Source organism: Curcuma longa, chromosome 14 (genome assembly GCF_044706935.1).
Source record: "Curcuma longa cultivar G26 ecotype Majalengka, Jawa Barat chromosome 14, ITB_CL_G26_1.1, whole genome shotgun sequence".
In the NCBI taxonomy this organism is placed as follows: Eukaryota; Viridiplantae; Streptophyta; class Magnoliopsida; order Zingiberales; family Zingiberaceae; genus Curcuma; species Curcuma longa.
This window is the reverse complement of record NC_133874.1, coordinates 211,221-282,399: the sequence shown is the minus strand read 5'-3', so window position 1 is coordinate 282,399 and position 71,179 is coordinate 211,221. Positions and strand designations below refer to the sequence as shown.

Genomic DNA, 71,179 nt, shown 5'->3' with positions numbered 1-71,179 from the left:
TTCCGCTGAACCGGAGAAGCCTTTTAACTTGTTGCTGAACCGGCTCCAATTGAACCGGGAATTAGAACTGAACCGCTGGAATTGGTCTGTTGGATTTGGGCCGGGTCCAATTGATTTAACCGGGCTTCAGGGATTGGATCGGGCTGACTGGTTAATGGGTTGATCTGATTGTAGGGAGTTAATTCTGAATCCATTTCAATGAAATCCAATTGATTTGAACCAATTTGCATCCAAACTGAACTCAAATTAAACCAAAACTGATTTTTTGAACCTGGTTGAGCCAAATATGAATCTTATTTGAATCCAACTCGAACCAGAATTGATTTTTCTCGTAATGGAATTTCCTGCACAAATAAAGTATAACCAATTAAATGTCATAAACGTCATAAATTAATAAAAATTGTAATAAAACCATAAATTCATCCAAAATAAAGAAATAGCCCAAAATCCATCTTTATGATATAAAATGTGATCCAAACCGGTCCATTCTAATCCTAATTTACCCACCACTATTTCATGACTCCTATATGTTTTGTAAGTGTTGTGAGAGGTGCCAAAGAACTGAAAGTATAGGATCTAGAAATAAAATGCCTCAACATACCATGTTATTTTGTGAGATATTTGATGTTTGGGGTATTGATTTTATGAGACCATTTCCTGCTTCTTTTAGATTTTTGTACATTCTTTTGGCCATTGATTATGTTTCAAAATGGGTGGAGGTCGTTCCCACCAGAAATGATGATTCATCTGTTGTTGTTAGTTTTGTCAGGTCACACATTTTTTTACAAGTTTGGGATTCCAAGAGCAATCATAAGTGACCAAGGATCTCATTTTTGTAATAAGCGCATGAAGGTTCTACTTAATAAATATGGGGTTATACATAAAGTTTCTACTCCCTACCACCCCCAAACAAATGGGCAAGCTAAAGTGTCGAATAGAGAGATCAAATCAATCTTGGAAAAGACCATGGGACCTAATAGAAAAGATTGGAGCAAAAGGCTTGAAGACGCACTATGGGCATATCGAACTGCATACAAGACCCCCATTGGAATGTCACCTTATCGACTTGTTTATGGGAAGTCGTGCCATTTACCGATGGAGATTGAACATAAAGCATATTGGGCAGTGAAAGCTTGCAATTTTGATGCTACTACAGCGGGAGAAGAAAGAAAGTTGCAACTTCAAGAGCTTGAGGAAATTCAGTTGGAGGCATATGAGAACTCAAGGATCTACAAGGAAAAGACTAAGAACTTTCATGACAAGAACATTGTGGACAAAAAATTTCAAATTGGTGACAAAAACTTTCATGAAGAGGTCAAGGAGCTAGAGGTGGATGGATTGGACATCATGGATGCTACCTACCCAACTTGAGAGGAGTTCATTTTTTTTCTCTCTTTTATTTTCTGCTTTAGTTGTTTTATTTTGTTTGCATACATGTTTTTGTGAATAAGATACATAGTTTTTCATTTACACATAGTGTTAGGAATTTGGTTTCATTTCCTTAAGTGTTCGTACCATTCTTTAGGATATGTGAAAGTTAGTTAAGTTTGATTATCATGTTTTGGATTCTATGGCATGCTTAGACACTTTTCATGCATATGGTCATTAGTGTGGTGATGGATTCTAATTGATTGACTTTACTTGATGACTTTATACACCTAGTGAGGATTTAGCCATTTTTCTCCTTGTGGTGTGATATGCACTCATGTTGTGGAACTCTAGAACTTGCTATGCTTCTTTACAAGGCCATAATATCATAAGCTACGTGATGATGATGAAGGCTATCTTGTCTACACTTTTGAAACTCTACATTTTTGTAACTCTAGAACTTCTTTTTGTGTAAATGCCTTCTTCTTTTACTTCACTGATAGTTGCATTTCTTTTTCCCTTACTATATGTGACCTTCTTTGGTATACCTTGACTGAAACAATTTACTGTTATCTTATTGAATTTATTACCTGAGACGGTCAAATTTTAAGTGTGGGAGAGGAAGGAGATGTAGTTGAAATTTTAAGTGTGGGGGAGGAGATGTTGAAAATGAGGAGAAGTGGTTTTGAAAAAAAAATGAGGCTAGATATAATTGATAGCATGAGTGAGCCGTGCTTGATCACCATGGGTGAACCATGCTTTATTTTCTTTGAAGCCATATTTTTATTTAGAAAGATTTGGTTAGTGTTGTTGAGAGACTTGTATGGATAGCACATCATATCATGATTTGTAGATAGGTTTCTTTAGATTGGTTGAAAAAAAATCAAAAAAAAAAAAAAATAAAAAAAAAAGAAAAAACAAAAACAAATTCTGAAAATAATAGAAAAAAAATTCATTGGTAAAAAAATTATTGAAAAATAATAATAATCATTGATATGATGTGTAATTTTTCTAAGAAGTGGAGGGTGATGATGATGAGTAGTAGGTTGGATGCGCATCCAAGGGAGGAGGATGAGAGTTGTGATGAATAGCGTGTTGTCACTTTTCGAACTCGTTCATTTTTCTATCAAAATACTAGCAGCGGAATATTAGAAAACACACAGGGGACTCGTGGATTTTTACTTGGTTCCTAACCCCCCAGGGTTAGTACGTCCAAGGCCTATGTACGGGAGGCGCCCGTCCACTAGTGGTCTCCTTTCCAAACCTTGTTCGGAGACGGAGAAATCCGTCTTACAGTCCGATAAACAATAATATAAATTAATAACAAAAAGGACAAGTAAGAAAAGAGTAACCAAATAAATAGCCACCGATTTGGAAGTCCGAGCACCGCGTACTCCTCCTAGATCTTCCCCGGTTGCACGTGCCTGACCCCGTTCGCGTTCAGAAGCACCACTTCTTGAGGAGAGGAGAACTTGTTAATATTCCCTTGTTTATGCACGTTCACCTCCTTTTATAGGGAACTTGAGTCGACTCAACTGGATCCGAGTCGATAACTCCTCTTTCTCTCGTTAGCCATTGTCTAGTTCCTGAAGATAAACATGCAAATATACAAACAATCCTAAGACTTACCTTGTGGGTCTAACTTCGGATTTCTATCGAAATCCTAGGTTAGTCTGACGTCTACTGTTCCACTCTGAGAACGCGTCTTAACCCATTCCACTCTGGAGAATTTACCTTTGCCAATCAAGTCCTCCTAACTTGTTGGACTTTTGCTTGCCTCTATCCTCAGCCCCTAGAATTTGTGCTGCGGTTCGGTTCTCTCTAACCAACCCAGATTTCTACTGCGACTCGATCCTCCAGACCAGCCCAGACTTTTGCTGCGACTCGGTCACCTAGATCAGCCCAGACTTCTACTGCGACTCGGTCCTCCAGACCAGCCCAGACTTCACCTAGTGCTTCGACTCTGCCAAGACTTCCGCCTGATCCTCCAAACTAGGAATTCCCTTTGCCTAGCCTACAACTAGGACTTTCCCTTGCCCAGCTTCACTCACCAGGAATTCCCTTGCCCAATCTTCCAGATTAAGACTTTCATTGCTTAGTCTAACCGACTAGGACTTCTCGCTAGTTATCTGACTAGACTTCACTCACTTCCATACATCCAAACATCAGATCCTATTTGGGGTCAACCCTTGGTCAAATTGACCAGACTTAGGTGTATTGTCAAACATCGAAACTCTAGGCAAGATCTTTTTACATCTTGCACCAACATTTGTGCCTTGTGATTGATTGATAATTTGTCTATAAATTGTATTGAATCTATGAGGATAAGGATTTATTATGGTTTAGAAGATTCTTAGGATCGTATGACCGGGGTGCCTTGTGACAGAAGGTTAATCTTTAACCGGACCTTCCGAGGAAATCTTTAGGCTATAATGAATCTTTATGAGGGATATCTAATGGTTATTGGTTGTTAGGAAGAGGTCCTTAAATGGATACCCTGTGATAGAGGGTAGGACATCGGTAGTATGCTGGGATGCCCGGGTGACAGTGGGAGAGCCATAACCAGGCTAACTAGTGTCATCTTAAACTTACAATTATAATGCTAGAACACCATTGATTTTATTCCGAGGAAACCTGACGAGGTCTAATTGGATACATTGGTTAGAATCCCTACAAGTGTGCATGTATTGAGGAATGGTAAAAGATTCATAGTCAATCAAATATACTCTCGAGGAATCCGAAGTCTTATCATCGTTTTCACACATCTGTCATAGTTGATTTCTCTCTATTTGAGGTTTTAGGAGCTCGAACACCCTCTCTTCCCCACACCAATTCAACATAAGTGATCTCTCCACTCTTATTGTACTAGTTTAGTGATTAATTTCACGGTCCCTGTGGATTCGATATCTTTTATTACTTGATAACATTTCGTATACTTGTGAAAGTCGATCACTTCTCAAAGCAACTTTGAAGGTGGAGAAACCTTTACAGTTGATCTCTTCCTCTTCCAGGATGCTAGTGAAGGTTTGGGGGAAGAGTTTAAGAATGACAGAGCTTAAAGATCGTGCAAGTATAAAAAGTGTAAACACTTACATCTCCAATCTCGAATCTGTCTTTTTATATTTTCGCAATACCAATCGACTGTACCAAGGACCAGTCGACTGGTGGGCTTCAACGATTACTGTAGATTATGTTTATTTCTTCAGTTGTCAGCCCAACGTTAAAATACCAGTCGACTGATACTTGCCTCAGTCGACTGGTCAGTCAACTGATCTCAACCTTTCACTCGACCAAAGTTTCTATGTGGTTTCAATCAAGACACTAGTCGACTGATGCTATCACAGTCGACTGATGATCCTGAAACTCACCTTTCAGCTTCCTTCTCATGCCTTAGCCTTGACTCACGCCTTCAAACATCTTCCACATGCCTCATGCCCTCCTTGGATGCTTTCGAGCCTCCGACTCCTCATCCTTGCACTTGCTTGAGATGTTTCTCTCAGCTTTGTCATGCTAAGTCTTCCTTTTGCCAAGAGGCCGCACCTCTGGGACTTCGCCATTTGCCAAGAGGCCGCACCTCTGAGATTTCACCATTTGCCAAGACTTCAAACCTGGACTTTCCTGTTTACTCAAATCATATATGTTAGATCACCAACATTGCCTAACTTAAACTCATTTAGCCAAACATTAAAACTCATTTAGCCAAACATTAAAACTCAATGATACTTGGGGCAAGATTGCACCAACAACAAGTTTGTTTTTACTTGGTTCATAACTGAAGGCTGCTACTCCAAGGCCCACGATTTATGATTATTTTTGTAAGGGCAATCCACTATGAAAACTTATTTCCTTACGGAAACAAGTTATAACGAGTACAAAAGCTAACGATAAAATAGAACTTTATCGTATTAATAATTCAAATAAAAATAACTCGTTACCAAACACCAGAGCTTCGAAGTTCTTCGTTCTGGTGTGATTTCAGCATTACGACAGCTTGGATGGATGCTGCTGCTCGCTCAGGGCATTGTCGGCTCGTTGAGACTTGATCGTGAAAGCACTGAATTCGATGTCCAGAAGCCTCTGGTCGAAGTTCTTTTATAACACCTTTCGATCGACTGGAATGCCTATTCAGGTCGACCCCACATAGATCGCGATCCACTTTCTCCGCGGCTGACTTGGCCTTCAGGTCGATTGGAATCACCATTCAGGTCAACTTGAATCTGACGTGGAGGGTGTTGATAGACTTTGACTTCCACTACGCTTATCCGATCTCAAGTCACCTAGAATCATCATTCCGGTCGACTCGACCGTCCAGTCGACTCGAACCTCAGCTTAAGTCGTCCTGAGTCAAAGACTTCACATCTCCAATCTGCAATACAAGTTAGTTCCAAATATACAAAAAAAATAGATTGGAGAATCAGTTCTCTGAACTGTTTCTTGGTCTTAACTTTAGGTTTCCAGTGAAACCTTGGGTTAGACCGATGCCTACAGTTCCACTTTGGGAACGCGTCCTGACCCACTCCTCTCGGGAGAATTTACCTGACTGCCAACCAAGTCCTCCAGACTTGTTGGACTTTCTGCTCAGCTTTGTCCTTGGCCCCAAGGAATTTGCTATTGTGATTCGGTCCTCCAGACCGCCCAGACTTCACCAACCCTCTGGTCCTCCTGACCGTACCCGATTGAACTTTGACCATGCTTCCCAGTCCTCTGACACTGCATGGGCTTGCACCTGGTGCACTTGACCTGCCAAGTCTTCCGCCTGATCCTCCAGACCAGTACTTGTCCTTGCCTAGCCTACAACTAGGACTTTGCCTTTTGCCTAGCCTCAACTAGGACTTTACTTGTGCTCCCTGTACACTAAATTAACATATCAGTCTAATAACACACTTAACTTGAACCTTATGTCATTATCAAAACCAAGGTTAGATCATCTGGTGCTTCCCGCACCAACAATCTCTTCCTTTTTTATTATGGCAACTTGAGTTTGAAGTTAAGAAAAATTTAACTTTATAAAGAAACAGAGTTTTAACAGATGTCATGCATGAAGTGCATAAAGTGTTAACCTTAACTCCCCCTTTTTTTCAGAGCTCCTCCTGAACTTGTACTTAGTTAAAAACAAGCAATATTTTTGAAAAGAAATATATTTTAGTTCTCTCCCCTTGAACTTGATATTGCTTAGTTTTGAACAAACTTAAGCAAAATTATCCAAGTTCTTTAAAATAAACACATTAAGTTTTGAGAACTTTAGAAAAACTTGAACTTTTTCAAATAATTTTGAATTTCAAAACTTAAGTTCAAACTTATTCAAGCCTTTTGAAAAATTTAAGTCAAAAATTTGAACTTAAAATGTTTAAATCTTTAAAAAAAAATTTGAATACTTAGCCTTGAAAAAATTTAAGCCATAAAACGATTTTTGAAGAAATAAATTTTAAAAAAATTTTGAAGACTTGAAACAACTTGAAACGACTTGAAGACTTGAAACTCATAATTCTCTCCCCCTTTGACATAATCAAAAGTAATACCTAAAGGGTTTGAGTCCAAGCATTTTAATAAATAAAATATATAGACAAAAAAAAATTCTATACGAGGGGCGAGTGTCCAACTTAGGTTTTAGCTAACTACTAGAAAGCAGTAGCTTAACCCAGTTAGTCAAGTGTAAGTGTATCATTCCATTAAGCTTTATGTTTAGGAATACTTAACTTGATCAATGTATTTTAAAGCCCAAGTAAGGTTCGATGCACTGACATAAGCATCTTGTACTTAGGCTAAAATCTTATGCATCTCACACCAGTCTATGTTTCACAAACACAAGTAAGGTATCTAGTGTGCTTTGTGAGATGCTCCACCTAGATCTATAAGTATATGCTTTTTATGGGATTGATTCTAGTCTAAGGCTAAAACATTCCTTCCTTACTTTTGAAATCAAAAAAAAAGTTTGAACATAGATTTTTCAAAATAAAAGATAAACTTTTTAAAAACTTTTGAAAAACTATTTTATAATAGATTTGAAAACCAAACATATGAATTTTGAAAACTTGTATTTTTCTAGTCTACCAAACAAAGTCAGAATAAAACTACACGTAGGTACTGAACTGTAAAAACTGAACTATGCAAAAGTATATAAAAAAATTGTACAAACTAGTCAAACATCCAACGTGTCAATAGGTCTAACAAGTAAAAAAAACCTCTACTGAGGTGGTGGTGGTGGCGGTGGTGGTGGTGGTGGATGGCACCAAGTTCTAATAATCTCTATCAACTCTATCATCCTAGAATCCTAACTATCGAAGCGATCGATCACCGTCTGCTGGAAGCCCTGTAAAGACTCCTTGAGTCTGGTCTGCCGCTGGTCAGTCGTAAGTGGATGTGGAGGTGCAGGTAGTCCAAGCAGCTCCTCAAGATCTATGTCATCATCTATGTCATTGACTGCTGGCTAGGGATGGGGCTGAGGCTGAGGCTGTCGCCTTAGGAAAGTACCCCATCGTCATCTATCAGAACCCCACCTAATGAAATGTTCCTAGATCCTATCATGTCAAAATCACTAGGTGGCATGATATCACCATCAGTGATATCAATCCCTAGTGAGCCTAATAGACTAGTCAAAATATAGTAGTAGGGCATATGGACTCTTCTACTGGTGGTCACAGAAGAAGCAAAAATGATGGTGTGGCATAAAGAAGAAAAGAGTGAAAGGGTCGCATAACAGCGATATCCCTAGTAGTCAGTGACAGAATGCAGTTCACTATAACTCTATACAAGACATATGTTGGTGCAATCTTGCCCCAAGTGATTTGGATTTTAATGTTTGGCTAAAATGAGTTTAAGTTAGGTAATGTTGGTGATCTAACTTGTGTGGTTTGAGTCCACAGGAAAGTCCAAGAATGGAGTTTTGGCATTTGGTGAAGTCCCGGGGGCGCGACCTCTTGACAAAGGATGAAGTCCCGAAAGCGAAGCCTCTTGGCAAAAGATGAAGTCCCGGAGGCATGACCTCTTGGCAAAGGAAGACTTAGCATGACGAAGCTGAGGGAAATGTCTTAAGCAAGTGCAAGAAAGGACACGAAACTTGTGGAAGGAGTTTGAAGGCTTGGGTCAAGGTTAAGGGTTGAAGAAGAAGCTGAAAGGGGAGTTTCAGCTTGATCAGTAAACTAGCACTGTTGATGCAGTCGATTGGTGGTTGATCAGAAGCACGCACAAAAGTTTTAGATGGATCAGTCGACTGGTACTGTGATGGGAAACTGTATGAAACCCGTTTCGGTGAATTCTTACAGAATAAAAATTTTTCTGAAAATGGATTTAAGTTTCCCTCATAGTTGATCAAACCAAGGTTTGATCAACGCATTTAGATCATTGAGCTCTTGTGTTTGGTTTACAGGATCCAAGATAAAAGACGGTCCTCCAACACTGCATGGACTTGCACCTAGTGCACTTGACCTTGCTAAAACTTCTGCCTGATCCTCCAAACCAGGACTTGCCTTTGCCTAGCCTACAACTAGAACTTTCCCTTGCCTAGCCTACAACTAGTACTTTCCCTGCCTAGCTTCACTTACCAGAACTTTCTTACCCAAATTTTCAGATCAGGACTTCCACTGCCTAATCTAACTAACTAGGACTTCTCGCTAGTCATTTAGTCTGACTAGACTTCACTCATATCCAAATATCAGGTTCTGTTTAGATCAACCCTTGGTCAAATTACCAGACCTAGGTATATTGTCAAACATTGAAATTCTAGGGCAAGATCTAGTGCTTCTTGCACCAACACATGGGTCAGCTACCCGTTAATTAAACTAAACGGGTTGGAACATAGTTGGGCTGGTTATAGTTTAGGCCTAAAAAAATGGTGAATCAACGGTTCAAACCGTTAGTTCAACTATTTTTTTTAATTTTACCACCTACAAGGCACGACCGTGTTTCATCACCAAGGGGGCGTGCCTACAAGGCACGACCATGTCTCATCACCAAAACCACACCAGCCAGCAACCATGCCCCCTACTAGAGCCAACCAAGCTTGGGGTCATGCTTGATAGGCACGGTCGTGCTCCAATTATCAGCTTAATCCAGCTTGGAGTCGTGCCTTATAGGCACGGCTGTGCCTCACTTCCAGAGAAGAGTCGGGTTAAGGCCATGCCTATGAGGCACGACCGTGCCTATTTTCCCGAGGAAGGACTACTCAAGGTCGTGCCTGATAGGCACGGCCGTGTGACAGAGGGACATGAGCGTGTCTCCTGGGTCATACCATGAGGCACGATTGTGTGGCATCAGAGCATATAAATACTTCTCTTATTCTGTCATGACTCGAGAGATAGCCATTCGAAAATTTCGACAGCACCTCCCCAGTATTCCTGATTCCCTAATACAAACATATAATAAGGCCCACACGGCCTATCCATACTATAAAATATGGATTTATACAAGTAAATGAAAGTAATAGTGACCCACACGGCCACTAACACATCCTACACACAAGCATACTAACAGAAATAAAATCCTGCACAATGTATCGACAATAAACCCGATAAGTATGCAAAACACAGAACTCTGCGAGTGGAAACATAAATCCAATAAAATCCACATCAATGGATACAAGTCTAAAAGTACCACACATGAAAATCCAATAGTATCATCTATACGAAGTCAAAAATCAGAAACTGCGAAAAGTAAACCAATCATACACATACACCACATCACATCAATACACACACATATATATGAAGTCCTCGCTGTGAGATGGCGTAGCTGGCAGATCCCTGACATCATCTATAAGCTCCTATCTGATATCTGAGAAGACAGAAAAATCTCAGGGTCCAAAGATGTGAGTACAAATACTCAATAGTTAATATAGAAAGACAGTGCATGAACGAAGTAAATAGCAAGAGTACAAATACATACTAGATGTTAACAAGGTATCAACAATATCTCTGTAGATAATAAGCAACTAACATGGATCTCATGTAATGCACCATATGAATGACATGTCACACATAATGCAACAGTCAAGAATCAATCAAGTAGACAATCAAAATGCAGTATTAGTGTGGTCCAATACATATATATCATGCACATGATGCACATATGCATGATGCAACTACCTACACTCACTACAGTACTCATGTATATAATAAGTCTGAGGGTGTTCGACATCGGGGGGTCAGTACTCCATGCCCTACAATAAAGTAGTTCGGTGACCCAAATCTAGAAGTAGCCATGAAAAGCTACGTATATCCTATGGTCAATATCTGTCCTCTAATACTCATCCCGGAAGTACCATCCATGAACTCTCCGAGTACCACCCCTAGTCGGTGTTGAGGTCAAATCATCGACTCAGTTGCATACACTGCCATACAGGCAGTTGCGTACACTGTCATACAACCACCATCACCGCGATGGAAATAGGGTATGATAACCACCTATATAGATATACCACTAAAGCCATCTACCATCACGATAGACCCACAATATTGGGATTTACAATCGTTATTATGCATCATGATGAGATGCTCAAATCATAATAATCAGCATCTACCGTACTGATCAACGAGCGTAAGTAATAAACCCTAATGATCATAGGTATCATAAAACAAGAGCTATAACAAATAATGATCACAGATGTCATACTCAAGGATGGAAACAATAATCAAGAATGATAATCCAAGATCAACAGACATAAGGACAAGCATGGTATAAACATGAGTAATGTAAGAAGTATACAAATAACAGGAAGGAATAGAATCAAGGTATCAAACTACAACGACTGTAAAAGAATCATGCATTGAAAATGAAAAAGAACTGCATTGACCAAATATAGTAAAGTACCCACAAACAGGTATAGAAATATGATCAAGAGACTAATCAATAGCAATAGAAAAGGAAAGCATGCACTGGAAAGAGAACAGATCTGTATTGCCCAAATACATAGATTACCCACCTGATGTATCGCAAGTCAAATAATAGAACCACCAGAAATATATCCTCGTATAATATCAAAATCCTATAATCGCTCAGGGTCCTACAAGGAAATAATACATCCCTAAATGCAATGATATAACCAAGAAACCCTAATCAAAGTTAAGGTTAGTTTAACCATATTCAATTAACCTAATTCAGGTTAGACTAATCTAACCATTAGGTTGCTATTAACATGATTTAATCAAACCAATTAATTAGTTGTATTAACCAAATTAATACAACTAATTTTGTATTTAATCAACTGGTCCCAACATTTCAAACTAAAACCAACAGATCAAATCTAAACATAATCCTCAACCGCTAGTCAAACCTTCATCACAACCTGGTCAAGGCAGTAACCTAACCGTAAAAACAAATCAATTTTATTTAAATCAAACCTAATAGAATTCATAACGAATTCATCATCATCTAGGACACATCCTATAACCTAAACACACCGATCCCATAAAACTAAATTGAACAGTACCATCAAGACTGATCAAAAATTAAGATTCCAGATAAAGGAACCTCACCTCAGATTCTTACCCTAGAGAGGTCAGCTCCTGATCAAAGTTCACCGTCGATCAAGCATCACCACCAATCTGATGAAATAGAAATCCACTCAACAGATTGATATTATCATATCCAAATTCATAAAACCCGAATAAATCCCTAAAGAACCACTCCTGATCAAGAAACAACCTAATCAGATCCAAGGCTTACCCAAATCTGAAATCCCTAGAACCCCAAGTTCAGCTCCGATCGGTGGCTTGAGAAAGAAGAGAGACAGATTGAGAAAGAGGGAATGGCAACAGCGGAGGAACACAGCAAGTCGGCAGCGGATGGCTTAGCTCCAAATCCATCTAAATCTGGTCAGATTACCAAAGAACGTCAGCGGCGGCTGGCTTATTCGGCGGCTGGTACGCGAGGCAAAATGGGAGAAGGTGAGATCAGAGGACGAAGCTGAACATGATGGAGAAGAGGAGAAGAACGGCGTCCGGCGTGTTAGGATCGGTTGGTTCGCTAGAGGGGGGGTGAATAGCGTTTCTCGATTTTTCTTGTTCTTTCTCTGCACAGAGATTAGCGAACAAGATAACATGCACAGAAGATTAACCTGTATTGACCAAGTACAGGGTACCCACCTGATCAGATGATTGTAAGCAACTAGAACCCCCAGAAAATATAATACTCCGTGTATATCAGGACTAAATCAAATCAGGATCCTCAAATGAACAACAATACATTATCTACTACAATGGTATCATATCAAATATCAGTAATTTAATTTCATGGTTTAATCTAAACCATCCAACTAATCCTAACCCAACACTTAGGTTAATCCCACCCACCTGGTTTAACCTAATCCCACATTTATACATAACTAAACCATAATTCAACAACATCCATTCCAACCTCCACATAATCATGATCACTCTATAAAATCAATAGCACTTCTTTTAAAATCCCCTTCTATCCACACAAATCCAACTCATATTCACTGATCTAACATAATCAAAAGTCATAATTAGTTAAACAACTAAATCAGACCACAATGGACAGCACACTAATCGTGTTCAACCTCACACGAACAGAACCTAGCTTCTGATCATCATCATTAATGCACTCCAATTCCAAAACTCACAACAACCAGCTTAGAATTCTTACCTCAGATTGGATTAAACACCAGGTTTCCCACATGCTTCGGTTCTTCCTCGCTACAGCCAACAACCCAAAACTCGTTCAAATCACAGCAACAAGCTGTGGAGAGGAAGACCATCTCAACTCAAGAAATCAAACCAACCAAGACTTAGCTAAGAATTTCTTACCCAAAGCCCTAGATCCATTCTTCACTACCGAACCCACCGAACTAGATCTGATCGAATCGTAACAGCCACACTGTGGAGAGGAAACGATACAAGCTTAGGGAAGATTTCATGCCAATGCAAAGAGATTCAACCCAAGAAACCCTAAAACTCAAGATCTAGTTGAGAAATCCCTACCTCTCGGCCTCTTCCTCTCTTCAATCCGCCACCGCAATAGCCGCCTGCTAGATCGCAGCAACCAAACCACCCAAATCGTAGGGAGAGGAAAACAAACGACAGACCTAAGGAAAATCAAAGGGATCCAACCAATTTCAACTCAAGAAGCTGAAACAAGAAGAATCTAACTTAATCTTCCTTACCTTTCGGTTCGCCGCCGCCACCTTCGATTCAGTCCCCTTCCCAGCTCCGGCGTCGGCTAAGACGAAGGAGAAAACCCTAGCGACGGAGGTGGCTTTAGATCGAGGATGGTTCGGTCAGTGGCGAGAGATGGAATCGCCGGTGAAGAGGGAAGAAGCTACTGTAGCATTCTTATTAGCCGGGTTTTTTTTTTGCTTAGCGAGTAGTGGGTTGGAAGATCCACCTAAATGCTCTTTAATTATAAATTAACAATATATGAAGAGTTGAGAGGTGAATAATAGTGAGCTTGGCTTTGGCCTCATAGTCGTAAATGGTGTTTGGGTTGCGATCCAGAGTAGATATATCCTCACTCTCTCCTGGATTTTTTTATGTAAATTAATCCCCTTTTTGGATTTTCAATGTCTCCCCTCTCCCGATTCAATCTTATCCTTATGACTCAGGATCTCGGTCAGGTCTCTTTTATTTAGGAATAGGAACTTCTTCATGTGACTTATTACCGTGGTCAAATCTCATCCCCCTCAGCTTGCTTATCTGTTGGGACATATCCTTGTTTTATCATAATTGTTTTATCATTCTAATTGTGGTAGTATATTCCACTTCAAGCGTGACAAGCTCGTTTTGTTGGATTTCTCATTATAGGACATTGACTTGCTACTGGACTTCTGGACAAAGGTTTTCTCTTCGGACACCGACTACTTTCGGAAGGCGGGTATCTCGACTTATCTTTTTAGATTTGTCTTATTGATATGTATAGTTTGCTAGATTTAGTAGTAATATTTATGCGTTATTTCTGTTGTGGTGAGTTACTACTTGGTACATATGGTATGCTTTCCTTGTTACACTATTTCGTTATTGGCATAGATTGGTTATTATTATGCGCATCTGTGTCTTGCATCATTTTGCATGATTGCATGCTAGCGATCATCGGCTCCTTTGCAGTCTGAGCCTGTCGCTAGTTACAGGATCTGCACACACAACCACTCATGAGATAGTGGTACATCAGGAGGGTGTGTGCAGTTGCTCTGTCAAGGCTCCGCTTGGCCGCACCCGAGGTAGCAGTGCCATAGCGTGGTAGCATTAGGGCTCCGCTCGGCCGCACCAGAGGTAGCAGTGCCATAGCATGGTAGCATTACAGGGATCCCTCCTTCGCATTATGACAAGGAGATGAGAGCGTTGCTCCCCCATATGACTTGGGGTAGGAGGATAGGTGTACTCCGACAGGATATTCCATCATGTGCATACTGCATGGATTGTATTTATTATTGCTTGCTACATTTGGTTGTTGCATATGTTTGACATGCACATACAGGAGGCTTTATGTATTTGGTTTGTGTTGTTGTATCGAGGTAGATGATTCTGGTATGTACAGCTTTTACAATATTTCATTCTGTATTTCTTACTGTACAGGCATGGCTATTACTGCTAGCTAGCTTATTGTACATATCTGTTAGATATCCGCTGAGTTCTTTGAACTCACCCCGTTGATTTTATTCTTTTCAGATTGACGTCTGTCTGGAGAGCCGTGCTGCTAGTTCCTCGTCGAGTTGACCTCGACCATTTTGGTTTTTGCTATAGTTTTTCAGTATTTATGTTAGAACTTGTTTTATGTCGTATGAATGTTCTTAGACATGTTGGGTTTTGTGGTGCATACTTTAATTACTGGTTGTGGACCTTATTCACATAGTTTAGTTTCTGTTACATATGTTGTCAGGTGTGGATTGTGGTCGTGTAGGCCTTATTGTGGCCATGGAGGCCTTATGTTATATTGTATTCAGGGAAAGTGAATTGTTACAAGGGAGATGCTGCCAAAATTTCTCGGACAGTCGTCTCCCGGGGCGTGACATCGACCTTCACTAGAGAGGAGGGAGAGGTTGATAGTGAATAGGGATTAGATCTAAATCGAGAATTCATTTTTCTTATCTACAAGTTATGGATAAGAGTGTTTAGTGAGAGCTTATTTAGCTAAATTGATTTTGAACTTATCAAGCTCAATAGGTCATTCCAAGTTAATCCGACATTAATTAACTTCTTTAATTATTAATGAGTTGAGACAACTAATACTTAAATGTCTCTTCTCTCATTGCTACAAGCATTGTATGTCAACTGTTTGACCTTAGTGTGTGGGACTCTACAAGCTCTTGCAACTTGTGACAATGATACTTCCCTAGCAAAACACTTTGATTTTGGATGAATACCTTCTTCATTTGGTTTAGTAACGAAAGTGAAGGTATCCTTAAAAAGGTAGATCCGCTATCTCAACAACCCCCTAAAGCCAACCCCATAGATATAGAGGAATGTTCATTTAGATATACAAACGTTAGGCGCATGGCGGGATCAATCATGCAGATCATCATCTCCTGAGAATCGACCCCTTACCATTACGCCAGCAATACCATATGCCCACCATTTGTGCTACACCCTAGAGGCAAGTGAAGGTATCCTCAAAGCACATCATAAAATGGTTATTGCAATGCAATTATTTTATCATCTTATATCATGATGGGCAACTTGAGAACGCGTCTCAATTGATTTTCATTGTGCACAAATTTAATGCACCTGAGCATCAATCAAATTAATCATGTGATATAATCTTCCTTTAGCAATTAATGCCACATCATAATAAGATTAGCAACAAAATAATAGCAAGGGTACATGCGACTCAACCCTTTCAAGGAACCAAACATCAAGTGTAATTAAGGATTATAAGTTGCATCTGTCTACATGGGATTTCATAGATATTAAATAAACTATCAAATGGGTTCTCTTCGCGAGTAATTATTTCTAAGCGATTGTTCCCTAATAAACCACTTATATCCTAGCCTAGAAATCACTATGTCTACAAGCATGAGATCCTCTAATGTCGTCCCGTAGCAAAAACTAGCTACATAACATATTGTGAAGTTAAAAACTCATTATAAAATCACTAAACATAAAGAATTTTTAATAGCATACCCTCAAACTTTAGGATCACCTCACTATCTCCCTTGATCCATCACTAAAGCTAGCAATAATGTTATAAGAAACTTTTACTACAATCTACTAGTTATATCATGAGAAAAGGCATAACTTCATTTATGGATGTAATTATATTTAAATAATAATCAACAAGGTTAACAATCTTCCAATATTATCATTATACAAATTTAAACTTGATCATTTGAATGATGCAATTCAAATGAAAACAAATTAGAGTTGTATGATTGATGTGATGGAAATGGTCCAGGTTCAGTGAACCCAATTGATTGGCAACAAAATTAATTCTTCCAAAAGGGAAAAGACTACAACACAAAGTTGCAAGTGAGTGCAGCAATGCAATGCATTGCATGATAGCATTACAATAATGCTGTAGAGCTTTAAGTAACATGATAAGAACATTTTGGGCTATTTGTTTCCACCTTTTGTCACATTCAAACAACTTTTCATATTTAATGGTTAAGGCCCTATGGTAGATCTCAATATATACTCAATTGCGATGTATTATAGAGGTGATTTATCTCTGTTGAGTAGTGGATCAGAAAAAATTGACTATTTGGATTGGCCACCATGAGTACTTTCTGATTTACTTTAGTGATCGATGAAAAATTTCTGTGAGATTGAATCAATTACCTCGATCTAAATTGGATACCTAGTGTCAATTAAAAAAAAATTTATATTTGATATTGCATAGTAATAAGACTTTCGGAGTACAGTGCAATGATAATGGGATTCTATAGTTAATCAAACATCTATTGATCGATTTCTAACTGTGATGCATTGTAGATTAATTTTCTCAAATAAGAAGATAACTTTAGAATGTTAGCTATGCAATGATGTATTGTTCACACCTTTGGATTTTCTCGATAGGTGAGAAACTTCGCGGTGAAGATAATATTTTTACTTTTAAGATGGCTTTCAATTTACATTTTTATCAAGCTAAAAGACAATAGTAGGCGGTGTATTTTGTTAAGAGTTGATAGCTAAGTTTAGCATTAACTCTTTAATATTTAAAAAATCTAGCTAATACTTATTTGTTTCAAGAAATTTATATCCATACTTTATATTTTATTACAAATCTAATAAAATTATTAATTTGACATATAATATTTTGAAACAAATTTAATCACTCAACAGTATAAATCAAATAATATAAATTTTTACTTTAAGCAATGTGCAAGTTATTTAGCAAGTAGCTCGTAGGTGGGCCCGTGCTTTCTTTCATGATACGGAGGCCATCGCGCATCACAGCCGTTGCTTGGCACAAACGTGGCATGGTTTTGGGGACGACCGCCTCCTGGATTCGTCGAGCCCACGAAGAGCGCCCTCTGCCAACCGCCACGTGTCCGGTTTGCCCGTCCCGAGCCCCGCGCCCACAATCGCCACGTCGGGTTTTATATTAAGACGACACCGGCCGGGACGCCGCGCCCCTCCACGGAGGTCGCGACGCCTCGATCGATCCAGCCAGGCAGCCGAGCCAACCCTCTCCGACGAGCTCTATCAAGCTTCACCAGATCCCTCCATCAGCCGGTTTGATCGCCTTTCCTCTCGATTACTCTGAATTTTGATCGTGTTCCTGCGCGATGATAACCCCAAAGCTGGGATTTCTGTGTTTCGGAGTTTAGTGGTGTTTTCTTTTTCGGAGGTGGAGGTGGAGGAGGTTTGGAGGTTTTTCACGGTCGATCGGATGAATCGATGGCTCCGATCAGTCTCTTGTTTGTTTGTCGCTGCTTTCAATAGTTAGGGTTTATGATTGCTGGTGTATTAGGAACCAGGTGCTGGATACCTCGAGGCTTGTTGTGGTGTCTGCTTTTGGAAAGAAGATGGAGACAGACGCTGCAGTTACGATGGATTGGAAGGACCTTCCTGCGGAACTGCTGCTGAGAATCCTTTCGCTCGTAGACAGCAATGGCGCCATGCAGATTGAGGTGGTAGCCTCATGTGTTTGTACTGGCTGGAGAAATGCCATCGGGCTTACGAATCTCTCATTATCATGGTATACACTCTCTGGCTTTAGTTGTTTGATATGCTTGCAACTCTGTTTACAGAGCTCACTGGGCAGGTAGGTAAATATTATGATGGATCATATTGACAAATATTTATACTTTGATTTGTGTTATATAAAACAAAAACAGAGAACAAACATGATATTAGGAACTCGCCTGTTGTTTCAAACTATGTAAGTGGACACCAGAAACTTATGTTACAGAAAACTGAGCAAGGTGTTGATGTTCTCTCTCGTGTTGAACAGGTCAACACACCAGTGTGTAGGAAGTTAGGAACTTGGGAAGCCTTGTGGTAGTCACCAAAACTTGTTTTAAGATGGTCCTAAACTAACTTCTTAAGTATATGAAATTATTTTGGATATTATTGCAAGCAAGGAGTTATCTTGGTTCTGCTTCTGAAGATGTCAATCTTCTGTAATAGGATGATTCTTATTAGTTTTATTGTAATGAAACCTGTAGCTTCTTTTATTCCTGTGATCATTTCGGTGTGGGTTCTCCAGTAACTCCCGTTGAGTTTTTATATTGCAGGTGCAACAAAAACATGAACATTCTTGTGCAGTCACTAGTGCCCAAGTTCCCACAGCTTCAAGTTTTGACGCTTAGACAAAATTATGTTCCACAACTCGAGGACAATGCTGTTGAGATAGTTGCTAAACACTGTCATGAATTGCGGGAACTAGACCTTAGCAAAAGCCTAAGGCTGACTGACAGATCTTTGTATGCGCTAGGTGATGGCTGTGCCTGCCTAACAAAACTAAATATTAGTGGATGTTCTGCTTTCAGCGACTCTGCCCTTGCATATCTTGCTAGTTGCTGTAGAAAACTGAAAAAACTGAATCTCTGTGGATGTGTGAGAGCTGCAACCGACACAGCTTTGCAGGTATGTTAATTCCCCTGTATTTCATAAGACATTTATGGCATAGTCATTGTAATTCTTGTGGATCGATGTATATGTTTGCTGCAGTCCATATCGCATCATTGCAGTCAACTACAGTCTTTGAATTTGGGTTGGTGTGAAAGTGTCAGTGATAAAGGAGTAACCAGTTTAGCATCTGGATGCCCTGATCTAAGGGATTTGGACTTGTGCGGCTGTGTGCTCATTACAGGTATTCTTTACATAGCTTTTGGTTGACAGGCATCCTTTTCTGCCGGGATCAAACATTCCTCACCTCCCTATTGTCAGTGCAGACGAGAGCGTGATTGCACTAGCAAACTGTTGTCTGCACCTGAGATCTCTGGACTTGTATTACTGCCAGAACATCACCGACAAAGCTATGTATTCTCTGGCCGATAACAGCAGCAAGAGCCGACTTGGGTATTGGCAAAGCAGCAGCAGCAGCAGCAATGAAGAAGGGTTGATGAACCTCAACATCAGTCAGTGCACAGCCTTAACAGCACCTGCGGTTCAAGCTGTGTGTGACTCATTCCCATCGCTGCACACCTGCCTCGAGAGGAATTCGCTCATCATCAGTGGCTGTCTCGGCCTCACTTCTGTGCATTGCGCCTGTGCTGTTTGTGGTCACCATGCTGGGGGAACTGTGTTGGCTGATGGCCATGCTTACTGAACAGGTTGGGATGTAATTTGCTAGCCTGGGTAACTTGTGTGTTTGAAGCAACTCTTGCACTAGGGGTGTATGTAGGTGCTCAGGCATCTATCTATGTTTGATGCTAAGTAGCTGTATTATCTGTTGCAACCAAATGCACTCGATATCTAATATAATTTCCGAGCCAACATAACAGATAATGATCAAGTTGTCTCAAGTCAAAAGATTTCAGACCATCCTTCAAAGGAAATTTATCAGAACCAACTGAGCATGCGAAGCACAAATCATGAAATTTATCAGAACCAATTGTGTATGCGAAGCACAAATCAAATAGATTTCACTAAGCACTGTACATGAACCTATACGGATCAAGGGGAAACTTCAGAATGATTACAACCAGAGGTTGAAGGACAAACAAACTATTAACAACAGCTGGTGGTGGAAGCATCTGCTTGAGGAGGTTTTTGCTTGAAGATATTGGTTTTCTTCACACTGGACGAACCCTCAGCGCAGAGGCTTGGCGTTTCCAAAATCTGCATAAAAATGCCAACTAGAGCTTGCTTTTGCAAAATGATTACTAGGAGTCACCAATCTTATCATGTAGATGCTGGGAATTACTTTGCATACCTTTAAAACAAGCTCCTCAAAGCATTGCTCCACATTTACACGAGTTTTTGCACTACATTCCAGGAACAAACATCCATATTCCCTGGCAAAGTTAATCCCCTCTTTCTTGGTTACAACTCTCTCGCTTTCCTTCAATGAGACAGACACAATGAACCATGATCTATACCAAACAGTAGATTATTTTGTACAAAATTTAATCAATAAACATAATTAAAAATATGTGACGTTACCTTATCAACCTTGTTACCGACAAGCATTTTAATGCAATCCTGATTGGTTGAATAAAGGTCTATTTCCTTTGCCCATATATCTGAAAGATTTGTGAATGTGTCCCTTCGAGTTACATCATAAACTGCCACTCGATAGACAGTTATGATCAGCTAACTTGTCAAACTGAGCATTTTACAACAACAACAATAATAATCAAATCTTATCCCACTAAGTGAAGTCGGCTATATAGATCCATCTAGATCATTAGGCTCTAAACTGAGCATTTTAACATTTAAAAAAAAAAAAACTGAATCTGCAACAACATTATCACGGGACACTGCAATAGTTAATACTAATGCAAACTTATGTGATAATGTCCATCTCCTAAATAAGTTTCTTGGGCTAAATAGTAGTAATTTAAGCAAAAATAAAGGGGAAAACTCCTAGTGAAAAGGAAAAAAACAAAGAAGAGCATGAATTAAAGACTGATTCTTTTTTTTTAACTAACAAAATCGCATGTCCACCTTCATCAAGCCCAATTTTCCTTTCTTTTTTTTTCATAAAAAAAGGTTGCCTCAAAAGTTTCTTCCCATCTGTCTGGCTCATCGCAGTAACAAACTGAGAAAATGCCTGACAGCTTGTTCTCACCATTTTAATCTGATAGTTCCCTCCAACAAAGCTGCGACATTTGGGCAACAAACAACAAAAAGCTCAATCTAGGTCATGAGCACAAGGCATCTCTTGTTAAGTCAGCTAGAAGAAGCTCAGAAGCTTGAGGCCTACACTTGGAGCTGCTGCTTATGTTGCCTGCTCTTTCCCACCAGAATCTGCTTCAAGTCTCATACGAGAATGGCATTGATCTTGATCAGGTGAACTATATTAAAAGATAACTCCAGTGACAGTTCTCTAGCAGCAGACCTAGTGTACGAGGGATCAGCTCAATCCTAGCCAGAGACAACAAAGACAAATCCAGGAAGACAGTGCACAGGCTTGCTATATTTATAGGAAGATCATGAATTGGGTAAAAATTTTGGTAAAAAAATAATGATTATGATGTTACAGCAAGAAATGATCAGAAAAAGGAAAAAAAAAACTATACAAACAAACCAAGCAAGCGAATGTAGTAGTTATTAAATAGTTTTTTCACTATGCTTAAGATTTTTGGAAAAAAAATCAGTTACATTGCTGGATGAATATTCCACATATAATTTTTTATCATAAGTTGTAAGCAGATAAAGGTATGTAAAAGTGAAAAATATATATATATATAGATAATATACATACAGAGGCCTACCTAGGAAAAGAACATGAGAATTCCCATTAAAATAAAAGAATCTCCCTGACCCTGCATGCTTACAGGCCATCAGTCCCCTTTATCTGCATCTTTTCGTTCCAAGTATTCATTAATTTTTACTAAAAATTTTATTTGATAAAATACATGACAGAAAAATGTAGTTAGCTAATATATACTTCTTTTTGTATGCTATATTTGGTTTTGTAAGTTGAATGATAAGAAACTTCTTTTCAGTTTCATTGAAATAGAAAGTTTCATTTTGTATGAAGCTTTTTAGTTTGAATGCTAATATAGCATGATCGGTAACAGGCAATGGAAAACCCTATGAATTTAGTTAGTTTTCATTTACCATATATCAATTCTAATTAGAATCACATTTGAATTCTTTTGCTTATAGGATTCTAAGGAATATTCATTTGCATGATCTCTTCTTATGTTCTTTTACCTAGCAAACTATTTATGGTTGTATATTTTTCCTTTCTATGATTGTTTGGTAAAATCTGAGTTATATTTCTATTAGTTCTATCAACTTCTATAAACCGTGTGGCCTTCTGCGCCACATGGCAAAAGACGACCGTGGGTAATTTTCAGTAGTTTCTAAAATTTTTATTAAAAAAACAATTATATTTCACATTATTTTAAAAAATCAAAAATAAACAAATGGGGGTTTCTTCTAAATAACTTATTTTATGTTTTTCAAAAACAACATTTTTTTACCTTATTTTGAATAAAATAAATAAATTTTAAAAATTTCAATATAAAAAATTGATTTTTATTAAAAGCAAAAAAAATCAAATTGACCAAATTAAACAATGATTTAAAGACTCAACTAATTTTGAAGTTCAGAATTGAGATTGAGACAATTCAATTTTGGTACGATACAGTTTTGGTATACCATTATGTTTCTTTTAGGTGTTAGTTCTCTCATAAGGAGGAAAAGAAGAAAGAAGAGTTCTCTAATAAGGAGGAAAAGAAGAAGCGGGAACTTACTCATTGGAAGCAGTTGTGCCTTCGTGGCAAGCTCATGGCTTGAAAGCAACTCACCAAGATGCCTAGGTTTGAGCTGAAAGTAGCAGAAGTAGTTTGCAGACTCACTGGATCTTATGATGAAAATGGAAGATGCTCATGCAAAGCTCATGACGAAGCTTGGGCAAGGTATTGAGTCGTAGAATCAAGTTACACCTTCTTGGTGTGCTAGCAGCTCGTTGAGATGCTCAAGCTAAGGCAGAAAGTCACAAAAGTAGCTCATCAAATCTCACGAGAAAGGTAGAAGATGCTTAAGAAAAGCTCATAGGGAAGTTTGGGCGAAGCTCGTGATGAGGAAGCTCAGGCGAAGCTTGTGATGAGGAAGCTCGAGCAGAGCCCATGATGGAGGAATCTTAAGCAAAGCTTGCAATAGATGAAACTCGAGTAGAGATCGCAAGGCAAAAGGCTTAGACGAAGCTCAAGACAAAAGCAAAAGGATTACAATGGAATATGGCCAACTTCTTACTTCTTGGAGCCCATATTAACTCAAACAGAATAATAGTTTAAACAATTAATTAAGCATTTGATCAAATTTGATTTTTTAACCATATTAATATGGTTATGGTTGACATAGAATTATATAATAAAATTTTGGTTAATTTTGTTTTGTATTAAAAATTCAATCCAGTTTAATTCTTCTAGTCAAATTTCAATATAGTTTTTTAAACATATCAATTATCATTGATCAAATTATAATAAAAATTTCCATTTGTTCATTTTTATTGATTTTATACTAAACCAAATTTTAAAAAATAATCAAATTTATTTTTTGTAATATAAAAAATCTAACATAGCCTTCTATCCCACATGGCAAAAGGAGGTAATCAGATTTCTTCTAAATTAATTTTTCTAAAGAAATTACCCAAAGGACATGATTTCCTTAATATTTTAAATGAAAATTAAAAAATAAAAATTCATGATTTTTTTATTCCAATAAAAACTAATTTGAACAAACAAAAAATCAATTTGGTTCAATTTTTAACCATATTAATTTGATTAGATAATAGTTGTCTATCGCAAAAAAAAAAAAATTATTTGATTCAATTTAGTTGATTATAAAGTAAATCAAATTTATTTTTCTATAAAAGATATATTTAATTTGACATTTTACTACATAATTGAAGGCTTATAATTTGATGATAATGATGTTATGTGGACAAGGTTTAAAATATCGAACCGTACCAAGGTTTCGGTCCCGGACCGAAACGATACAGTTTCAATACCGTATCGTACTGTGTCGGTATAGTTTCGGTATTTTTAAAATATAAAATATATTAATTAAAATAAAAATTTTAATCTAAATATTTAAAAATAAAAATAAAATATTTTTTAAAAAATAATAAAATAATTTTATAAGTTTTAATAAAGTCTATTTAAATTATCCCAACTATAGCTAGGAATTGATTATTAAATCTCAATTAAACCTAAGTTAAAAGCCAAAAAAAAAAAAATTGGCGAGTCGAGTCGCGACTGCAGTGCCGCCGTGGACGCGCGACGCCTCCGGAGGCGTCGCCGTGGCCGCGCGCGCGACACCTCTGGAAGCGTCGTCGTGGCCGCGCAACATCTCCCCGCCGGAATCTCTAGTGCCGGTGATGTGCCAGTGCCGGTACGTCTACGGAACGAGAAATTTCGGCCGTATCAAGCGATATGACTCGAAATTTCAAACCTTAATGTGGACTATAATAAAAAAATAAAATAAAGAGTGAAGCTAGATACATTAATAAAGAGCCCAAAAGGTAGAAGTAAAATATATAAGAAAATTTGGTAATTGTATTAGGAGGCATAAAAGGGTATTAGTTTAGAGAAGTCATATTGAAAAAATGGTATTATTAAAGAAATTTTGAATAGAATAGCGTAACTAAACAACAACAACAATCGGTCTTTATCCCACTAAATAGGCTGACAATATAAATCCTCCTACGTCATTAGACTTGATCCCTACTATATTCTTATGAATTTTATCATGTTTTATCATTGTTGACCAAGTCTTCTTTGGTCTTCCTCTTATTTTATTAATATGCATATTTGTTATAGTCTCATATCGTCTAAATCGGGTATTTATTGATACCTAAGTACATGTTCACACCATCTTAATGGCGTCTATCAATAAGCACAACCCATGTTGGTGCAATCAACTCTCGTCGAGGTTGACCATGGTTTAAGATTTTCATATTTGAGTAATATGGTTGAATATGTTAACTATTTGTAGAACTCTAAGTGGTTGAGGTAGACACTTGGTATTAGTTAGGTATAACTGATGTTGGCCTTCAGAAGTTCAAGTGGAAAAGGTCAACCAAACACTTAGTTGATAGGAAGTCTTGATGGGCCAGATTGATTTAAGGATAGGCATGTGTTAGGAATGTGTAAAGTCCAAGCAAGTCAAAGGTGAAGGTGTGTATGGCAAATGTAGAATTCCTAAAGAATAGGCAAATATGGAAATCCTTAGTCAGTGTGGAAGTCCTAGAGAAGTGAACTCTAGGCAAAAGAGAAAGTCTGGAGGAGGAAACTTCAGGCAGGTGTAGGAGTTGTGGAAATCCTAGAAGAGTGAACTCTAAGTAAATGAAGAAGTCCTAAAGTAGTAAACTCAAGGCAAGTATGGAAGTTGTGGAATTCATAGAGGAGTGAACTCTAGATAAGTGAGGAAGTTCTATAGAAGTGAACTCTAGACAAATGGAAGTCCTACCAAGCTGGGCAAGTAGAAATCCTCGTGATAAGATTAGCCAATAGATGAAGTTCTAGATACAAGGTGTATTTGAGCAATACATTGTCCAACTCGATTGGTAAAGATCAAAGTTGTTATCTAAGAGGTCGCATACTCAAACCTCACTATGTGAAAATTAAGATAAATATATTTTGCCCAGAAATCATACTTTAATTGACTAAAATTGACTTGTTGATCGACCAAAATGGTTAGTCGACCAAAAGTGGTAGTTTGGTTAATCAAAATTGCAGTAGAAGCTTCGGATTTGAATTTCATCTAATTTAGCAACCAAAAACAACAATTTAATTGACCAAAATATCAACAGAAGATTGGATCATGAATTTTATCTAGTATTGGTTGACCACAGCTAATTTTTGTTCAACCAAAACTCAGTCGGTGGCAAAAACAGGTCCATATCCAAATGAGGTAGTCTGCGTGGATAGTTTTGATAGACCAGGAAGCAATTTTAGTTAACCAGAGGCATGAAAAAAAGTTTTATATAAGTTCATAGAGATTTCATCACCATTGCTCATGTTCGGTTTTAGAGAGAATGTTGCTACATTCCAAAGCCAATTTGAGCAATTTACAACGTTCTACAGTGATCAAAAGTCATTCATTTATTTTTGTATTATTTTTGTTTTCTTGTGTTGGTTGTAAAGAACATGTTTTCTCCTCCTATAGAAGTAGCAGTGTTACCAGAATTAACCCACAGAAGGGTCATAGGCCATGGAGTATGAATCGGAGAATTCGAATCACGTAAAATTAGTTTGCCCTTTGTGTTTGTACTTTTTAATTTTGTTCTATTTTTTATTTCTACATTTTCACTATGTACTAATCTGATTATAGAAAAAGAAAAGCATAAGAGCGAAGTATCAAAATCGAAGCGCGCCTATTCACCCCACCCCACCCCCTCTAGTCGCACAACACAATCCAACAACACAACTTTCTCTCTAATATTCTCATTTGTTATCCTATGCATTCTTGTATGGTCATATATCCACCTTAACATCCTTATCTTTGAGATCTTTTACTCGTATACTAACTTCATAGCACCATATGACATAGCAGGTCTAATCGTCATTTTGTAAAACTTCTCTTTGAGTTTTAGAGGTACTTTACAATCACAAAGAACATTTTATTCCCTCTATTTCAACCATCGTATTTGTATCCTATCAACCCCTCTATCGTTTGCAAAGTTCAAGTTAAAAGCAAGAACTAGATAATTTAGGAGCTAAAAACCATGAGAAATATACTTATTGGATCATAAGAGTGAGAGAAAGGAAATATAGATAGTTACATACTATTAAATGCATAAAAGTTGAAAATCAAAAGGTTCTTGTTAATTATAAAGAAATTAAAGATAGATGGAAAATTTACTTTTACAAAACTTTAATGAGAATTCTCCATAACAATTGATTTTGGAGCGTAAAAGTTATGGAAGATTTAGGATTCATAGATTTGTTCATAATATTTAATCGAGTGAGATTAGAGCATTTGATTCATAAGAATAGCTACTTCCAATAAATTCTCATGTAATTAATTTGATTGGAGAAATAAACTTAGAATCTTAATTCCTTTAAAATTGTGATGCCTCGTTTAATTATTCATTACTATATTCAAGGAATAATTATTACTTATATATTTCATTCTTCAAAAAATACATTCTTATATTCTTCTCTTATCAATCCTCCAAAAAATATATATATTGTGTATAAATAAAGCAAGCCAAATAAGCTAAGCGAGCTAATGGGATCAAGCTTGTTAGGTGAGCTTGTCGATTAAGTGAGCCGATTGAACCAAGCGAGCTAATCAAACCGAGCAAGTTGATCGAACTAATTGCACCAACAAGGCTAGGTGAGCTGATCAACTGAGCAAGTCAACAAGTTGATTAGATTGAGTGGGTTAGCCACATTGATCAAGCCAAGCATACCAAGGAGATCAAGTCATGGACAACTAGCAAAATTAGAATCATATAGTTAAAGAATCCAAATATCAGTTGAATTAGACCAGAACACATTGATAGGAAGTGCGAAATAAAAATCGAAAGAAGAAAAAGTTATAATACAATTATATTATATTATATTATATTATATTATATTACAATAGGCGTTCTAAAATCTTAAGAAGAATGTCTATTTATAAAATTACATATCTATTTAATGATAATAAACTATATAAATAATATTCTACAATTATATATCTAATAATTAATAATAGACTATATAAATAATGTTCTTTATTAATATATATAGTAAATAACAAAAATTAATTATAACCAATAAGAAAATCATTTTTTGAAGGGGAGCCTTTAAGGTTACTGCCATGTAACCTAGAGGTAGGGTTCAAATCCTGGAAACAGCCTCTTGCCAAAGGCAAGGTAAGGCTGCGTACAATGGATCCTTTCCCCGGACCCCGCATGGCGGGAGCTTCGTGCACCGGGCTGCCCTTTTTTTAAGAAAATCATTTTTTAGTACACATTATTCAATGGATTATCAATATAATTTTTAATGTGGTTTAGTTAATATTCAATCAATTTTTAGTTGAAAGACATTTTTAGGATCCTTATAGTTTATATTCTTTTATGCTCCACAGTAAACACATTTGATAAATAGTGAGTGAGAGAAAGATGCATGAGGCATCGAGTCTGAGCAATGAGTGGTGATAAGGTTGATTAAATGATCCTTAATCACATGGTAATATCAAAATAACAATTTAGTTGACTCATAAGTATTCCCTTCCAAGCTAAATCAAAGAATAGTTATTTATATACTATTCTTTGTCTATTCCATTTTCTAGTAATAGTTATTCCATAAATGAGCTAAATGCATCATTAAAAAAATGAAGGATGGTAAAATTCTAGATTTTATTGAAGTTTGACGAGTCTAGGAGTTCAGGGTATAATTTGGTTAATAAAGTTATTGAATAAAATTTTGAGAATTAAGATGTTCAAAGATCGGATACTAAAATAAAGAGTGTATATTGAAACAAAGAGGAGATCCTAAAGACTTGTGTGATCATGATGTCCCAATTAGACCAAAAGGAAAATTAAGAATGTGACGGTTTGCTACACTTTATGGATTTGTAGTATGGATTATAATGTTAGCAAGGTTTAAAATTTCAAGTTCTACCGAAATTTCGATTTATGACTAGAATAATACAGTTTTAATACCGTATTGTGCAGTACCGATACAATTTCAATACTTTTTAAAATATAAATATATTAATTAAAAATATTTTTATTAATACTTGATTGTTCTAGATGCTTACTATTGAATTATATTTGAGATGTTAAATGTTGAATTCAAGTTTTAATATTATCTCATGAAATATTTGGTGCTTATTGAGTAAAAGATAATTTTGAATTAGCTATCCACTAAGTAGCCATGGCAAGATCAAATAGGTTTAAACTCTGAATATGTGTGAATCATACATATATTTTCATTCTCATTTATATAATAGTAGTAGTATATTTATAAAGTTAGAAATTATATTATATTTAATATTTAAAATTTTCTAACAATCGATTTCCTTTTATTTTAAAGAGGTTTTTTTTTCTCTGTTTACCTCATGGACAGATAGAGGAGAAAAAATTAACCATCCTTTAAGAGAGTTTTTTTTCTTTTTGTTTAGCTCATGGACAAATGAAGGAGAGAAAAAATTAACTATGAGTTTAACAGATTTTTTTCCCCTTATGGACAAATGGAGGGAAAGAAATTAACTATCCTTAAAGTGTTTATGAGATTTTTTTTTCTACCCTTGTAAACAAATGAAGGAGAGAAAAAATTAAGTATCCTTAAAGAGTAAAAGAGATTTTTTTCTACCCTTGTGGATGGATAAAGAAAAAAAAAAATTAACGATGGAGGAAACAAAACATGGAGAATGGAAAAAAATAGCAAAAGGAGGAAACAATTCAATAGAGGGAAAGAGAAAAAAATAGGGAAAAGGAATAAAAAGATAAGAAAAAATGTCAGTTGCACAGCTTCCCTTGCAGCCTTGTGGAGGTCGCGTGAGATCGTGATAGCCTCCGCGACCTCGCAAAGGGGCCACGAGCTTGTAGCATCCTCCTTGACCTTGCAGAGGCCACCACGAGGTTGCAGCTTCCTTCATGGCCTCGCGGAAGTCGATGCAAGGTCTTAACTTTTCGAACCAATGTTGGTCAACAGGTTGAATAAAAAATAATTTAATTAATTTGAATACTGATAGTGATATTTTGATTCATAGAATCCAATAGTTGGGACAAACTTTTTTTCTTTTTTACCTTCATCTCTCTCTCTTAATATGATATGCAACTTTAGGTACCTTAGACCTATGATTGAAAGGCATGAAGTGTTAGCTAGAATACGCAAGAACCATGCCCATCTCATAATTTACCCATTGCAAAAAGAAATCAAAAGAAATTATGTGTAGAAGATTCCTAACAGTATGCCTAAAGGGCTCAGAAATAAAAAAATATCATAAAAAAATGTTATCCAGAATTATTCAAGTGTCAATTTTATCTGAGGGGAAAATATGTCAGATCAAATTGATTGCTTAGTAGATTTTGGAACAGCCAAACAATATAAATAAGTATGACCAGAAAAGTAGAACATGAGATCGCTAAAAGAGATTATAGAGAAGTACCCATGATAATTCCTTGTGCTCCTCTGTAATATGAACTTGTTAAGGTTCTGAATCTTTCCTGCCCAGCTATACAAGAGATGACTTCTAAGTTCCAAGTCATAACCCACAACATGTTTAAAAAAGAAACATTCTACATTAAAAAAAAAGAAACTATTATCATGACTCTTTCAAATACCAAAGTCTTGTTCTCCAATGCACCAACGACAGTTGAAAGAAAATGTTCTAAATAATAACAAAAAAGATTTCAGTATTTCCAGGCTCTGCAGAAAATAAAAGAACTTTTTCTTTAAAATTTGGACAGATGTTTGAATTTGGCTGGTCCCAAGCCCGGTTGAAAAAGGGCGAGGATTGCGCATTAAGTTGTCAGCTAGCGTAGACTTTCAGGCAATGTTCAATGAATGGATCCATGTTTGAATTTGGTTCTGTAAATCTAACCTTTATTGGGTAAGCAATACTAGTTTTATAAAGTAGAGAAGTCTTCCAAATACAATTTGATTGGCTTGGTTCACGGTTAGGTAGCTAGGCCAAAGGAGTCCAAGTTAGGAATAGTAAAGTTGGGATTAGGTTGAGGAGAATTGACTTGAAGTGAACTCAATTGGCCATGGCAGGTAGAATGAGTGAATGTGGATGAGGAGTTCAATTTTCCCAAGTTGTGAAGATTCAACCAAGTGCTTTTGTGATCATAATAGATGGGTCTAATTTCTAAAAAGGCTATGTGCTGGTGGTAGAAGTCTGGATCAAGGTCATATTGTGTAGTTGTTGTGGGTCAAACTAAAGAAAAAGGCTTCAAAAAGAACAAGGTGGGGACAAAGAGTGTCTAAATTGGAGTTAGTTCTCTAGATTTCCTCAGATCTCGAGTAAGTTCCTAATGATTGACATTAACCCTCTTTGTAGGCCTTAGTAATGACCACCCACTCAATGACACCCTGCCACACACCATCCAATTAGTAAATGATCCAGGTGTTATATGTTGCATCAACTCTTCCCATCCTGAATGTGTGTCACTCTTTGGATCAATTCTGCACTCCTCTGGATACTGTCTGTCGGCGACACAAACTTCTCCCATCTAGTGGTGGCAAAATTAATGAGGCTTTTACCCACATTAAGTAGTTAGTTCTTGATCAACCACTGACTTTGTGCAACCCGCATCATACTTAACTAGCCATCATGATAATAGTCTAGATTATAGTCTTAACAATCAAGTGCGATTAAATGTTGTAGGAAACCACGAATCCAACTTTCTTCACCATATAAAAGTTCTTAGTGACATCTTCGACTTTACAATCATGTATTTTTAAGATGCCTACTAGTCAACTCAATACTGTGTAATTTATTTTTGATGCATTTAGCAAAAGGTTTAAGTAAGGTTTTCTGATGTGTGCATCGAATGTATAAGAACTTGGCATAGTGAACATGGAGCTTTGGAAGTTGACTGACTTGATGCACATGGAGCTCTAGGAGTTTGACTGACTTGACAAGGTCAAGGTGGTTTGTGCTCAAAGGTTTGAAGCAAATGTTGGAGCTCTAGTTGTAGGGAATTGTATGCCTGATGACTCGGAGGCTCAGTATGAAGTGGACTTGGAAGTGCAAAGGATCAGATGGCATGAAGGAAGTTAGGGAATCTTAGTACATTTGATGGAATGGAGTCCTAGCAAGATGAACTCCTCTAGGACAAACCTGAACAAAGGTGCATGGCATGGAGCAAGCTCGAGGAGCTTAGCGCATTCAATCAATTGGAGACATGACAAGGTGTGCTCTAAGATGAGGAGCATCAGATAATCGAAGATTTGAAGGCATAAGAACATACGACATTATGTGAGTGAAATATCATCTTTTGGCAACATCATCAAGATGATGTATTTAGATAGGTAAGAGTAGATTACATAGCGGCTTGATTTGAAGCCTTCAATTGTTGGTCCCAAGTTGTGGTTTACCAACTTGGTCCCGAGACTTTGCATAAGCTTACAAAGAGGTAAGTCTACTGAAGGAAGGACCACTAATTGGTATCAATTGATTGAATGTTGATTCAATTGATTGGAGAAATATAATCAACCAAGGAGTCAACTAAATGTGAGGGTTCAGTAAACAAAAACATTTTGTTCAAGAAACAATTGATTGGAAGTGGCTTCTAGTTGATTGGAGTCTCGAGTAGTTAACTAGATGTTAATCTAGTTGACAGGTGATATATTTGTTAGCGTCATCCAAATATGACATGTCTCCAATCAATCAACTAGAAGGCATCAAATTCTTAGTGGAATCTTCAAATGAGACACATCGAACACATCATTAGTCATAGATTAAGATGGAGACACCATGGTAGAAATCTCATACAGTGTCGGTCGAAACATATAGTTTCGTTAAATCACAAAAATTCAATGACACTCGACATCAAGGTTCAAAATTTCGAATTGTGTCATAGTTTTGCTCTTTGATTGGAAAAATATTATTTTAGTATCGTGTCGACACTCCAATGCATGATATCGATGACAGATTAGAGGTTGAAGGAGAAAGGAGATGCAGTAAAGGAATGAGACACTATCTGTTCTGAGTGGTATTGAGTTTTAGTAAGTTACCTGAATGATATATTTCGATCGTTTTGCCCACCATGATACAAGATTTAAAACCATGCTCAGAACATATAATATTTCCTTTCTATACTTCATCTCCTTTCTTCTTCAACTTCAATCAATTACCGACACCATGTATTAAAACATCAACAAAACAATTATTCCAGTCAAAGATTGAAATTTTGACATGGCTTGAGATCTTGAACATTTCTCTAAACCACACTACATCTCTATATTAGCAATTGTTTTTTTTATTTCTTATTTTTGACACGTATGAATACTCTTGACACAAATAAACATACAAGAGTGCCCTTGAACATCGAATGTTTTATTTGTTTATGTTTGTATATGAGATTTTTATTAAGGGGTGTCATTTATTCACCCACTTCCTCTTTAGTCAAATGTACAAACCATCCCATTGATCTTGATAAGTGCATCAAAGTCGATGTTCAAACATTTTAGAGTGATGGCAATACAAGAGGGATAATGCACAACTAGGCCACTATTCTTTGATGGAATCACTGTATATATATTGGAAATAGAGGATGGTAACATACTTCAAAAATGGATGGTTGTCACGAAAGTCCTTGAGGTTTTGGTGAACAGAAATGATGGAAGAGATCAATATGGATTGATGGAGTGAAGAAGTGAAAAAGAATTTTGAAGCTAACGCTTAGATAATTATACCACTCCAATGTGGTTTATCATAAAAGAATCAAATAGTGGAACATTTCTGAAATGTAAAAGAATTATAAGAAAAAATTATCAACTTAAATGGAAAAATCAATACTCCAAAATCACAAAGAGAGACTTACTCATAAGCAAATACTGAAATTTCATATGCAAGATAGAGACACTGACAACAAAATTTATGGAGCATTTAGAAAAAATCAGAATGGTTTAATTGCACTCTGAAAGAAAGTTAACAACCATGATTGGATCTTGTTCACCCCGGACACCTCTTTAAAGTTTAATGAAAGATGCTTATAAGGTACCAAGAGATCTCAAATCAATTTTTCTACGTGAATTATTGTCAAAAGGAGTTGCACTAGGTATCAAACTGAAACATCAAGAAAAACAACACAAAGGGAGTAGTAGTTGTGGCACAAAAAGAAGAGAGGAATAATATCATCCTCATCATCCGAAAGTGATGAAGAAGAAAAAGTGGCACATATAGTAAAGAAAGATTAAAAAAAAAGAATAACAATTTAAGCTTAAAGAATCAAGAGGACACTTAAAACCAAAAGAACAAAGAAAAAGTAAAAGAGAAGGATAATGAGATATTTCAATTGTGATGAAGAAGGGCATTCGAAAAGTGATTGCTCAAGATTGAGAAAAGACAAAGGAAGCAAAACAGGAAGAGAGAATAATCCCTTAGGGGATGTTTGGTTGGGGGTTATCGTTGATAACCTACCTTGTTTGGTTCAGGTTATGATTGATTCCCAAATAATGTTGTAAGATACAAGAAATTTTGGAGTTAATTATAAATAACCCTGATTGGTTAACAAGTAGGAAGGGGGTTAACTATTAGGTCTAATGATTGTTCATCTTGATTAATTAGGGATTTGAGTTTAATTTAGACTATTATGCAGCCTAATTGAACTAATCCCTAAAGCCCAATTTAAGGCAACCCAATTAAGCTAATTGGGTCAGCCCATAGGCCCAAATAACTCAGCCCTTTAGTTAATTAAGACAACCCTATTAAGAGTCTGATTAAGCCAGCCCACTTAGCTTAATTAATAGCCATTGGGTTATTGGATCTAGTTTTAAACCCAAAATCCGTTAACCCGTTAGGAATTCGATTTAAAACAGTGACCATGATCTTCTTCCCCGAGCCCGTGAGGTCGCGACTTCGCTTCTCTTCCCCAATCACGCGATCACTCTCCTCAAAGACGGTGTCGATGCTATGGAGGACCGCTGACGACCAAGAGCTTCGGCGAGCGAGTTGAATTCTCACTAGGGAGTGACTGGATCTGCTCGGGTGGCGATCGGCGCGACGCGAAGTGACGGAGTGAGCTCGAGTTTAAGGAGAAATTGATCGATGAGTTTGATCTCTAGTTGAATTCCTAGTTTAGGGTGTTTTGTTGGGTTTTCTTCGGATCTGGGAGCTCACTGATTCGTTGGGGAAATAGATCGGAGGACGGTGGGTTTCAGCAACAAAGCGGAGCGTGGAATCGGAGTTGATCTAGGACACGATTGGCTCTATTTGAGGTAGGTATTCTTAATCTGGGTATTCTTGTTCAATAATAAGTTTGACAAATTGTTGTTGGGATTTAATCGTTGCGGTTGGGTTACTATTTGATTGGGATTATTTGGTTTTTGTGGATCTGTTGTTTATTGTTGAATCGATGGAGTTAGGTTGATTGAAATTTGGTCTAATTTGATGGATTGAGTGGGTTTGATGGAGCTATTCTTGGAATCTTGGGATGTTGCATGTTCTTGAGCTGTTCTGTTCTGTGGGCTCAGTGAGATTTTAGATTATGGCTTTCTGTTAGATCGGGTGTGGTTGTTGGACTGATTAGTGATGGTTAGGGTTGTTTAGAGGATTGGTTTTGTCCTATTGGGATTGTTGTTCTGAACCATGGGTTTCATGTGTTTGATCCGGTCTTGTCTTGATGTGGGATTCGGTGAAATTATATTTGGTCCTTAGCTTGAGTTTAAACTAACTTGTATCAATTTGACTTGATCAGTTGGTTTAGATTCGGTTGAAGATCAACTGGAATGAGATTAACTCATGTTTAATTAGCATGAGTTAATTAGATGGATTGGATTTAATTAGGGAGTTATTTTATTTTGTTGCTAAATTTAAATGTATGGTTGTATTTAGTGGATGTTGTCTACATAATTTGCAGGACCGTGATTTGTCATCCTGTTATATACGAGATTATATTTTCTGGGGGTTCTTATTCAACGTGTGGTACATCAGGTGGGTACCCCTGTACTTGGTCAATACAGGTTTTGTTGTAGTGCATAACTTATTATAAATCTACTGTTAGTTATCTTGTTGTTATCCTTGCTACACATGTCTATTATCTTGTTGTTATCCTTGCTACACTCGTTGCATGATACATTACTGTTGACCTTTGCTATGAACTAATTGTATTCAATACAGTCTCCTTATTTGTTGTTGATCTGTGACGACTTATTGATTGATGTTGAGCATATCATGGTAGATGTAGTGATTATTTGTTGAGCTATGCATCATAACATCTACATGCTAATAGTAGGTGATGTTGATTGTTGTTGTTGTTGGCTCTCAGTAGACCATTATTGATAGTGGTACAGGAGTGAGAGCATTATAGCACTGTGTGGGTGCAACCAGGACTAGCTAGATAGCTCTCTTGGGATATTGCCCCTCCCCCTCACGTGTAGTTGGTCTGCTGTTGGAGTGGTTGATTTCTGTCGTGCACCCCAGTTCATTGTGTTGGTGTTTGAGGATGTTAAGTACAGACAGTAACCAGGCAGCTAGATAGCTCCCCTGTGATATTTTCCCACTCCCCACTCATGTATAATAGTCTATTGTTGGAGTGTGTGCAATTGTCCTGTCGTGCGTCCCAATTTATTGTGTGGGTGTCTGGGGGTGGCGAGTGCAGATAGTGATCATGCATGTTGCCTATGATGTGTGTTGCATATGTGCATGCATTTGCTGGTAGGTTATTTTACTGCATTTGTTGGTAGTTTATTTACTGCATCTTTGTGTGTGGTTGTTGCGCTTGTTTGATATATGATTGTTGCATTGTGTGACATTACATGCATTGATTGCATTTGCATGATTCCTATTACCTGTTATGTAGTATTGACCTTCTTCATTATGTAACATTTGGAGAGACTGTATACCTTTGATATCAATGTTTATATGTATGTTGTGCACTTCTATCTTGTATCCCAATGAATATTTTATACTCACTACCCAGACCCTGGGGTTTCCTTGTTTTCTCCCTAGATAACAGATAGAGAGATTTACTTTAAAGCTTGTAGTTCTGCCAGACTGCCCCCATCTCACAGCAGGAGAAGTCTCAGTTTGGGTGACTTCGTATGGTTTTCGAATTTTATGTGGTTGTGTGGTTCTGGTTTGTTTTCGATACGTGGTTTGTGGAGTTCTTGTGCATGGCTATGATTTGGAATTATGTTCGTATTCGTGTGGATATGGATCTTATTATGATTCTGCTACGAAATTTCTAGATCGTAGACTTATAGAGTTTGTCGTTTGATTTTGTTGTGAGCACTACCGATGTGCTTTTGGATTTTCGTTGTTGTATGTGGAGTGGTTGTTGTTGTGATTGTTATATTTGATGCATGTGTTGGATATGTAGTTTGTGGCCGTGTGGGTCTTTATTCATATAGTTTAGTAGATTTAATACATTTGTTGTGTTGTTGAGTGATTGTGTGGGCCTTATATTAAATGCATTCAGGAAAGTTGAATTGTTACAGGGGAAATGCTGCCAAAATTTTTTGGACAGCCGTCTCTCGGGATGTGACAAATATAGCATCACCGCTACATCAGCAAATGGGTTATAACCTAAGTATGTAATTACCTTAGCAGCTTAAGGTTTTATGCGATTTCGGAAGCTAATAAAAAAATTTTCCATGATTACCCTCCAATTTTAATACTGAGTTAATTGAAATGTATCATAAAACTTACTTGAAACTGAGTTAATTAATTCAATAAATTTTAATTTAAATACTTATAAATTTAAAAAAGATAATTTATTTTAAATTTTAAAATAAAATTACCAAATTATATTTATTATTTAATAAATTGTTTTATTAAAATAATTATTTAATGAATTATTTTATTAATATATATTTATTTATTTATTTATTTTAAATTTTAAAAAATAAAATTAACAAATTATATTTATTAATTTAATAAATTATTTTATTAAAATAATTATTTTAATGAATTATTTTATTAAAATAAAATTAACGAATTATATTTATTAATTTAATGAATTATTTTATTAAAATAATTATTTTAATGAATTATTTTATTAAAATATATATAAATTTATTTTCAATTTTAAACAATAAAATTAACGAATTATATTTATTAATTTAACAAATTATTTTATTAAAATAATTATTTTAATGAATTATTTTATTAAAAATATATAAATTTATTTTAAATTTAAAATAATTATAAATAAATTATATTTATTTTTTATATATTATCAATTTATTATCATCATTAATATTATTAATTTAATTTATTCTAAAAATAAATTTGAATCAAGCGTAATATAGTAAATGTTAAATTAGTTATATTTTATTCTCTCCAAATAAATAAGTTGAACCAAATAACATTAGATTATGTTTTATACCCCATAACGTTAGTTATGTGATTACTAGATAATCACATAACTAAAGTTATATATGATAATTTGAATCAAACGCACCCTTAGGGTTACTTAGAGTAACAACCTAAGAAAAATTACTTGGAACTAATGGCAATAGATGGAGTTTTTTTACAAGCGATGAAAAGAGATCTAGCAATAGCAAAGGGGAGCATCACACAAAAGAGACAATGAAGTCTACTCCATGGATTGAAATCTCGAGCCGTATCGAGCGATACCGGCAAAAAATTTTATTCCGCCGACGGACCGGCACTGGCACAACACCGCACAGGTGTTCCGACTGGGAGACGCCTCTGGAGGCATCCCCTGGGCTCAGCAACGCCTCCGGAGGCATCGCTGAGCCCCGGAAACGCCACCGAATGCACTGCCCGAGCCTAGCGACACCACCAGAGGCGTCGCGCGGACCCAGCGACACCTCCGCGCGCAGGCCACGCGGCCCCCGATTGCGCACGTGGCCAGTCATGATTTTTGTTTTGTTTTTTTTTAAACTTATGTTTAATAAGATTTTAATAATCAATTTCTAGCTATAGTTAGGGATAATTTAAATAGGTTTTATTAAAACCCATAAAATTATCTTATTATTTTTTTAAAAAAATTATTTTTAATTTTTAAATATTTAGATTAAATTTTTTATTTTAGTTAATATATTTTATATTTTAAAAATACTGAAATTATACTGGTACGATACAGTACCAAAACTGTATCGTTCCGTTCCGGGACCGCAACCTCGACACGGCTCGATATTTTAAACCTTGGTCTACTCTCCTTTATTTAATAAAGTTATACTATTGCTAGCTTACCAAATCATTAAATAAGGCTATGGGCAAAATCAAGGACCTTAAGAAACAATTAAAATCATTAAAAGTCCAAATTAGTTAGAATCACACTTTCCATGATCAATCTTGAGCTCAGATTGTTGATACTAATAATGAAAATGTCAAATCACAACGGGATGATTTGAAGAAAGCATTAGAAAAATGTTTCCCATGATTTACTTAGACATGATAATTGAGAGTCAAAAAGTCTATTTTAGTAAGATCAATCAACGATACTAGTCAAAATAAAAGAAAAGGTTTATCATCTATAGTAACTAATGGTCAACCTAATCCTTAAAACAATTCACATAAACCTCTATGAATGCAATTAAAAAGGCCAAAAAAATACCAAGGAAATAGATCCCAAATCAATATTTAGTAAACCCAATTGGGTCCAACTTGTCTTAATTGAGCAAATCCCTTGTTTCATTCTAGATTAGGTTGAGGTGGATCAATGAATGGGGGAGAATGGTTACTTCATCCCTAGTGAGTTGGTACATAAATTAGGATTTATTCATGTTATATACCATAGTTGATTATACTTTCAATTGCATGAAATGGGGTTTGTTAGGAAATTTGAAATTATTAATGATAAATTGATTATTTCGTGGTTGATATATCATGATTATAGGACATATATGGTCATTGGTTGAATTGAGTATCTAGGTATAAAATGTGTATAAGAACATGTTTAATTGGCCAACAATTGATACACTTATAGCACTTTTTAGGGCATACTTTTGGCACTAAGTATTAGTAGAGTCATGGAATCACAATAATTGTCTCAGCATGAGAATAACACATGTAATTAAATGTGATAAATGTGATACATGCCATCAAAAAGATAGGAATAGACAATCCATGTTTACATGTTCATATGATACCTAGTTTAAAGCTCAACCCATTAAACAACTTTTTAAATCTTTTGAATTTTGTGTGAAACCATAAATTATTATGAAAATCCCTAAGATTAGGATACTTATATATGTATGCAAATTTTCATGAAATTTCAAAATTTTACATTTTTAATCCAATTTCAACTATTTCATACTATTTTAAATAGTTCAAAGGGCTTAATGATATTTAAAAGATTGTAAAAAAAAAAAAGGGTAGCCCGGTGCACGAAGCTCCCGCCATGCGGGGTCTGGGGAAAGGATCCATTGTACGCAGCCTTACCTTGCCTTTGGCAAGAGGCTGTTTCCAGGATTTGAACCCGTGACCTCTAGGTCACATGGCAGCAACCTTACCGTTGCGCCAAGGCTCCCCTTCTTTAAACTTAATATTTAAAAGATTGTATCCCATGTAAAACACTATTAGAAATGCTTTAGCTAATTTTCATCATTTATAGCATATTTAACTTAATCTTGGCATGCAAATTGCTACCTGGATTTACGATTATGAAAGAACAAGAGTTCAAAAGTTACAATTTCATTATTTAGCATCACTTAGAAATATCTTGTTTTATTAAGCTGCTATACTGCATAATTATATACACTATGTTTATAAGGTGAAGAATTTGATTGTTATGCATGCTGCATGATTGTATGCTTACATATTTACATGTCTTGTTCACTGTGCTTACTTGTTATTATATATATATTTAGTTTTAACAAATTATTAATTGCTTGATGTGTGACAAAGTGATAAAATGTAGAGGTTTAAGTTATTAAACATCTCCCTCAATCAAAAAAACAAAGACCACTCAAAAGGTAGCTCACTTGGGGATAGGATACCGAATTGAGAGGAATCTTTGCTTAAGGAAAAAAATTGAATTTTTTATTGCTTGTTTACTTATTCATTTTATTCCCTAAATCAAATATTAAAAGCAGATATTGTTGGGGAAACGATACTCTTAAGTGGTTGGATTCAAGTTGTTTAGATGTGCTTGACAAAGGGTTTAAGTTAGCTTTTGTTTGTGTTTCTAATGTGCGCATTACTTATAAAAGGCTTTGACATAATGCACATAGAGCTCGTGGAGTGGTTGACTCGATAGTGTTGAGTCAGTTTGAGCACAATGATTCAAAGGCCAAGAACAAGTGTTGGAGCTTTGGAAGCGATTGTAGGACACTCTAGAAGAAAAGCATTGAGTGGTTGTGGATTGCGCAATTCATGTGTCTAATTGATTGAAGGGTTGGAATGAGTTGAAGTCAAAGGCACAAAAGGATCAGATGATAGAGCACGCGGTCTGAAATTTCATATCGTGCAAGGCATAGATAATGTATCCTGTATCGCTGCAGTAACGCTCAATGCTCTTAGCATGCTACAAAATGGGTTATAATATTGCTATTTTTTTATCTTGTATCCATACAAAATAATATTAAACCCTAATACAAATATATAGTTCTTTCTTTTTTTCTTCATCTTCCACTTTTAATTCTAATTCTCCACTGACACCATATATCAAAACATCGACATGATACTGACACAATAAAAACATCAGCATCAGCATGATACTGATACAATATCATTCAAGTTAAACAGACCCTATCATAGAATAAGATTTTGAACCTTGCATTGCGTACGCTTATAGAATTTAGTGCATTCGATGAAATGGATACCTACAAGGTGTACTCTAAGACAAGAAGCATTGGGTGATTGAAGACCTAGAGAAATGAGAGCATTAGAAATTACGTGATAAAGTGAAACTTTGGTTCTTGACTTTGGCAGCATAATTAGGATAATGCATTTAGCTAGGTAGGGGTAGGCTACCTAGTGGTTTATTTTGAAGCCTTCGACAAAGAGATTATGAATGAGGAGCCACCGAGTGAATTCAATTGACTGAATATTGATTTAGTTGAACAATCGGGGAGTCAACTAAATGCAAATATTCAATGAATAAACAACATTTTGTTTAAGCCATAATCGATGGATATAGATTCGATTTAGTCAACTAGTAATATGGTTGTTGGTTGTCCATTCATCACATTTGCCCAATCAATCGACTATAGGACATTATAGTCAACTAGAGGGCATTCCAATCAACTAGAGGTTGATATACAGTAAAATCTCATAGGTAGCTTTGAGACTTTAGAGGTCAGAAGAATACATCTCTAATCACTATCACATGCTAATAGTGCTCAAAGATCTCCAAAAACTTGAAAAAGCAGTTAAAATTTTTAACTCGGACTCTTGGTATATTCCATTATCTTTGCATTTTATTATATTCTGAGAGGAGAGAAGCTTTCATTATAATCATCAATTTGAGATTGTAAGAGGTTTGCCCCAATAGCTCTTCACAAGAGGTGGTTCTTAGTGGGAATCTTCAAGGGTAATGGATAAACGCATCATAGATCATGGATTAGAAGTAGAATCTCCAAACAATGTTACATTTTCACATTGGTGAGTGTGTTTTGTTTTTTATATTCATTGCATATTAATACTCTTGTCACAAACACACACATGAGCACCCTTGAGAATCTAACTTTTGTTTGTTTGCTTTTGTGAACAAGATTTTTTACTAAGGGACGTTGTTTATTCACCCACTCCCACTCTAGATGGGTGTACAAAGCATCCCATCAATCCTAATAAATACCACTTTTTAAAATGGCAAGAGTAAGTCCCACTCACCTTGGCGATTCAAGTTGAAATTAATTTTGAATTTTTTCACAATTAACCAACAACATAAGAGACTAAATCAATCCTAGTTAGTATGTTGATGTGGATTATCTCAGTTACAGTAAGACAATTAAGGAGTTTCTAAAAGTCAAAAGAATCATTTTTTTCTCAAGAAAGTATTATAGCTAAATACCAAATTGATAGACATTGAAGATGCCATAGGAAAATTACAAATGGTTGTCATGGTACCAACAGTGAGAAATTTTACCTGTATCCCAGACTGCGAGCTTCAGCCTTTTACCTCCAACGTTAACAATCTTTACCTTAAAGTCAACACCTAAAATAATACATACAGAAGACCAAAGATTCATAGTACAAATTCAACTAATAGAATAAATCAACCAATTGATGCAAAAGTTACTTGAGGGAATTCCTGATTCAAACAAAGAACAAGTATAAAATTGGAAATCCAATTCCTTAAAATCCATCAAAGTGCACACAGCTATAAGGATGGAAGACAAATTATCTAAAAAATTTAGATATTTTGTTCAAAATATATATCTCTTCCCGACTTAATTCGCATAAAACTTTTCATCCACTCCAACAAGCAAATAACATGAGCAGCCCAAGAATTGTTCGTGAACAAATCCCCAAAAAGGAGGAAACTTTCTGTAAACTGATGTCACAAAATATCCATATTTACGGCAAACGATGAATGCATCAGCAAATGTGAATGCAACGACACTTCCTTTCGAGCATAAAAAGCTAAACATGACTCGATTTCCCTTTAACTATCAAATAGGGAATGGAAGAATGGGACAGAGGCAAGGATCGGAAGACGCACCGATTGTAGGAGAAAGATCTTCGAAGGAGTCTGAAGTGAATCTGAGAAGAAGACTGCTCTTACCGACTCCCGAATCGCCAATAAGCAACAGCTTAAACAAATAATCGAAATCAGGCTGGCTAGAAGACGCCGAATCCATCGAAGTAGACGATTCCAAAAAAAAACCTAACAAGCAAGATTACAACCCCTTGAAAAAAGCGTTACAGAAGAGGGAGGAATAAAGATCAAGTGAGACTTTAAAGCACGGTAAGAAAAGCTGCATTCAAACCTTACAAAGACGGAATCGGGAGGAACTCGAATCTAGGGCTTTCGTATGGGAAACATAGGGCGATCAAAGCGAATAAGGTGGAAGAGGAGAAGACCGACGTGTGGAAGAATCGAATAGATGGGGAACGGCAACTACCGTTGATATTGTCAATATTTTATTTTTGCATACGAGTATTGATTGACTTTATCCAGCTACTTAATATTTTAATTTTAATTATAATCTCTTGATTCTTCCGTTTCACAATTCATGTAATGTATCTTGATTATAATGAGATAAGCTTATTAAAATCGATAATGATCGAACTCAACGAAGTCGAGATAATATCTTTTTTATCATGATCAATTATAATTTTTTAATTTATTTCCTCAAATATAATTATAGGATCAATCATATAGGATCATTAGAGTGATCGATTTCATCCTTTACTGAAATGTATCACATGACATATCTAAATTTTTAAAATTCTCACATTTTTTTATTTTTTATTTATTATTTAAAAAAGTCCTCACACTTTGATTTTATCAAAGGATGCACATGATTCTCAAAATATCTTTCTCTCCAAACAACAACTAGTGTTTTCAATGATTTTTTTTTTTTGAATGTATATGGTGTTGTGTGTCTACATGATAGACCTAAAGAGCTTATCAAAAGGTCCCCATTTAGTGTGTTTTTGAACATACAAGAAAGTTTATAAATTAAGATTCTATTGACAAATATATTTCAAAGTTGAGATTCAAAATTTTAAACATTTAGGGGGCGTTTGGTTTGGAAAATATTTTCTATTTTCTGTTTTTCATTTTCTATTTCTAGTTTTCTATTTTCTGATCCAGTTTTTAGAAAACAGAAAATGCGTTTGGTATGATATGCTGTTTTCTATTTTCTGGAAAAGAAAACTGGAAAATGCGTTTGGTTTGTTAATATAAAAAATTATAAATAAAATAATTTTTTTTCTATCTTATTCATGTAAAAGAAAAAAAAATCATACAAGAAAGGGATGATAAAAAGATGATAAAAATCATACAAAATCCATATATATAATGGGAATAAAGGAATATAAAAAGGCAAGTAATTGAAACAAAATTTAAGAATTGAAGGAAGATGCAATGGAGATTTTGCTGAAGTAGGAACTAGACTTTGGAAGCTTAAAAAAGATGGTCTCAAAGGAAGATGCAAAGGGAAAGCGAGGTAGTCTCACAAGCACAAACAACACTTGAACAATATTTCTTCGTTGGTGCTTATTGAAACTGAGGTGTTATGATGTAAGTGAAAGATGAGAGCTAGCTTCAAATGTTTACTTTCACCATGCTCATTCATAACTGCTGCTAACGCTTCAGTCTAATCTACACTGATCTTGTTACTAAATGTAAATGTTGTTCTGTAGAATAACCAGATCAGACCAAAATTACAGCAACAAAATTAAAGTTCATATAAGAAAGTCGACTGATCTGTCATTATATCGAAAGAGCAGCTGCTCAGAGAAGAAGGAAGATGTACTGCACTTTGATCATCCCTGCAAAGATTTGACAATGATTTTATGTTAAACTAATTACAATTACGACACCCATAATAAACCATTGTAGAAATTAGGTGCAATAACTACTTCAGCAAGATCACGGTGTGGAGGAGGAAGAGGAGAGGAGGAGCACGCGACAGGAGCGTGCGGCGGGAGAGGAAGAGGAGGAGCCGCGCCGGAGGAGGAGCGCACAGCAGGGGAGAGGAGGAAGAGGAGAGGAGAAGCAGAGGAGGAGCCGCGCCGGAGGAGGAGCGCACAGCAGGGGAGAGGAGGAAGAGGAGAGGAGAAGCAGAGGAGGAGCCGCGCCGGAGGAGGAGCGCACAGCAGCGAGAGTACCGCAGGTGCGACGGGAGAGGAAGAGGAGAAGCCGCGCCCGAGGAGGAGCGCAGGGGAGGAGGAAGAGGAAGAGGAGAGCACGCAGATTTTGGGGAGCACGCAGAGGAGCGCAGCGGCGGGAGAAAGTCCGCGATGGGGAAGCTCGCGATTTTGAGTTCCGGTCGCGATTTTAGGGGGAAAATACCGCATTTTCTATTTTCTACCGCCTTTTCCCATTCTCTAATTTGATGGAAAACGATCGTTTTCTATTTCCTTAGGAAACAAATTTTCATTTTCCAGAAAATGAAAATGAAAATACAAACCAAACACTTATTTCTAAAAATTAAGAAAATGAAAATGAAAATAGACCCTGGAAAATACAAACCAAACGCAGCCTTAGGTTCCCAAGTATTAGAGTGGCTTTCCCCAAACAAGATGTCTCCTTATTTCTTGATATGATAGACAATGGGATTCTTGATCTTTATCTTTCTCATTTTCAAAAAAAAAAAACAAGTAGGTCAAAAATTGAGAAGATACTTAAATTATATTCTCGTAGAGTTGATAGATGTTTTACTATTTATAAATTTTATATTTGGTATTTAGTCGTTTTGTATTTTGTTTTCTTTTGGTACCTATAGGTATGGTAGATATAATAGATGATTTCTCCTCCAGGAACAAAGGAACTGCAACCTCCGGATGAAGAAGCCTTGGATCGCCTTTCTTCTTCTCGCTGCAACTTCGCCTTGTCTCTTCCCTTGCTAGGATCCGGCCACCACCTTGGACAAGGAGGTTCGGCCACCTCAAGAGAAGAAGGAGAAGGGGCGGTGGAAGAAGAAAAAAAAGAAAGGGAAGGGGAAGGGGAAGAGGGCGGCGGCACAAAGGAAAGAAGAGGTTTCGGAAACCTAGCTTTCTCCTCCTCCTCTTGATTATCTTGTTGCCGCCCACCCCCTCCTCTTTTTATAGCCTTACGCCCAAGACCAAGCATCCTTTTCCAATTCATTAAGAAATTATTCTAAATTTGAATTAATTCCATGAATTATTTCCAAATTATAGAAACATCTTAAATCTAGGCCCTTGGATTTAACTTGCTTGGTTTCTAGCCGTTAGATCTTTTCGGAAATAATTAAAAAATTATTTCCAACCTTATCTATAGTGGCCGGCCATATAATGAATTATTTCCATGAATTAATTCTATTTAAAAGAAAATAAAACTTAAACCGAAGAGATCTCATCCATCGGATGCAACTTAATCTCATCTAACGGTTACGATATAATCTCTTTTAATATAACTTGATCTCTTCGATCCAATGGCCATGATTCATTCTCTTGGGCGTGTGGTTCAATGAACCATGCTCTGGTTCACCTCGTGAACCGGTTCTTCCTTCCAAAGAGAATTAAAACCGAACCGGATAGATCTCGTCCATCGGAGACGACTTAATCTCATCCAACGGTTCTAATCTATTCTCTTCTATTCCTCTTTATTTATTTCGATCCAATGGATGCAACTTGATCTAATCCCACGGATACAAGTTGATCTCATCCATTAACTCATCCTACGGTCAAGAACTAATCTCATCCAACGGTCGAGATTAAATCTCATCCGACGGCTGAGAACTAATCTCATCCGTTTGATTGCATCCTTTTGAAGATGTCTTTAGGCTACAGCGGGGACCTCGAGGAGGTATTGGATCTGGCCTTCTGATGGGTTTCGGATCCCGTATTCAACCCCGAATACACACCTACATCCATCAACAACGATCCATTCCACTAGAGGATCATTGTTGCACTACCAATCCAATCCCCAAATTACATTATGGGTTCCTTCTTATTATTTTATGCATTGCTCCCCGTGTTTAAGATATCGTATGTCCGTCAATTATCTGAGTTCACTGACAACTCAATAATCGACATCTAAGACCTTGAATAGTACCACTCAACCTTATTGTCAGCCGGACCAAGTCCACTTGCAAGATTTGACTTGACAATCCTTATGAGCTCTCCAAGGGGACATCATCAGCCCTACTGGGACACGGATTCCTTCTATAATTAATGGCACACCGTATAGATAGTAACATCACCCAACTTACCGGGAATAATTGATCTGACGGAAAGATCTCACCCTTTGGTAAATCAAAGCAATAATTACTACCTATAGGTGCCCATTTATTACATCGGGATTAAGAGTGCATAATTCCTAATAACAGAGGTCTTGTTCAATTTGTGAGTCAGAGTAAATCGAACAACCTCATGGTCCTACTCAATACACACAAGTGCACTAGGAATGTCGTACAAGTAATAAAAAGAATTACACTACAACCACAGGGACCGTGGAATAATACTTACTAAATCTAGCACAAAAAGGTGGAGAGAATATAGATCATGAGTTGTGTGGGGGAGATGGGAGTGTTCTAAAGTGCTTTATCCTAGAAGTCAGAGAAAGGGATCGACTGTGACACTGATTGGTGAAACGATCCTAGGACTTCGGACTCCTCAGAGAATGGATTAATTGACTTGGATCCTCTACCTTTCCTCAATAACTGTTCAATTGTAGGAATGTTAACCAATTTATCCAATTCAACCTCGTCAGGTATCCTCGAATTAAATCATTGGTGTTCTTACGTCACTCGTTATTGGTTCGAAACGGTTCTAGAAGCCCGGTTCAAGGTCTGCCCGTGTCACTCAGGCGCCCCGGAATACTAAAAGAACCCTATCCCCTGTCACTGGATATCCTTTTACAGATCTCTCCCCAATAACGAATGACCGCTAACTATCCCTCATAGGAATTTAACTACGCATTAGGAAACCCCTCGGAACTCGCCCGGTTCAAGGTCTGCCCCTGTTACAGAGCGCCCCGGTATACGGCCTAATGATTCCCCAATTCATAGTAAATCCCTACCCTCATGGATTCACACACACACAATTTATCATCAAGCACAAGCACAAATCCACAAAACAATGCACAGTTATATCATAGAAAACGGTAGATTAATCAAATCCAAATACAATCATCCATTACATCTGATTTATCCTACATCCTAGAATCTAGGGAAATCTACTCCATAGCGTGGAGATTACAACCCAAAAGAAAGAAAGAATACATCTCGTTCCCAAAGGTATACAAAGAAATGCAGGAAACTAGACTTATCTTCTTCCTCGGAGTGAAATCTCTGCGTAGATGGGATGAGGATGGTCTGGAGCAGTCGGATCGGTGATGGATCGTCGAATCTCTCTCCGAAATAGGCGTCGGCGGCTCTAGAACAACTCCGGTGGCTCTCCAAAGTCTCCCCCCTTTCCTAGGTCTCCATAGAGACCTATTTATAGTGCAGGGTTCGGAAGCAGCACGCCCCCGTGCACACGGCCGTGCCTGAGAGGCACGGCCTTGTGTTGGCTTCGGGCAAAGGAGGAAGCACGGCCGTGCCTTGGGGGCACGGCCAGTAGCTGTGAAGCTCCTGTTCTGGGGCACGACCGTGCCTATTAGGCACGGTCCAGACTTGTCACCTTGCTGTTTGATGGCACGGCCGTGCCTGAAAGGCACGGCCACACACTGTCTTCTCCTCAATTGCTGGACACGGCCGTGCTTTTCAGACACGGCCTGCTGCTTGGACTCTTCTGTTCTGGCACACGGCCGTGCCTGGAAGGCACGGCCAACAGCAGTGGCTAGCTCCATGATGAAGACACGGCCGTGCTTTTGAGGCACGGCCATGACTTGGCTGGTTTCTGTTTTGAAGCACGGGTGTGTCTTTGAGACACGGCCTCTGGCTGCTGCTGAGGGGATTTTGGCACGGCCCGTGCCTGTGAGGCACGGCCCTGGCTTGTTGATCTTCTGTTTGGGCACACGCCCGTGCCCATTGAAACACGGCCAGGAGGTCTTTAGACACGGCCGTGCCTATGAGGCACGGCCCTGTCTTGCCTTATCTTCAATGATGCTCCGTTTTGCCCGTTTTTGCTCCAATTTCCATCCTGAAACATGTAAAAGCACGAGCAGATCTCCGAACTAGGAAATGTAAGATATGTGCCTAAATGCATGAATATGGGATGCAATGTACACAAGAATTAAGCAATAAATCCAGAAAGATGTGCAAATAAAGCATAAATACAGGTATACATCCTACGCACATCACACACTATGGACTTGAAAGATGGCTTGTCATTCTCACTTTCTACAACGGAATTAACTATCAGACGAAAGTTTATTTGGATTTCACTGCAGAAGGTGCTTTGATGAATAAGAGCTTAGAAGATGTTAAAGAACTAATTGAGAGTGTGACACTCAACCATCATTAGTGAGCTAATGAAAGAGGTAGTAATTCAAAAACTCCTAGGAAGTATGGAGTAGACACTCTTACACTTTTGACTGCGCAGATGGAAGCCCTAAATAAAAGATTTGATAACATCAATGTTGGAAAGGTTAATGTGGTTTCTTCATCTTGTGATATTTGTGGGGATTTCAATCACACAAAGGAAATATGCCAAGTAGGAGCACTGTAAGCTCAGATAGCTCAAAATGAACAGTGTGATGCCATTGGTACATATAATCAGAGGAACAACCCGTACTCAAATTCTTACAATTCGGGTTGGAGGAATCATCCCAACTTTTCATACCGCAACAACCAAGTGCTTTCTTATCAAGCTGCGCAAAAGCCAAGTGAAGAGGTGTCAGACACCTAGAAAATCTTAAAAATTCTAAAATAATTACAAAGTGACATGGTTAAGGTGAATGAAAAATTAGATGACCATGACAAGAGAATGAAGATGTAGGAAACACAGATAGCTCAAATCAGTTCTTCCCTCTCTTCCAGACAAGTGGGTGCGCTCCCAAGAAAATCAGATTTCAACCCCATGGAGCATTGCAAAGCCATTGAGCTTAGGAGCAGACGGACCTTGAAAGGTAAGGAATCTCAAGTGACATCTCCTTTGGAAGGTATTACAAGCACAACAGCCGCCGAGTAACCTCCTTCCTCTACGCCAATTATTGAAGATGAATTGGAGGAAGTCGAGACCGCTATGCCCGTTGAGGTACCAATGAAGAAACCACTAGTGCGGAACATACCTTTCTCGTAAAGGCTCCTATACAAGCAAAAGGATGATGAGTTTGAGAAATTTTACAATCAAGTCAAAGATATCACGCTGGACATTCCCCTTCTCGACACCCTTGTCGAGATGCCCAAATTTGCCAAGTTCATTAAGGGGCTCGTGTTCATCAAAAATATCACTCAGGCTAAGAATATTGTGGCGCTTACAAAGGAGGTTAGTGCAATAATTCTGAATAACAAACTTCCTTCGAAACTCAAAGATCCAAGTAGCTTTACCATCCCGTGCAAGATAGGTAATATTTATATTGGTAGAGCATTTTGTGATCTAGGTGCAAGCGTCAGTATCATCCCCTACTCAACAAGTGAAAAATACAGATATACGGATCTAAAACTTACCACCATGGCAATCTAACTAACCGACCATTTATGTCGATATTCAATAGGCATAGTTGAAGATGTGCCGGTAGAAGTCGGAGGATTCACCGTCCCAATCGACTTCGTTGTGCTAGATATGAAAAAAGATCCGTCCATTCCCATCATTTTGGGGAGGTCATTCCTAGCCACTGTGGGGGCAAAGATTAATGTGAAGAACCACAAATTGTCCCTAGAAGTGGGAAGAAAAAAAGTGAAATTCAACCTCTCGCTTGACTCCAAGGCCTATATTCCAGAAAAAGAAAGATGATGCAGGCTAGATGATATCCAGCAAAAAAAGAATGTTTTGTACCAACCTCACATGCCAACGAAGGAGTCAGTGGTATACTGAAAAGACTTGCTCTTTTGTATATAAACATTTATGAAATAAAGTATCATATTTTGGTCAAATGATTGCAATAGTGTATTTTGCAATAAAGTCCTCTTAATTTACATTGTAGATAACTTGGTGTCTGTGAGACACAGAAGACCATGATTATCGGTCCCTTGTGAATTATAAACTAAGGCTCACAACCAAGATGACTTTGGACAAACCATCGGGAACGGTTGTAGTGTAATTCGGTGACTGTCTGTCTTGACTGTAGAATTACACTAGTGCACTTTGTGTGTATTGAGTAGGACCATTGAGGTTGTTCGATTTACACTGACTCACAAATTGAACAAGACCTCTGTTATTATAATTGTAAAATACCAAACTCAGTATAAAAGCCTATATGTTGGATTAAAGCCCAACCCATTTAATATTGGTTATTGGGTTAATGGTTTTAAGCTGGTTATTGGATTAATGGGTTAAGGGTTTTTTAAGCTATTGGATCCAATTCGTTAAGGAAGAATTAAAATCGGTACTGTGCACTCCTCTCTCTCGCCATCTTCTCTACTTCTGTTTCCCCAAATCGCGACGCCGCCACGGGATCTCGCCGTTGCACGCTCGTGCGTCCGCAGCTGGTGTCGACGACGCCGGAGCTGGAGCTAAGAGAACACCGATGATCTATGGCTTAAGAGATTGGGGTGGCGTGCCGTCGAGCAGGGATTTGGGAGGCGGTGAATCGGAGAATGAGGCCATCGGTAAAGGTTTTAGCTAGATTTCGAGTTTGTGATCGGTTCTTGAGCTTGGATTTATCGTTTAATCGAGTTTCCAAGCTTGGATTGTGGATCGGAGGTTAGAGAAATAGATCGATGGATCGATCTGTGGCGGATGGCGAGTTTGATGGTGGAGTTGTAAATCGAAGCTTGGATTAGGGCTTGGACTGGCTTGATTAGAGGTAAGTCCTTATTGAGTTGGTTTCCATTTGGGATTGCTTCGATTTTCTCTAGATTTTGAGTGGAGGTCCATTTTTACAGCCGGTTGCTGTGATTTGATCGACTTGCAGCCACTGTTGGTAGCTGTGATTCCGTTTGGATTGATGGTTGGATCTCAGCAGCAAGGAGAAGAGGAAGCACAGTGGGATTAGGGCTGAGCTTGAGAACTGATCAGATAATCCTTTGGGTAAGTCAACCTTCTAGGTGAATGAAGGTGTTCTGGTTGTGTGAATCTGAGCATGTTTACTGTTTGATCAGTTGATTTAAGATTTTCGGTTGTAATGTTGTTGTGAAACAGATTTAATTGGGAAGTTAAATTGTGGTTGAGGCTATTAGTGAAGAAGTGAGGCTATTAGCGGATTCTTTGCGATTACTCACAACCAATCGGAAGGCGAGTACCTTGACTTATCCTTATAGATAGGTCTTTACGATATGTGTAATTGCTAGCTATCAGTAATTCATGTTTTGGTTCATATTTATTTCACTTGATACCTTGATCTACTTTTGATATCAGACAGTGTTGCTATTTGATAGTATAGTATACTTATTCATGTTGTGGATATCAGTTAGTCATTTCTTAAGACCATATGATACCTTGCCATGCTTGTTTATCTGATACCTATTGATTTTGATACCATCGGATACTTGTTCATATGCTTTAGCTTGGTTTATCTTATTTCGTATCGGAGCTTATGATAGACGTGAGACTTTACCTCCTTCTAATTACTGGAGCATATGACATGGACCTATAGATGGATAGGTGGTGCATGGACCATACTTATGGATATGTAGTTGGATTATGATGCATGGACTAGTGTCATACATCATGCTTGCATATATTACATACTGACGTGCGGGATTCCATTGTTGTTGAGTCCGGCGTCAGTTACATGCGGGCTATCAATCAAAGGGTGTGTATAATTGCATGCCTAGCGATTATTGGCGTCCTGTTCCTATTTTAGTCGAGTCGCTCCTATTATAGCAGCACAGGTGTGAGTCCGTCGCTTGTGTATGATTTACACACACACTCCACTCATGGATTCGTGGAACCTTTAGATTGGTGCATACTTGCCCTGACAGCAGCTCCGCTAGGCCACCCAGGATAGTGGTTTCATAGCATGGTAGCATTCCAGGGATCCCTCCTCTGTCATTGTGACCAGGAGATGAGAGTTTGCTCGCCCACTTATGATTTGGGTACCAGGATAGGTGTACACCTTGAGGACATCCTGTCCACTCGGTCACGCAGGAGTAGTGACGGCAGAGTGCACAGAGGTCACAGCCCTACCCACTCGACGACTTCACCACTGTGGATGAGTACTCTGACGGGTTTTGGCTCCCACGCGACCTCACCACTAGAGGGGTGACTGATCCGACTGGCGTCAGGGGTGACCAGGACATGCATTGCACCATGTGCATATTGCACTATTGCATTTGTTTGTGATTGTTGCACTTGTTTGATGCACTTGGATGACATGCATGCACAGGATACCTATGTGTTGGTTTGAGGATTTCCTTTCACCTTGTTATTGTTTATCGGACTCTGGTATGTACAGATCTACTGTTATTCAGTTTTCTACCTTATTTACCTTTCAGTAGACTGTACAACATGTTATTACTGTTGATAGCTTTTATACACATATCTGCTAGATACCCGCTGAGTTTCATTTGGAACATAATTTCCACTTTTTCTATTGTATTATAGAAAACATATAATATATATTGTTATATTTGAATTGATTTGTTATGCCAGTAAGGAAAGGCAACAATTTGAGATACAAATTGAAGAACTTTTCACTAATTCAAAAAAAAAAAGAAAAGAATTAGTAATAGAATCTTAGTAAAAGAATATGGATGAATACTCTTTTTTTACCTATTTTATATTTTTTTTTTAGATTTGGATCGGATTTGGCGACATGGCCAAGTGGTAAGGCAGGGGACTGCAAATCCTTTATCCCCAGTTCAAATCTGGGTGTCGCCTGATTAACAAAAAACGGGGGATTTCTTATTCTACTGATTTAATTCGACGAATTTTGTCCCCGGAGCCGGAGAAGTATAAGCGCCTGTCGATAGTTTTTTTTTCTCAAAATCTGGTCCTTGGGTGTGGCTCAAACCGATACAAATAGGGATGAAGTGAGTCTTACTTAGTAATATGATTGACTCTCACTATAAAAAAAAATAGTGAGAGTCAATTCTGGGATTCAGAACGACGAAAATCAGAGGTCGAAAGTATCCAAAGGTTCCTAAAAGACAATCCATTTTTCTCCTAGGATTGAAGAAGAGATTGTACGAAAGAGTATCAAGAATTCCTAATTATTTTTCACTACCATTACTAAAATTGTGTCTACTGACTCCATCTGGAATTAGATTGGATAGGCTGATGGGAAATCCATTTAAGAGTTGTGGAAAGGATTGAAGAAACTTTGTATCCAGACTCACGAGGGTCTCTGAGTAATCAAACATTCAATCAGGATAGTCGGTCAACTCTTATTTTTATAGAGTAAAAGTAAAAGTCGAAAAAAAAAAAAGGGTAACAAACAATAGGTCTTAGTATTCCCACATGTTTCATTTCATTAGGATAGAAGTATTCCTTTGCTTACTTATACTTCAAAATTCTACCAGAAATCTTAGAATATTGTTACAAGTAGATTCATTGGATTGGTTCATTAATAGCTTTAAGTCAGAATTATTTTTTGACTCTGCGCCATTAATTCCACTATGATTATCGATCAATAATTAAATAATTCCTTCATAGAGATAGGAGACATAATTCATATGGATATTGTAAGTCTCGCTTGGGCTGCTTTAATGGTAGTCTTTACATTTTCCCTCTCACTCGTAGTATGGGGAAGGAGTGGACTTTAGGGAGGGGTACTACTAGTTTTTTAATTTAATTGTATGAATTGTTTAATTGAGCGTTTTGCAAAGCTTTTTCTTTTGTCTCTGTTTCAAAATTATACTGAAATACAGTAATGAATAAGAAAATACAATAATGAATAATAACCATTCGATCAAACAATGAATGATTACTTTACTATAGTTCTAGTTCTATTCGAAACTAAAATCTACGCATGATAGGAAAATTTTTTCAACCGGATTCTTCCTAAACATTCTATTTTAATAAACCAGTTCTTATCAGAATTATGGATATTACAATGAGCAAAAACCCGAAATGGGTTTTTTATTTTTTTCTTTATTTGTTTCCCTCTTTTTTTACTTTTACTGTTCTAAGAGAACATAAAGTCGTTCCGCTAATCTAATTAGATTATGGCAATACATACTTTCTATTGGAAGTGACTAGTTGTTGTCCAAACCAAAGAAAAGAGGTTATACACATAAGAAGATTAGATCCTTCTTTCGTTGCACGATTCACGTATCGTGTATTTTACCTTTCTTTTAGACTCCTCTCCATTCCATTTTTTATGCTTAAGACATGAGATGAGTCAAAAAAGCATAAAAAATGGAATGGAGAGGAGTCTACCCTATTAACCTATTCCCTTTTACAAATCTGAATAAATTATCATAGAATAGAACTCCGCGGATCATGTTTTCTGTTAATGGATCAAGCAATAGCTTCTTGTGGTGGGAAATCTAAAAAAAGAAAAAGATTCTTTGGTTTCGTTTTCTTTTCTCTTTTTTTATTTATTTTGAAATTTCTAATAGATTAGTATACGCCCATATTATTCTTGCTCCATTGATTCTTTTGATGGATCTCAGGATCTATCCTATATAAATAAATTCTAAAATAGGTTAAGAATTAGAACAGTTGGCCTTCGATTATTTTGGATCGATCAAAATACACACAGGTAAATGTAGCCAAAAAAAAGAATTGGGCTGCTATTTTGATGTACTATTTAGATATACATCTAATCCATGTACATACATATTGTATATTGATCTAGATATGGGCTTTTTTTTTATAGGAAAAAGTCTATATCCGTATACAATACAACTTTCTATGAAAATAATGAATATTCTACCATACTATCTAGGCTTAGATACTACTATCTCAGATACTTATTATCTCAGATACTTATTATCTCAGATACTTATGATTCCAGCCAGATCATTTCGTTTAAGACTTGAAGTTTGAATTCCTTTCTTCAATCATTGATAAGAACTAATAATTCAAGTTTCAATCAAATTAGTCATTTTGACTGACTGTTTTTACGTAGATGATAAGTAAAAAAGCAGTAGGAACTAGAATGAACAGTGCAGTAGCAATAAATGCGAGAATATTGACTTCCATAATCTCATTTTTTTTTTTACTTCGCAATAACTCGGGATCTAATCCCATAGAGATGAGAAATTGGATTCCTGTAAATTCAATGGGATGAATTGCATCCTGATGATACTGAATCGGATCAGTATTATGATTATTGGATCAGGAAATTTACATCCTTTTCCACTTTTGACACCTCCGCTGCCGACGCCGACCCGAGCCTTGTTCGCCGCCGCCACTAACACTTGCGACCCCTCTCTGCACAGCCGCCTTCTACTTCTTCGAGAACCTCACGGAAGCTGCGCCGTTTCCCTTTTTCTCCTAAAGTTTCACGAGGGCAGTCCCCTATTTTCTCCCTTCCCTGTGATCCCCGGCCGCCGCATCCCGTCTTCACCTTCCGTATCTGTGGTATTTGATCTCCTCGTACGCCGAGCAGTGGGGCAGAGCAGGTCAGAGTCACTCTGATCAGTTTTCCTTAAGGTATTTCTATGCCTCTTAGGGTGTCTGTTTATTTTCGTTGATCCTTTTGTTTAGAAAATGTAGAACTGTTGCTAGGATGATTCGAAGTTATTTCATGGGGTAATGTATCAAGCTCCCAGTTTCTGAAATCCCCAAATCCTTGATATTTGTTTTATGTGAGCTTGCTAAACCTTGTGGACGTTAAAGTTTCCATTCGCATCATACTTTTTCGAGTACGTAAAATGAGGCATGACATTATTTATGTTATAGAAGATCTTTAGGTAGTGCTCTTAGCTTTCAAATTCCTAAGTTATAGGTTCTGGTGATAATGATGATGGAATTAAAGGTTTTGTTTAAGGAATATTACCTCAGACTCATATGAAGAAGTACACAGAGTAAGCTAACTGTTGCTTTTGCTTTAAATAAATTTTGAACTGAGAAGGCTTCTCTTAAGCAACCGAAAGTGTCTCTTAGGTGAGAAAGTGAATTTCTAAAATATTGATTAGGTTGTGAGTTGAGGAATAACCACGGTTGGGTTAGGTTAACTGAATGGTTGGGTTTATGCGTTGTGGTCGAATCATTTAGGATTTTATTCGATAAGAGCATTTATATCTATATATCGTTGTATTTAGGAATATTGTTTATTTTAATTACAGGCTATTGAACCGGAGTTCTAGACGGAGGTTCACTTTACTGATATTCCCTATAATTATGCACTCTTAATCCCAGGTGAGATCTTTCCGTCAGATCAAATATTCTCGGTAAGTTGGGTGATGTTACTATTTATACGGTGTGCCATTAATTATAGAAGGAATCCGTGTCCCAGTAGGGCTGATGATGTCCCCTTGGAGAGCTCATAAGGATTGTCAAGTCAAATCTTGCAAGTGGACTTGGTCCGGCTGACAATAAGGTTGAGTGGTACTATTCAAGGTCTTAGATGTCGATTATTGAGTTGTCAGTGAACTCAGATAATTGACGGACATACGATATCTTAAACACGGGGAGCAATGCATAAAATAATAAGAAGGAACCCATAACGTAATTTGGGGATTGGATTGGTAGTGCAACAATGATCCTCTAGTGGAATGGATCGTTGTTGATGGATGTAGGTGTGTATTCGGGGTTGAATACGGGATCCGAAACCCATCAGAAGGCCAGATCCAATACCTCCTCGAGGTCCCCACTGTAGCCTAAAGACATCTTCAAAAGGATGCAATCAAACGGATGAGATTAGTTCTCAGCCGTCGGATGAGATTTAATCTCGACCGTTGGATGAGATTAGTTCTCTACCGTAGGATGAGTTAATGGATGAGATCAGCTTGTATCCGTGGGATTAGATCAAGTTGCATCCATTGGATCGAAATAAATAAAGAGGAATAGAAGAGAATAGATTAGAACCGTTGGATGAGATTAAGTCGCGTCCGATGGACGAGATCTCTCCGGTTCGGTTTTAATTCTCTTTGGAAGGAAGAACCGGTTCACGAGGTGAACCAGAGTTGGTTCATTGAACCACACGCCCAAGGGATTAGATCAGGGCCGTTGGATCGAATCAATTAAGTTATATTAAAGAAGATTATATTAGAACCGTTAGATGAGATTAAGTTGCATCCGACGGATGAGATCTCTTCGGTTCGGTTTTATTTTCTATCTTAATATAAAATTGGTTCACGGATTAAACCAATCCCATCCATAAAGTGGCCGGCCACTTTAGATGTGGATGAGATTGATTTGGTTTTTTTTATTAAAAGGAAAAACCAAATTAAAAAGATCCGACGGTTGCAATCTATTTAATTGGCTGAGATTTAAATAATTCTGGAATTTGGAATTGGTTATAAAAATTATTCCAAATTAGAATTAATTAATTATGGCCGGCCAATATAAAGATTGGATAAGGTTGATTTCATTTTTTTTATAAAAAGGAAAAACCAAATCAAAAAGATCCAACGGTGGAAAACCAAGCAAGTTAATCTAAAGGCTGAGATAAGAAATAATTCTATAAGTTTGGAATTGGTTTATAGAATCAATCCAAATTAGAAAAATTTCTTAATAAGCAAGAAAGGCTTGGTCTTGGCGTGGATACTATAAAAGGGAGAGGGGTGGGCGGCACAAAGCAATCCAAGTCTAGAGAGAAAGGTTTCCGAAAGAAATTTCTCTCCTCCTCCCTTTGGTGCCGCCGCCCCCTCCTTCTTCTTCCTTCTCCTTTTCTTTTTCTTCCTCCTCCACCGCCCCTTCTCCTTCTTCTCTTAAGGTGGCCGAACTCCTCCTCCAAGGAAGTGGCCGGATCCAAGCAAAGAGACGAGACAAGGTGAAGTTGCTGCGAGAAGAAGAAAGTCGATCCAAGGCTTCATCATCCGGAGGTTGCAGTTCTTTGTTTCTGGAGGATCGTTGTCCACCCAACGTCCAGGAAGAAGAAAGGAATACAGCGGAAGGCTCCGAGGTCATCAACAAGGTTCTGGTAAAATTTATATTTTTCCACAGTTTTAATTTTACTAGAACTAGTCATATAAACCGTAGTTAGTAATTTAGGAATCGGCGATCCTGAGGATCGATTGACTTAGTCTTTTGTAGACTTTGTCAATTGATCCAGGCGGGATAAAATTTTTGTCCTGTGGGGTTCTATGCTTTTCGGAGCGGATAGAATCCGGATCATAGGACGGAGATCCAGAACGCCAACAGTCAAAGGAAGCAATACAAAAAAAAATACAAAGTACTGTTAGTACCGATGGAATCAAAATATCTCCACAATGACATGATATTATCTACTTTGGGCCTAAACCCTCATGGTTTTGTTCTTAGACTCTACCCAAAAGGCCTCATACCAATGGAGATACTTTCCATCCTTTTAAACTCATGATCTTTTCCATGTATTTTAAATGTGGGATGATAAGCTAGGGTTTTATGGTATTTTGGCGGTTCAATTTGAGTTTTGTGTGAACAATTAATTGCTTTAATCAACATAATTGAATTGCATTTGTGACGTGGTGTATAATTGGATTATTGATTTAATTTCTATAATTTTGATGGTTAATTTGGTATTAATTGATTTTTAATCTTTGTAGGACTCGAGTTGAACCATGATCGAGCTAATTGGGACCGAGTCAAGTCAAATTCTTTTGAACCGAACTTCATGATCAAGAATTGAGTTGATTGGGATCGAACCGAAGTCGAATTGGGTTTGAATTGGAGCTAAACCCATGTGAAATTAGGCTGAACTGGGTTAAAACTGAGTTAAACCGCGTGAACCAACAGCTGAACCGGAGGTGAACCCGGCTCAACCATTCCCCGTTCAAATGAGAAGAAAAACTGTAGCAGAAAATCACGGTTACTGTAGCTAGCACTGTAGCAGTTTCGTTTTCGCTCATTTCTTCCCTGTTTTCTTAGATTTAGCGCAGAATCTTCAGTTCTTTCTCTTCCAAATTCAATCTCAGCTTCCAGAGATCAACTACAAGCTGAGTTTGGGATTAATCGCACGCGGGAAAGCACGGTGAGGGTTTCATCAGAGCTTTTTCTCCGCCGCGAATTTCAGATGGTTTTTCTTCGATCCAACTCGATCGGAGCTATAAAGAGCATTCAGAGGCGTTCCTTGAAGGTTTTTTAGGGTTCCTGATCATTTCATTGATCGCGATTCGAAGGATTCCAGCTGAAGCATAAAGTTTAGATCTGGCTCTGTTCGGTATTTCGCAAGGGCGTTCCTTGTTGCTGATCAGATCCAATCTAGATTAAATCGAGCTGAGTTTTGAAGCTGTGTTTCTGGATTTCTGATGAATGTTATCAGATCTTGTGTGACGGCAAGATTGGGATTGAGTTGCAAAGGGAGAATCTGAAATTTTATCTCTGTTCTGTTTTTCTGTTTCTTGTTTCTCATTCCTGTAATGAAATTCTATTTCTGTTTTGATCATATTTGTTTCAAAGTCTTGAATTCATTTTGTTGGTTAATTGATCATGTTTGTGTAGTTTGTCTTGTTTCATTTGAATGATTTCTTTTAGCTTAAGTCTCTGATTTCAATCTCTGCCAATTTCTGCAATTGCACTGTTTCATAGCTTCACTGTGCCGTATCAGATTTGTTGATCTTTATATCAGATTGTATCTGAGTGTCTAGCTTAGGCATTGAAGTTGTTATTAGTTGAATGCATTTTGTAAGCTAGATTGAACTTGTGTCAAATAGGTGGATTTGGATTCTCTAAAAATCTATTACTTGCTTAGCCTAGTTTTTATATCTAAGTTTCATAGATTGCATTCCTTCTTGTTGATTTCAATGCATTGTTATTTTTCATCTTTTGAATTGTTAGGTTTTATTGTTTAAGTTTCCTTGCTAGATAGTTTAAGTTTCATTGCTTGATTTCGAATTGATTTGCAAATTTAGATTAGATTGATATTTAGGGTAGTTTGTTTGATTTCATGCATTTTTCATTATCATCTTGAATTTTGAATGCATTTCATTTGGAAAACCAAAACCCCCATTTTATATAAAAACCCAAAAAATAGAACGACATCCTAGCTTGATTTAGACAAGTTTCTACTAGTCCTTGGAAAAATACGACTCGTGGCCCCTATATTACATTTACTTGTGAGTTAAGGGTTTTCGATTATAAATTCTAATTTGAATCTCATTCGTGACATCAATTGTGGGCATTATCATGGGACTATGTTTGCACCCTTGCAACCCAACAATCCCCCCTCAAATAAAGGACCACAGGCCCCCCTCAAACAAAAAGCCTCCATTTGATGTCCGAATCCTTGACCCACCAGGACTTTCTACCCCTCGGTCCATCCGACCTACTAGGACTTCCTGCCCCTCGGTCCACCCGACCTACTAGGATTTCCTGCCTAGCCGCAACTAGGACTTTCTGCCTGGTGTCTGGTCCTCTTGATTCAGACAGGAGCACCCACTTTCTTTGTTTTTAAGGTTCAACCCACATTAATCTGGTGAAGAGCGGTCTTGCTCTGATACCACTTGTTAGTACCGATGGAATCAAAATATCTCTACAATGGCATGATATTGTCCACTTTGGCCCTAAACTCTCATGGTTTTGTTCTTGGGCTCTACCCAAAAGGTCTCATGCCAATAGAGATACTTTCCATCCTTTTAAACCCATAATTTTTTCATGTATTTTAGATGTGGGACTATGTTTGCACCCTTGCAACCCAACAAGTACCACCCAGGGCTCAGTTGCAAGAGGTCAACCAATAAGCCTTGTACACTACATAATAAAGGGATCGAGCTAAAGACCATAAACAAGCGCTTCTTGGGAGGCAACCCAAGGGTTTTCTTTATATGTTTCTTTATTTTCTTTATCGCATAATTTTTGATTGATTTAGCAAGTGAGTAATAAACTTTGATGTTGTTTGCAGGAATTCTAGAGATTGAAGTCAAATAAAGTCAGGTCGTGCCTATGAGGTACGGTCGTGTCTCCCAACAGCAAAGTCACCACTCGAGTTCGTGTCTATTGGACACGACCGTGTCTCCCAACAGAGCAATAACTTGTGCAGGCCATGCCTACCAAGCACGACCATGCCTCCCCACCGAATAACAACCTGTGTAGGTCATGCCTAATAGGCACGGCCGTGTGGTTCCACCAGAGAGTCGACTTTGGCAACCCGTGCCAGGGAGGCACGGGAGTGCCAATCCACCTGAATAATGCCTTTGGTAGGTCGTGCCTACCAGACACGACCGTGCCTCATTACCCTACAAAAGGCACACGGCCGTGCATGACCTAGCACACGACCATACGCCCCCAAACCTCCAAGTGTTATTCATCTTCTCCATTCTACCTCTCTTCCAAACTCTTCCAAAACCATTCCTCTTCACTTCCTCACCACTTCTTCTTCTTCTCCCTACTTAGATCCATAAGAAAAAAACTCCAGATTTGCTCCGATCTTTACTTCTTCTTTCAGATCTAGAGATATGAGCAATATCTTGAAGAAATTCCACAGATCTGGAGGATCAAGCGGAGGAGAAGAGCCGAAGCGACGCAAGGGAAAAGAACTAGCAAAAGAAAAGGCTCCGGTGAAGGAAAAGTGCAAAAAAAAAGATAAAGGGAAAAGGAAGGCTACTGAAGAAGGTTCCGACAACATTAACGGCATCATCTTTCGGAACGACGATCAAAGGCCAGGTATAATTATCTTGTTTCAAGAAAATTAGTTTGCTCTCGTTATATTGATAGCTTTACTATAGATACATTAGGAATTAATGATAACTTAGAATGGATGTTGGATGACATAGGCTGGATAGATTTTATGAACTGTAGATATCCAACATACTCAAGAATTACTTTAGAATTCCTTAGCTCCCTAAAGATCTACTTTACCACGGATGAAAACTACAAGGAAAAAATTAATTTTAGATTATTTAATGAGGAATATAAGTGGACTCCAGATGACTTTAATAATTATTTTAGATTGCCAAATGATATGACTAGAGAACTGGATAAGAAGTTTAGCAGTAGTCGATTTTGAAAAATGATTACCGATGTTGAAAAACCCTATAACCCATCTAAGTTTAAAGCCTCGTTATTGCAAAACCCAGTCTTTAGGTATCTTCACCGCGTCATGACCAAGACCATTTTTAGCCAAGCCAAGAATGACGGCGTGGTGAGGAAAATGAAACTTTATTGCATCTGGGCAATGCTTCATCATGTAGAATTTAACTCAGGGTTTCATTTTCTCTAAAACTTGGGTAAGATAGTTAAATCTTCAACAGGAATAATAGTAGTTGGCGGTCTTATCACAAACATCGTCGTCAGCTTAGGTTGTGATATTGATCATTTAGAACCTATTGTAGGCAACTCCAAGATTGGCATTGACACTTGCTTGGTGATGAAAATGATATATAAGTTCGATGGGGGTACGCTTTTAATAGAGCGTCTAGATTTTCATGTTGGATTTTTCAGACCGCAAAAACAGCCGCCTCCTCCTCTCGTTTCCTGGCACTGCCGAAGACGCTCGGCGACGTGCTCCAGCCTTGAAGCCATCCCTTAGGCCAGCGCCACCGTCCCCTGCAGACCAGAGCCCGACCGCCATCCTCCTTCGTCGCCGCACGTGGAGAAGACCAGCAGAGACGCCGCCGGTGATCGATCAGAAGGTTACCTTTTTATTAGTTTTTCTCTGTATATTAGTTTTCTGATCAGACTATTCATTTTGTAATCGCTTGGTGGCTGGCTATCTCCATTGCACGCGTATCAGGTCCTCAATTGATTCCTCGGATAAATTCCACTTGGTTAGATGCAAGATTAGCATGATCAGATTAGCTATATGAACCGAAAGCATCCATAGTAACTATGTGAATTCCCATTATGATTAACAACCATTGTATACCTATATATTAAAGGCCGTGAAGCTGCTTGTGGCTAACCATGCGAAGGACGCGTGATATTAACTTATTTCAATATTGCTTCAGTTCAAACATTTTACAGCAATGGATGATACAGTGTGGATTGAGAATTTAGTTGAGATGACTACTTAAAATTGGGAAATGGAAGCATAAATTGGATCGAAAGTTGGTATTGAGTTGAAACTGAACTTTTAGAATTGAGAAATATGACCCAGATTCTAAATTGAATTGATGGGTCAATAATAAGGATAGGATATTTTAAAGTATTAATTGATTTGATATTTAACTAATAATGGATTAATCAATTTAACTAGATTAATTATAAATGATGAATTGATTTGATTTGGGTAGGGTTAATTCTTGATCCTGTTAAAGTTAACTTTAGTTTAGTTAGGGTTTACTTATGAATTGTTATATACAGTGGTATTCATGGGCAGTGATTGTAACTGCAGGACTTTGATTGATTCGATTTGATCGATTGCGGATAGTATCGGACGTCGATTCTCTGCGATTATACGCAACAAATCTGAAGGCGGGTATCTTGTCTCTGACTTATCTATTTATAGATTATGCCATATTTAGACATGTATTTATTTCTAGCTACCAGTGATAGTATATTTCCAGTTTATCCAGATTTTTGTTTGATACATATGATCTATTATTTACCAGATATTCATTTGACTGTATATCATGTGATGCTTTTATATACTACTGAGTGATTGTGATACATCACATTTTCTGATGCACATGCTAGACATATGACTTTATACCACTTTAGTATTAGTGTAGTGTACATTATAGATTGGATGTGGTTACCTGTACTAGGGTTAGATACCATGTTTATATAGTGACATGCTGGCCAGCATACTGTCCATTCGGTCACGCATTAGCGATGACGTCAGAGTGCACAGCGGTTATACCCCTACCCATACGACCTCACATACCAGTGCTGGATCTGACGGGCATATTCAGTTCCCACACGACCTCACCTATCGGTGATGGATCTGACGGGCATATTTAGTTCCCACGCGACCTCACCTATCGGTGATGGATCTGACGGGCATATTTAGTTCCCACGCGACCTCACCTATCGGTGACGGATCTGACGAGCATATTCAGTTCCCACGCGACCTCACCTATCGGTGATGGATCTGACGGGCATATTCAGTTCCCACGCGACCTCACCATTCGAGTGTGATGGATCTGACGGGCATAGTTCCCACGCGACCTCACATCTCGGTGATGGATCTAACGGGCATTTATCATTGAGGACCCACGCGACCTCACTTGGGTATGTTAGGATCAGATGGGTAGCAGGGGTGACCAGGACATGTTCTTGTACTTGTGCATGATATAGGAATTTTTTGGTGATATTGTTGCATTCAGGTTATCTGCGTATGTTGGATATGTATATACAGGGATCGTATGGATTTGTTAGGGATCATGTTACCTATGATTATATCGTAGCATGTTCTAGTGAGTGTATATACACATGAGTTCAGATTTTTATTCCTGTCATTCTTCTACCGGTATTTCCTTTACTGTCTGCTAGCTATAGATAAATCACCAAGTGATATAGGAATTCATTAAATTAGCAAAGAAGATAAAACTATAAAAGATGAATGCGACAATGAGACGTAGAGACTTATCTTGCCAGTGAAAATTCCTTAAGATTATCAACGGAAGCCCCCATTGTTTAATAGAAACAAGTTCTGGCCACAATGTGCTCAAGCTTAATCATGCTTCTTGCCCATCTTATCTTACACATAGAGATCAAGATATTAAGAGAGTTCCAAGAAATATCAATTGATGTATACTGGCATTAAAGTAGCATATATATCTGATTAGATGTCCCCCTTGATGCATTGTAAAGTGTCTCAAGAATTGACCTTAACAACATATCCAGATTTGCACCAAAATATACTCATGAAGACCAGAATCCCCATGGATCAATGAAGTAATAGTACAAATGCCTAAGCCGAGGGTGTCTAAAGAAGCAAAAGGTAATTTGAGAAGTGGTCCATAGATACCATGCATATCTATCAATACATTTCCCATAAACTTATCTGAAGTGAAACCACAATAAGGTCGCGTGACAAATGTTGAGAGCTGAGGACGTGTGGTCGAGATGGATGGCGCCTGAGCCTGAGTGGACGTTGCATGATTGCTGTTCTTCCCTTGCATTTTCTCAAAGGATGCATTTGTATCATTGTCGCTCTTTTCCCACCTTTGTAACTGTAATGCTCAGGTTTGAGCGCTTAAAGTTTCTGATTCCTGAACGTACTTGAGTTCGGGCTCTCGAGCCTTTAGCTCCCGAGTGCGTAGGCTGTCGGGCATTCAGGCGATGACTGATTGGATGCTCTTTACAACTTACTTGGGCTAATGCTATGGTGTTCAGCTACGTTACTGGTTTCCTCGAAGCGGGTCCCACTTTGATGAATGCAGGGACTGCTTGATAATGTTGTCATTGCTTGTCATTCATTTGGATTAATCGGGTCCCGCCTTTGGTAAAAGTATTCGGCAGAGTGCTCGACTCCTTGCATGAAGAAGCAATGATTGCATAAAGTGGGTCCCAACATTTAGAAATGGTTGGATGAGATGAATTCTACTGTTAGAAATGGTGTAGGACGGGGTGCTCGGTGCCCTTTAAAGAATACATGGAGTGCTCGACATTGTCATTTTTTGGTTAAGTAGGTCCTACCTTTGAAGAATACATGGAGTGCTCGATATTGTCATTTTTTGATTAAGCGAGTCCCACCTTTGGATGCATGGAGTGCTCAACATTGTAATTTTTTTGATTAAGTGGGTCCCACCTTTGCATGCATGGAGTGCTTAGCGTTGTCATATTTTTTTGATTAAGTGGGTCCGACCTTTGACAATGATGCTCGGGATACAAAGGAGTATTATTTGAGATACACAAAGGAGTAGTGCTTAGATATAAAGGGGTGGGTTCTATTTTTTTTGCTAATAGTGCTCAGCAAGTGCAATGATGAACTAACAAAATTGCCCTTCATTCTCCCAAATTCCAAGATTTCTTCTTCTAAACTCAAGCTCCTTGAATATATTGCAACAAAAGAGGCTTCAATGCTCTCATAATAATAAAATTCCATTTTGATTAGATGGCCATGAAAATTTTCTTCCTTGTTTGATACTTTTTACTCCCGATGTGGTATTGATTATATTGCCAACACTAGCAGCAGTAGATTGGAATCTATGGCCAATCATTCTAGCGAACTATTAAATTGCTTCTTCATTCATTCCTCTACTAACCAAGCCCTTTTCTTGATCAAAACATATCTGTGAATAATTGTAGAAGCTAGGACATTAGAATAAGAACATGTTTTCGTCGAAATCTCATGTATCGAAAAGGTCTGCAACACCTTGTCATATTGTCTGTGTTGGGCGTAAGCAGACATGATGGAATTCCTTAAAACCACAGCTCGTTAATGTATTAACACTACATGAAAATGTATTAGCACACAAAACATAAGTAACTTTTCTTCTTCATTACTAAAACCTTAGCAGTCTCCAAGCACATCTAGAGACTGCGACATTTCAAGAGGAACATTTCGTTCGAGCAAATGATTGAACAAGTAGACTATGCCAATGAGGTTGCTGAGTCTGAAGAGCCTTCTCTTGGCGGAAGGGAGAGAAGGAACTAGAAATGAAAGTCTTTAAGCCCCTTCGAAAACTAGCAAGATCAAGCTTCCACACTATGGGCCATGACGGAGGAGGCAAGGACGATTCGCAACCGTCTACTCGTGGGTTATATACCTTGAAAGATGCTGCCGCACTATTGTGAACAAGGAAGGGGCTTTGTTATCATCGACCACCATGACAAATACTCACAACCAAAACAAGTTGTACAAAAGAATATATTGGTCCAAAAAATACAAAAATGAGGATTGATTACCTCTGGGTTCCATAGATCTCCATGAATCTGACATGATGAAAAAAAATCCATAGATTTGCTCGAGGATGCTTCAGTTGTACGATTTGGGAAGACAAATCGGAGCATTCATCGTTGTTCTTTTCTTCAACCTTCGTATCTCAACCTCAATATCTTTTTTTCGTTACTATGAAATAATGTGGCTAATCTTCATAGAAGGCCACTTCACTATGACGGCCACGACTAGGTGGTATGACTATTGAAAAGAAACAAAGCGTTAGGCTCAAGGAGATCGGTAGAGGAAGCGTTGGCGATGGATCCTCCTTATCTCCCCCTTCTGTAATGGGGATGACTCATCTTTATCGTAGCTTTTTGTAAGATTTTCCCACAGACGTCAATTTGATGATGTCCTTTTTCGCTTGCTTGGGCTTCTCCTCTCCTAAAAACTACGATCACCTCCTTTAAGCTCAAGATCTGATGGCCTAAGAGGAAAAGTACATTAGGATTGGCCGACTCTACTAGTGCAACTATTTCAACGCTCAAGTTAGTTCTAAGTGGAGAAATTGAAAGCTTGTAGAGATGCAAGAGAAAGAGAAAGAGTACTGAAAAGAGAGATTTTGAGAAGTGTTGCGTTCGTGCGTGAGAAAAGAACTTTCTTTTCATTTACCTCCGTCGGTCATTACATAAGCGACGGAAAGGAATATCTATGTAGTACTTGATATTGTCGGGTCGTTAGAGGGCTAAGGGCAACAACTGTTAGATCGTACACTGACATTGTCGAGCCGTTGGGAATTTGTCGGAGGTTGAAGCTGAGTCTTTGGATTTCTCAAATCCGAATGGGAAATCGTCGGATGCATGTCGAGTGCTTGGGAGAATACATTGATTTCCCGAGTGCTGAAGCTTCACAGTTATTGTAGCACCCCGAGTACTGTAGCTACACGAGTATTGTAGCACCTTGAATATTGTAGCAATCGTGGATACTATAACAATTGCGGGTATTGTAGCATCCCGAATACGGGTGGGAAGCCTTAAGACCAAGGCCCAGTGCTTGGGAAAGGGGATGGTGGGTCGGGAAGAGAGGCCGATGCTCAGGAATAGCTCTGGGCATATCACATGTCCTTCCTTCAAGTTGGATTGAAGAGTGTAGGCGAATAAAGTCCGATTGAGTAAGGGCGACTGCTAAGCTACATCATACGTCCCGAGCCCGAATGGGATGAGTGCTCGGGGAAAGAATAGATCGCTCAAGAAATACAGATACTAGCACTACCGTAGCATCCCGAGTACCGTAGCTACACAGGTACTGTAGCATCTCAAATACTATAGCAATTGTGGATACTGTAGTAGTCATGGATATTGTATCATTCTGAATACGAGTGGGAAGTCTTAAGACGAAGGTCAAGTGCTCAAAAAAGGGGATTGACGGGTCGGGAAGAGAGGTCGACGCTCAGGAATAACTTTGTGCACCATCACATGTCTCACCTTCAAGTCAGACTGAGGAGTGTAGTTGAATAAAGTCTGATTAAGGGCAGCAGCCGAGCTACATCACATGTCTTGAGCCTGAATGGGGCGAGTGCTCGGGGAAAGAATAGGTCGCTCGGGAAATATATGTGGATGCCATCAATGATCATTAAAATTTATAATTAGACAAGTTGGACTAATGAAAATTGCAAGTGTGCCTATAGAGGGAGATCAAAGTGAACTCTTTTTAACACAATTAAGACTTAAAGACTTGGATATTTATAGTGGTATAATTTTACAAACTTCAATTGGCACTTGCAGTTGGTTAGCTTTTTGTTTTATGGTTATCAGTTTATTATTATTATTCTCACAACTAAAAAAACAAGTCAACCAAAAATTGTTTGTTTTCTTCTAATTTTTCTCCTTTCTATGCTGACCAATCAATTGAATAAACTAGACCCCCACTCTCTAATCATAGGTCTGTATATATCTCTTCTCATGCAATCGCTAATTACTATTTTATTTATTTATATCGATTGATCTATGATTGTTTAATGTTTCCAATTAATGTTGAAAATCTGCTACTTATATATTTTCCCTTTCAGATAATCTTGGAGAAGACTGCCCTGTCTTTGAAAATCTTTTCGAATTCTGTCAAATATATGCTGGTGGCACGATTGGTAATATTAATTTTCTTCAATGTATTTGTATATTTAATTTCAGTTTACTAGCTTAATTTATATTGTAGATGCTGCAAGAAGACTAAACCATCAGCTTTGTGATATTGCTATAAATTGGGCTGGTGGTTTACATCATGCGAAAAAGTCTTCTGCATCAGGCTTCTGCTATATTAATGACTTGGTCTTGGGGATCCTGGAGCTTCTTAAATATCATGCTCGAGTTCTTTATATTGATATAGATGTTCACCATGGTGACGGCGTCGAAGAAGCTTTCTATTTCACAGACAGGCAACATGTTTATTTGACTTGTCAATTCAATAGCTAGAGGATAATTTCATTGCCAATCTATTTCCTTCAATTATTTTCTAATAAAATGTTTTTTTTTGTTACATAAAGTAATTTATATAGCTTGTGTAGAGTGGACAACAAAAAGATATTAACGATGTACATTGAAAACAGGGTAATGACCGTCAGTTTCCATAAATATGGTGACATCTTCTTTCCTGGAACTGGCGATGTTAAAGTAATTATTCTTAGTTCTCTTGTTGATTTCATTGTAAAGTAGGTGTAATCTTGTCAGCTAAGTTTGTGTTTGTTGTCATTTCATGATGTCATTCATATCTTGTTGTAATTGTTTTCTTGTTTATTATTTGTTACACCTTG

General features: G+C 37.7%; 4 protein-coding genes, 1 long non-coding RNA gene and 1 other non-coding gene across 10 annotated transcripts in view; 4 read left to right on the top strand and 2 right to left on the bottom strand.

Moving 5' to 3' along the window:
• Nucleotides 1–846: 846 nt before the first annotated feature.
• Nucleotides 847–1,371, top strand: LOC141845351 (uncharacterized). Its single transcript, XM_074733417.1, has one exon. It carries the CDS (start codon nt 847–849, stop codon nt 1,369–1,371), a length of 525 nt encoding a protein of 174 aa, XP_074589518.1.
• An 11,630-nt stretch (nt 1,372–13,001) lies between these two features.
• LOC141844752 (uncharacterized) lies at nt 13,002–13,679 on the bottom strand. The gene is made up of 4 exons (XR_012603190.1): nt 13,487–13,679; nt 13,305–13,408; nt 13,131–13,200; nt 13,002–13,062 (listed from the first exon to the last, which is right to left on the bottom strand). It is a non-coding gene; the product is annotated as an uncharacterized LOC141844752 (long non-coding RNA).
• Nucleotides 13,680–17,881: 4,202 nt separating this feature from the next.
• On the top strand, nt 17,882–20,231 carry LOC141845007 (F-box protein SKP2A-like). 2 transcript variants are annotated; one of them, XM_074733007.1, is made up of 5 exons: nt 17,882–17,987; nt 18,233–18,453; nt 18,992–19,343; nt 19,428–19,569; nt 19,652–20,231. In XM_074733007.1, the coding sequence occupies exons 2-5, from the start codon at nt 18,281–18,283 to the stop codon at nt 20,026–20,028; spliced, it is 1,044 nt and encodes a 347-aa protein (XP_074589108.1). In that variant the 5' UTR covers nt 17,882–17,987; nt 18,233–18,280; the 3' UTR covers nt 20,029–20,231. The 2 variants fall into 2 exon arrangements, with proteins under 2 accessions (XP_074589108.1, XP_074589107.1); XM_074733006.1 differs by having other exon boundaries at nt 17,903–17,987; nt 18,226–18,453.
• Nucleotides 20,232–20,233: 2 nt separating this feature from the next.
• Nucleotides 20,234–43,989, bottom strand: LOC141845009 (ras-related protein RABC1-like). Of its 3 annotated transcripts, none has more exons than XM_074733008.1 (7): nt 43,889–43,989; nt 43,621–43,785; nt 43,045–43,113; nt 30,486–30,569; nt 20,865–20,986; nt 20,635–20,763; nt 20,234–20,540 (listed from the first exon to the last, which is right to left on the bottom strand). In XM_074733008.1, exons 2-7 carry the CDS (start codon nt 43,757–43,759, stop codon nt 20,430–20,432), a joined length of 654 nt encoding a protein of 217 aa, XP_074589109.1. In that variant the 5' UTR covers nt 43,760–43,785; nt 43,889–43,989; the 3' UTR covers nt 20,234–20,429. The 3 variants fall into 3 exon arrangements, with proteins under 3 accessions (XP_074589109.1, XP_074589110.1, XP_074589111.1); XM_074733009.1 differs by having other exon boundaries at nt 30,486–30,551; XM_074733010.1 differs by lacking the exon at nt 30,486–30,569.
• A 10,398-nt stretch (nt 43,990–54,387) lies between these two features.
• On the top strand, nt 54,388–54,458 carry TRNAC-GCA (transfer RNA cysteine (anticodon GCA)). Its single transcript has one exon. It is a non-coding gene; the product is annotated as a tRNA-Cys (tRNA).
• A 16,202-nt stretch (nt 54,459–70,660) lies between these two features.
• Nucleotides 70,661–71,179, top strand: part of LOC141845084 (histone deacetylase 17-like) — a 12,571-nt gene continuing 12,052 nt past the window's right edge. Inside the window, exons 1-2 of one of the 2 annotated variants that reach the window (XM_074733124.1) lie at nt 70,661–70,804; nt 70,976–71,039. In XM_074733124.1, the coding sequence (XP_074589225.1) occupies nt 70,980–71,039 (60 nt within the window). In that variant the 5' untranslated portion in view covers nt 70,661–70,804; nt 70,976–70,979. Of the gene's footprint in view, nt 70,805–70,975; nt 71,040–71,179 lie in introns of those variants that run through there. The other variant, XM_074733125.1, reaches the window with a different exon arrangement.

Excerpts from the sequence above, each read along its gene's own strand:
- LOC141845351 (XM_074733417.1), top strand. The coding sequence starts at position 847 with ATGAAGGTTCTACTTAATAAATATGGGGTTATACATAAAGTTTCTACT.
- LOC141845007 (XM_074733007.1), top strand. The coding sequence starts at position 18,281 with ATGGAGACAGACGCTGCAGTTACGATGGATTGGAAGGACCTTCCTGCG. Across the intron at positions 19,344-19,427 it reads CAACCGACACAGCTTTGCAG|TCCATATCGCATCATTGCAG; the intron begins GTATGTTAATTC and ends TGTTTGCTGCAG. Across the intron at positions 19,570-19,651 it reads CGGCTGTGTGCTCATTACAG|ACGAGAGCGTGATTGCACTA; the intron begins GTATTCTTTACA and ends TTGTCAGTGCAG.
- LOC141845009 (XM_074733008.1), bottom strand. The coding sequence starts at position 43,759 with ATGGATTCGGCGTCTTCTAGCCAGCCTGATTTCGATTATTTGTTTAAG. Across the intron at positions 30,570-43,044 it reads GCTCGCAGTCTGGGATACAG|AAGTCATCTCTTGTATAGCT; the intron begins GTAAAATTTCTC and ends CTTGGAACTTAG. Across the intron at positions 20,541-20,634 it reads TTGAGGAGCTTGTTTTAAAG|ATTTTGGAAACGCCAAGCCT; the intron begins GTATGCAAAGTA and ends ATTTTTATGCAG.